Source organism: Bos taurus, chromosome 20 (assembly GCF_002263795.3).
Source record: "Bos taurus isolate L1 Dominette 01449 registration number 42190680 breed Hereford chromosome 20, ARS-UCD2.0, whole genome shotgun sequence".
NCBI classification, from domain to species: Eukaryota; Metazoa; Chordata; class Mammalia; order Artiodactyla; family Bovidae; genus Bos; species Bos taurus.
Genome location: NC_037347.1, coordinates 191,448 through 256,525, shown reverse-complemented (window position 1 = coordinate 256,525; position 65,078 = coordinate 191,448). Strand labels below are relative to the sequence as shown.

Here is a 65,078-nt window from a genome sequence, read left to right as displayed (position 1 = left end):
CTCCAGCTAAAGTCTCACCTCTCTTATCTTTCCAAGTGAGGGCTGAACACTGTTTCCCCACTCCTACTCATTCTTCATACTGTTCATGGGTTCTCATGGCAAGATGGTTAGATAGCATCACTGACTCAGTGGACAAGAATTTGAACAAACTTTGGGAGATAGTGAAGGATGGGGAAGCCTGACATGCTACAGTCCATGGGGTCACTTAGTGGGCATGGCAACCCTCTCCAGTATTTTTGCCTGGAGAACTCCATGGACGGAGGAGCCTGGCGGATGGCAGTCCACGGGGTCACAAAGAGTCAGACGTGATGGAGCGGCTGAGCACAGATACAGTGGGAAGGCAGGGGTTAAAGTGAGAGGAGATGGTAATGGAATCTTGGTAATAAGGGTGAGGTTGAGAAGAAAGACCCTAACTTAGTGACTGGACAATAACAACTCACTCTTCAGCACTAGAATCTGCCTTCTTGCCCTAGGACAGAGCTTACTGTTCTTACTGAGACTTTGTCATTTTTCTTGAATAAATGCTTTTTGGATTCTTGTAAGCCTTTGGTTAACTTCCAGAGTTCTAAAATGTTGATTTTGACTTGTTTTTTTTTGCCAGTGATCTTGTTGCTTACATGGAGGAGTGCATTTTCAGAGGTCTTTATTCTACCATCCTTAATCTAAAACCATCTTCCCCTTGAGCCCCAAACTGCCTTTCCTTGCTTGGTTTCTTATCTCCTTAAATGATACCCAGAGTTTCATAAACCAGAAATCTAGAAATTATCTTTGACTCCCTTCACCCCTCTCCCTACCTCCCTCCCTCCTTGGATCCAACCAAACACCAAATCCCAATCATTCTACTTTCCAAACCTCTCTCAAGCTCATCTCTTTCTTCTCAACCTCACCCTTATTACCAAGGTCCCATTACCATCTCCTCTCACTTTAACCCCTGCCTTCCCACTGTATCTGTGCTCAGCCGCTCCGTCATGTCTGACTCTTTGTGGCCCTGTGGACTGCCATCCACCAGGCCCCTCTGTCCATGGAGTTCTCCAGGCAAAAATACTGGAGAGGGTTGCCATGTCCACTCTATAGCCTCCATTATACTACACACGTATGGGTCATTTAAAAATGCAGAATAGTGAAGGATAAAAGTTTGGACTCAAGTTGACATAGACTCATAGGCCAATTTTACTATTCACTAGCTCTGGGTCTTTGGGCAAATGACTTATGCACTCTGTGACTCAGTTTCCTCACCTGTAAAACTGAAATAACATTGATTCTTAACTCATAGAATATTTAAGAGGATCAAGTAAGAAAATCCTAGTATTTACTACATCGACTGACATCTAGTAAGGACTGAGCATATGATAGTAATGTTATAAGACTAAATTTCCAGCTTTAAATATGACAGTAGCATCTGGCAGGTGTTTACACTTCCATTATCTTCACTTGTCACTCCCTGCATACCCCATTGGAGCCATTAGAAATTTCATTTCCTTGTATATATGAGAACCTAGGATGTCCTTTCTCCGTTCTCAGCTCTGAGCCTTCAGACATGTAGTTCTCTAGGTCTGAAACCTGCTGTTTCTCTAACACAGCAGACATGCCTCTGGCTCAGCACCTTGGCACGGCTATTCCCTCTGCTGGGAGGATCTTTCCCAGATCTTTATGTGGCTCACTCCCTTTCTCCACTCATGTCTCGACCCAAATGTCATGTCCCCATGCAGCCTTCCATGATCGCTGTCTGTAAGCTGGTGCTCCCTTTTTATCCTTTGTAGTCCTATCCTTTCCTAGCATTACCTGATCAATTTCTTTTATTATCTACATGTTTTCTTGGTTAAAATGTAAGCTGTATGTGCTAAGTCGCTTCAGTCATGTCTGACTCTTTGTGATGCTATGGACTGTAGCCTGCCAGGCTCCTCTGTTCATGGGATTCTCCAGGCAAGAATACTGGAGTGGGTTGCTGTTTCCTCCTCCAGGGGCTCTTCTCCACCCAGGGATCAAACTGGTGTCTCTTAAGTCTCCTGCATTGACAAGCAGATTCTTTACCATGAGCACCATCTGGGAAGCCCGTAAGCTCTACAAAGGTAAGACTTGTGTCTTGTTCTTTATTGTATTTCTGACATTTATAAAATCCCTGACTCATGAAAGATACTTAAAATATTTGTGGAATGAATGATTATGTGTGGGATCATGACGAGTTTCCCTGATAAGACTTACTGATGAAGCTATACCAAGATGCAGATAAGAAATAGATAACTAGTTCAGAAACCTGAAATGGCCTCCTAGTATCAGCTGTAGGATCACTGACAGCAAAAGGTTCACTTTAACAGATATATATCATTAAGACAAGAATAAGAGATTCCAGGTGGACATAAGAACAGTGCAATAGAGGCTTTCACTAGTTTTAACAAGTAGATCAAAAGACCGTTCTTGGATTAGTAACTTTCTCTTTGAAAGTTTCTATAATTATGGCATTCCTGGGATTCGTTACATTTGCTGACTTCTGAAATATTACATATGTGTATATCTTGGTCTAGCAGCTTAGCCTCTTCTTTCTAGAGCTCATTCTGCAGTGCATGCTATCAGGCAGCTGTCATGACCTTTCTTATCATGAAGGGAAATCTGAGTTTCATAAGATCTTTGTTTTCTGTAATTCATTCTCCACTTCTTGAATTTTCTGCTTATGAAATCTTACTTACTCTCTAGCTGGTATTTCCGTTCTCTCTCTCTGCCTTTTCTTATTCTTTCCAAAACAACTTCTTTGGAAGAATGCTACCTTTCTGCCCAAGAATATCCAAGTTTTGTGTTCATTTTCCAATAGAGCTTCAGCTTAAATAAGTAAGAGAGATTCATGTTTCAACATTTCTGTTTTCCAGCCCTTGCTGAGCTAGCAACTCAGCATTTAGCTTATATTGGAAATGGCCTTTATCTTTTGTTAACAAAGGTTCATTCTGTGAGCCATCTATCATGTGTTTCTTAACTTCTCAGTCTGGTCACCTGCTGAGTATTTCCGCCACATAAAACCATTACTCAAAATCTGAATTTCATTTTCTTTGTGAGCAAGAGCACTTGCTATGTCTTTTGGCAATTTCTGACAATGTATGATTAGATCACAGAGGTTTTTTCAGTTTTCTGCTTCCAGTTGTAAGTGTCTAAGTCTCTTAAATCCAGTATATTTTTGTTTAACCCTTGGGAATTCAGATTTTATCTCTTTACTAAAATTAACTTCATTATAGGCTCTTTTCAACTCTGAAAGTTTGCAAAATTCTTTGTAAAAACGAGTACTATTTCCACTCAGTTCTTGCAGTCTAATGTCTTATCCTGGTTCTTTACATTCCTGTTCTTGGGGCCTAAAATAACAAGTGAGGTTACCATTGGCATTTGATTTTTTTCTTCGAGTCCTTTGATTGCAGCTCTAAGGTCCTTTCCTCAAAGAGATTCTTATTTGTGTCTTGGGTTCCTCCAAAAAGCTCTTTGTAGCTTTGATGTATTGACATTCTGACAACTCTTTAAGAGTTTCTTTTTTCTCCCAAGAGGCTTTTAACTTTCTGCACAGTGTACTGCCAGTCATTTCATCTTTTTCTATTTGTGGACAGAAGCAATGCACCGCACCCCCCCCCCCCCCCACAGCCCCAGCCCCGGGAAAATTCCAGAGTAATTACTCTCTAGTAAGGCAATTATGCTTATACATTGTCAAGGCACGTATTGAAAAATCAGGCTATAGGGACTGCAGTGGAGGAAGGTGATGAGGCCAAGAAGAGAGAAGGCTGAGGCCAGCAGGTGCCAGAGACAGGAGCTGGGCCCAGAACAGACAGTGGGTCCAGATGAAATGGATTCCTGGCAGAGCAGGTTGAGAAAAAAAGTCCATGAAAAGTTAGAGCTCAAGATTTCCTGGTCCCCCAGGACTTCCTGCTGTACAGCATCTTGCCCTGACACCCAAAGCTTAATTCCAGAATCAGGCAGGGCTGGTCCATCTCCAGATCTTATTCCAGCCCTGCTACAGCCAGACCCTCCCCTCAGCATTACAGGCAGCCCCGTAACACCTGTGTAGGAATTAGAACCAGACACTCCTTCCAGGATGCTGTCCTGCTTCAAGATGATTGTAGTGAAAGTCGCTCAGTTGTATCTGACTCTTTGCAACCCCGTGGTCTATACAGTCCATGGAATTCTCCTGGCCAAAATACTGGAGTGGGTGGCCTTTCCCTTCTCCAGGGGATCTTCCCAACTCAGGGATGGAACCCAGGTCTCCTGAATTGCAGGCAGATTCTTTATCGGCTGAGTCACAAGGGAACCCGAAGATAATAGCAATAAATGCATAAATCCACAATGAGCATGATGTGACTGGTGCCCACCAAAGTCACGCCACCCACGACCTGTATGATCAGACCCAGTGGCCTGTGTCCCCTGCCTCCTGCAGTGGGAAGTCCTTCTCCAGAGCCCCTTTGTGCTTCTAACTCCTTACACTAGAATGTTGCAACACCTAACTCCTTACACTAGGTGTTGCTTTCCTTCTGAGAAAGTCTCCAGTTCTTCATCTGCTGACCCCCTTCCTCCAGCCCCTGCCACTAATACTACTTGAGATAAAAGGTAAATCCCCAAGGTCATGAGTGTCCATAGAAGCCCAAAATATTTAAAGGAGATAGTTAAACTGACATAGGAAATTGAGAAGAATTTGTTTTTGCTCATGAGGAGGAAGTTAAAGCGCTTGAGCTTTATGAGGAACTGAGATTCATGAGGCCTGGGTCCCCATCCCAGGTGCGCATTTTAGCTGAGCCAGGTTATCACTGACATTTAACTCTGGGCTTTTGGGATGTCATTGTAAGATAAGTGAATTGAACTAGATGATCATGAGGGCTGCTTTTACATTTGCCTATCTATAGGTATCCTGTGATCATGGGTTAGTGACCAGAATGAAGTAACAGTTAGAAACTTGGAAAAAGGTTCATTGCTCTTCTGGGATGACATGACTTGAGAGAGATTGCTTCCTTGGGATGAATGAATTTTATCATACTACCAAGAACCAGATAAGGAGCTTAACATGTTGCTGGTTTCACATTAAAGTCAAGCTTTGATGTGAAGTATCCTTACAAGCTGCTTCTGGCTTGTAAGGATACAGATGTTGACTGCAATATGCATGAGCACTGAAGGTCTTAGGACAAGTCCATTTTTCCATTAAGGAAGTTTCCTTCTATTTCGAGTCTGTCATGAATGAGAGTTGACCTTTATCAAATGTGTTTTCTGCATCCACAGAAAGATCATGTGGCTTTCTTCTTAAATCTGTTAATTTCGTGAATTACATTGATAGATCTTCTAATACTTAACCATCCTTGTACTATTTTGGAATCATTCTTTTTAACTACACCATTGGACTGGGTTTGCTTATATTTTATTTAGAATATTTCCATCTATGTTTATGTTTTAAGCACAAAAGAGAAATTTTTAGTCCATTTAACTGGAAATTACAATGGTTATTCCACCTATGTTTATAAGCAAGAGTGATTTTTAAATTTCTCTTTTTGTGCTGACCTTGTCTGGTTTTGGTATCATGACTAAACAAGTCTTATAAAATAATTGTGTAACTTTGTTTCTTTTCTGTTCTCTGAAATGGTTTATATAAGATGAAGATTAACTGTCCTTTGAAGTTTTATTAAACAAACCTCTGAAAATATCAGAGTGAACTCTCACTCGGGCAGGATGATGCCTGGATACCCTGGACAAACTTTCCAGTAAAACAGCTATGCATGCTAGATTAAATTTTTTAAAATTATGTAACTGCATTGCAGAGGTGGCAGAAAAAGAAAAAAAATCAAAAGAGTGAGGAAAACAGGAATTTAGAAAAAGCAAAAAGCCGTATTTTTCCCTCGGGGCATCTCACAAATTTAAATTTCAGTTTTGATACTTGACTGTAATGCAGGAGAACCATCACAGAGTTTAGTAGAAGGCCTCTCTGTAAAGCTGAGCCTGCAAAATGCTAAGTCCTGTGTGTCAGGGTAAAGTAGAAATAAATGCACATCACACAAGTGGCCAGTAAGGAAACTTGCTTATCTTGACCTTGTTTCTGAATGGAGAGAGGGGGAGACGACTTCCCTGAGAATTTAAAACCAGTTTTTATTGGGGCACAACACTGCCTGGAGTGAAGAATATATTTTCTAGTCTTCTTTGCAACATGACATGTATGTTCTGTCCAGTGAAATCTAAGTGGAAGTGATGCATGTGTTTCATTCAGGACTTTTCCATGTTTGCTCATAAATGAGGTTAATTTTTGACGTTCCTTTCTTGGGCCGACCTTGTCTGGTTTGAGAGTTCTCAGAAAGGAAGAAAGGTATTGGAGTAGACAGCTAGCAGTCTCTGCTGCCCTGATACAAGAGGTGATTGAGACATGGGGTGTCACAGAAGCAGAATTTTCACATGAACAGGAAGGATTTTCCTTCTTTAAAGAAGATCCCAGCCCTGGGAGGCTTCCAAGGTGGTGCTAGTGGAAAAGAACCTGCCTGCCAGTGCAGAAGATGTAAGAGATGGGAATTCAATCTTTGGATCAGGAAGATCCCATGGAGGAGGGCATGGCAACCCAGTCCAGTATTCTTGCCTGGAGAATCCCAGGGACAGAGGAATCTAGTGGGCTACAGTCCAGGTGGTCACACAGAGGGTGCCTCACATAACCTGGCATGCCATCACACACCATTGCACACTCTTGCATGTCCTCCCATGCCCTTGCACACTCTCACATGGACTCACATGCTCTTTATGCCCTCACACTTGCTCACCCACTCTTGCACATCCTCGCATGCCCTCACATAGGGTTGCACATCCTCGCACTTCCTTGCACACCCTTGCAAGCCCTCACACGCCCTTGAACGTCCTCACATGCTCTCACACGCCCTCACACACACTTGCACACCCTCACACATCCTCTCACACCCTCAGATGCCCTCAAATGCTCTTGTACTCACATCTGTATCTCGCACAGCCACACACCTTGCATGCACTTGCACATCCTAGCATGTCCTCCCATGACCTAACGTGTCCTCAAATGCCCTCGCACATACCTTCATGCCCTCGTGTCCTCTCACACATTGTTGAACACTCTCACACATCCTCGCACACCCTCACATGCCCTTGCATACCTTTGCACGCACTCCCACACCCTCACACATCTTCATACACCATCAAATGCTTTCACATGCACATGCACACTCTTGCACAACCACACACCTCCTTGCATGCCCTTGCACACACTCGCATGCCTTAACACCTTTCCCCATGCCCTAGCACATCCTCAAACATCCACACACACACCCGCACACCCTCCTGCTCTCTTGCACATTGTCAAATGCTCTTGCACATCCTCACACACCATCCCACAACCTTGCATGCTATTGCATGGCATTGCACACCCTTGCATGTCCTCGTATGCTCTTTCACGTTCTCCCATGCACTCACAAACCCTCGCACACTGTCACACAGCCTTGCAGCCTCTTGCAAGTCCTCGCACGTTCTCACACACTCTCGCAAGCTATCCCACGCCCTTGTCCACTGTCACACGTCCTCACATGCCCTTGCATACTTTTGCACATCCTTGCACATTCTCTTTCATGTACTCGCACACATTTGCACACCCTCGCATGCTCTCAGATGACCTGACTCACCCTCACATGCCCATTTTTGCCCTAGCATGCCCTCGCCCATGCTCATACATCCTTACACGCTCTCACATGTCCTCACATGCTCTCACATGCCTGCACAAACCCTAAAATGCCCTTGTGGGCATTTAATGCACTCACACATTCATGTACATCCTCGCATGCTCTTGCTCATCTTTGCATGCCCTCACACGCCTATGCATGCCCTAGCAGGCAGCCACACGTTCTTGCACATCCTTGCATGCTCTCACATGGCCTTGCATGCACTTGAATGTCCTCGCATGCTCTTGCAAGTCCTGCATGCCACCTCACGCCCTTGTATGGCCTCCCACACCCTCACATGTCCTCATACGCTCTCGCACATCATGGCACGCTCTTGCACGTCCTTGCATGTCCTCACAGATTCTCACATGTCCTCAAGCACTCTCCCATGGCTTTGCATGCACTCACACATTCTTGTACACCCTTGCATGCCACTGCAAGCCCTCACACACTCTTGCACAGCCTCGCACACCCTCATACATCCTCATACTCTCTCGCACATCATGGCATGCTCTTGCATGCCCTCACAGATTCTTGCACGTCCTTGCATGCCCTCGCAGATTCTCGCGCATCCTCACATACCCTCGCACACTCCCCCATGGCCTCACATGCACTCGCACATCCTCATACACCCTCGCATGCCACTGCAAGCCCTTGCACACTCTTGCACAGCCTTGCACTCTCTTGCACACCCTTGCATGTGCTCATCCACTCTTGCACGGCTTGCACATCCTTGCACACACTCGCATGCCCTCTCACACCCTCACATGGCATCACAAATCCTCGCATGTCCTCCTATGCTCTCGCAAGCCCTCACACGCCCTCCAACATTCTCACATGTCCTCACACACCCTTGTTCACCCTCAAATGCTCTTGCATGCACTTGCACACTCTCACACAGCCACAAAAGTACTCCCAAGCCCTCACACGACCACTCATGCCCTCACACACCCTTGCAGGCCCTACCACACTCTCTCCCATGCTCATGTATTCTCGCACATCCTGGCATGCACTCGCATGACCTCAAATGGCCTCGCATGCCTGCGCATGCTCCCACATGCCCTTGCACATCCTCACATGAGCTCTCAAGCCCTCATGAACTCTCACACACTCTCGAATGTTCTCACACACTCTTGCAAGCCCTCACATGCCCTCACACACCCTCGCATGCTCTCATGCATCATCACCGGCAATGCCACGCCTTCACATGCACTTGAACGCCCTAGCACTCCCTCACATGCACTCCCATCCCCTTGCATGTCCTTGCACCCTCTTGCATGCACTTGCATGTCCTCACATGCTCTCATATTCCCACACACACCCTCATACACCCTCACACGAATGTCCTCGTGCACTCTCGCAATTCTTTGCACTACCTCACATGCTCTTGCATGCTCTCACATTCCCTCACACATACTCACATACCATCATGCATGCTGTCGCGTGTCATCCCATAGTCTGCCACGCCCTCACATGCACTTGCACACCCTAGCATGCCCTTGCATGCCCTTGCATCCCCTGCCACCCTCTCACACATGCTCACATGCCCTCATGTGCTCTCACATGGCCTCACACTCCCTCACATATCCTCTCATGCCCTTGCATGCCCTCACACAGCCTCACACACCCACAGATGTCCTCACACATCCTCACAAGCCCTCACATGCTCTTGCCTCTCCATGCATGTCCTTGCACCCTCTCACACATGCTCGCATGCCCTCAGACACTCTCACATGGCCTTGCACTCCCTCGAATGTCCTCATACACTCTGGCAATTCTTTGCATGCCCTCACATGCTCTTGCATACTCTCACATCCCCTTGCACATACTCACATACCACCACACCCACTTGCACTGTCTCACGTGCCCTCACACGCCCTCCCACACTCTCACAGGCCCTCACATGCTCTTGCACGACTTGCACATGCTTGCAGTCCTTGCACACTCTCACATGACCTTGCATGTCCTCACACTCCCTAACACGCCCTAGCCTGCCCTTGCCCGCTCTTGCACATCATCACACAGCTTCGCATGCCCTTGCACATTCTTGCTCAACCTCGCATGTACTCACACACCTTCACATGCCCTCGCATACCCTTACATGGCTTAACATGCCCTCGGAGGCTCTCGCAGTGCCTCACATGCTCTTGTACTCCCTCTATGTTCTTGCATGTCCTTACATGCCCTTGCACATCTTTGCACACTCTTGCACATCCTCGCACATTCTCTCATGCCCTTGCCTGCTTTCACATACCATCACACATCCTCACACACCCTTGCATGCCTTCTCATGCTATTGCATGCCCTCACACATCCTCGCACACGTCCGTGCATGCTCTCACATGCCTTTGCACATGCTCAGACGCCCTCACACACACTCTTATGGCCACCCACGCCCTTCCATGTCCTTGCATGCTCTTGCATGCCCTCACACGCTGTTGCCCAGCCTTGCAACCCTCACACGTCCTTGTATGCTCTCACACGTCCTCACACATCCTCGAATGACCTCACCTGCCCTTGCACACCATCACACACTCTCACACATCCTCGCACACTCTCTCACACTTCACATCCTCATACACTCTCGCACACCTTTGTATACTCTTACACCCCCTTGCATGCCTTCACACACTCTTATACTCCATTGCAAACCCTCACACACTTACACTGCCTTGCCTCGGATGCTCTCAACTCCCTCTACATCCTTGCATGTCCTCACATGCCCTTGCATACCTTGTGCACTATTACATTCCCTCCCACTACCTTGCACACTGTTATACTCCTTGCACACCTTTGCAGTCATACACTTCCTCACCCACCCTTACACTCCCTCACACACTGTCACACTCTTACACTACCTCATACACCCTTGCACACTCTTACACTCCCTGGCATGCCTTCACACACTCTTATACCCCATTGCACACCCTCACACACTTACATTCCGTTGCTCAGCCTTACACTCCTTTCACATCCTCACACATTCTTATACTTTCTCCCATGTTCTTACAATCCCTGAAATGACCACTAGTTCCAGGGTCACTCCCAACCTACCTTGAACCTGGATCTCTTAAACTCCCTGAAACACTGTCTCACACTCTTACATTCCATCTCATACCCTAACACAGTCTTACAGTCCCTCACAACACCCTCACATACTCATACTCCCTTGCACACCCTCGCAGATTCTTAGACTCCTTTACACACTATTACACTCCCTGGCATGCCCTCTCACACTCTTACACTCCCTCACACACCCTCACACACTCTTATACTCCCTTGCAGACTCTTGCACACTCTTACACTCCCTCACATGCTCTTCCATCCCCTCACACACCATCCCACACTCTCACACTCTCTTGCATGCTATGACACTGCCACACACCCTCCTACACTCCTTTGCACGCCACACACTCTTACACTCCATTGCTTATCTCTGCACACTCTTACACTCCCTCACATGCTCTGACATTTCCTTGCACACCCTTGCACACCCTTACACTTCATCGCACACCCTTGCACACTCTTTCACTACCTTGCATGCTGTTACATTCCCTTGTACACCTTCTTACACTCCCTCGCACACCATCATATGCTCTTACACTCCTTGCATGCTCTTACACTTCCTTGCACACACTCACACACTCTTACACTCTCTCACACGCTCCTACACACTTTCCCACAACCTTCAGTTCAGTTCAGTTCAGTCATTCAGTCGTGTCCGACTCTTTGCGACCCCATGAATCTCAGCATGCCAGGCCTCCCTGTCCATCACCAACTCCCGGAGTTCACTCAGACTCACATCCATCGAGTCGGTGATGCCATCCAGCCATCTCGTCCTCTGTCGTCCCCTTCTTCTCCTGACCTCAATCCCTCCCAGCATCAGAGTCTTTTCCAATGAGTCAACTCTTCGCATGAGGTGGCCAAAGTACTGGAGTTTCAGCTTTAGCATCATTCCTTCCAAAGAAATCCCAGGGCTGATCTCCTTTAGAATGGACTAGTTGGATCTCCTGGCATAATGCTCCTCTAAAGAAAATACTTGGGAAAACTAAGCTAAATTACCCATAAGAAGGTAGTAACAATTACAATTTACAAAAGGGCATTTCAATAAAAATTTATGACATATAGAAATATGTGTCCTTAGAAGATACATAAAAGTTTTAAACATTGTATCTTTAAGCTGCAAAGTTGCATGTGGCCTTTGCTGTGTGTGCTTAGTCTCTCAGTCATGTCCAACTCTTTGCAACCCTTTGGACTGTATGTAGCCTGCCAGGCTCCTCTGGATTTTTCAGGCAAGAATACTAGAGTGGGTTGCCATTTTTCTCCTCTAGGAGATCTTCCTGACCTAGGGATGAAACCTGTGTCTCCTGCATTACAGATGGATTCTTTAGCTGCTGAGGCATGAACTACAATTCTTCTATCTGCCAACTGTCTCGATATATTACTCCCTTCAATGGGTATAGTGAATTTCAGTAATAAGAACTCAAATTGTAGTAAATGTATTCAAATTTCTCTTTAGACATCTTACTCTCCCTCTCTTTGAAAGAGGATCATGCTAAATAAGATTGTCAAGGAAGACTCACTCTTAAATAAGGAAAAAAAAAAAAACTTTTCCAGACTAAAATGGGGAATAAGTCACTGCATAATTACCATTCTTATTATATTTTATAATTATATATAACAATTCTATAAATACTACAGATCATCATGCATAAGAATGTTACAACACTTATTATTATATAAAATGTATATTATATATAAATTTGCCTATTTTGACATTATGGTGAGTTTACATCTAGCTATAAGACCCATTCTAAGACGATACCACTCAAATGGGTAAGTCTGCTGAAACCATTTTTCTGTTCGTGTTGGATGGCTTTCTCTTTTTTCGCTAGTGTGAAAAAGGAGTTGAATATTTGACAGGTTGCCTTGACTGTCATAAATTATTGCTTAATTTTTATCCACTAAGCTTAGTGAATCCCATTTAATGATTTTTTTCTAAAAACCTAGTGCATCTTCAACAGTAAAAATAGAAATAATGCAATTAGTAAATATGAAAGTATGAAAAAGTGTTAGTCACTCAGTCATGTCCAACTCTATGACCACAGGGACTGTAGCCCAAGAGGCTCCTCTGTCCATAGAATTCTTCAGGCAGGAGTAATGGAGTGGGTAGACTTCCCTTCTCCAGAGGATCTTCCTGACCCACGGATTGGACCTGGGTCTCCTGCATTGCAGGCAGATTCTTTACTGTCTGAACCACCAGGGAAGCTAAGCAACAACTAACAAATGTATGAAATTCTGAAATAAATATTTTGCTAAAGCAAATAAACAAAAATCAAATAATCACATAAATGATGCTCATCACCATTAGCCATTATGAAATGCAAATTAAAACCAAGATAAGATTATGCTAAACACAATTTATGTTTTTATGTATTTTAATGGATAGAATTAAAATAAAATAAATCACAAAGTAATCACTAAACATTGTTATGTTATATAAATATATAACCATTGAAGAGTGATAGTTTTCCATGCATTGGCATGATTTTCTAAAATGTGTTTTTTTCTAATTTCTTTTAATCTTTATATAGGTGTAAATGTATTCCTGCTTCCTATTAAGTCTAATATTCTCTTCCATTGTATTTTGTGAATGTGTGTGTGTGTGTGTAAGGGGTGATAGAGAAAAATTGTAACATTGTAACCACTGCTGAGAATCCTCACAACTAATCTGAGAACACCCTTTACTGGGAAGTCTATACAGTAACTACTTAGAATTTCAGGTTGTTCCAAGTGAGGGCAGTTAATGATAGAAATAAGGAGTCTTAGCCAGTCACATGGCAGGACAGCTAGAAATATTTCCATCCTCTCTTCCTACTTGGAGTGATCTTGCAACTAAAGTTGAGATTAAGGACTATTCCTGGAAACTCTGCATGCTGTTTCCAGCTTGTACATCAAAAAAGGAATTAGTGATTGATTCCCCTGATCATCAGCTCCCTTTCTGTAGTCTGGGAAGTTAAGAGGCAGACCTGGCTACTCTGTGATTGTGTAGATGAGAGTCATGCTGAAGATGGCATAACTGTCCCCAACATCCCTGGATTTCCTACTTCTGAATTTTTTGCTACTTCAGAAAAATTATCTTCAATTTGAAACATTGTATAATTGCATCCTGTTTAAGAACATCTTTATTTCATATCACAAGTAATATGTAATCATAAACTTCTGATTTTACATTGTGTATATTTCTTAAAGATCACAAAATACCATAAGAGAGGTAGTGAATTTTGAGGAGTGGTATGAGCAGATATGATTTTGGTTGTTGTAATAAAGTCCTTGAGTGGCAGGGAGAATAGTTTAGTTCAATTAGGAGGTAACCTGGGGAAGGAGCTGATCCCAAAGAGTAAATATTTCCTATTTAAAGAACTTTACATTTAAAAACAATAGAACATATATTAGATGCCAATTAACCTCTGTTTTAAATAAATCTGAATTATCTAACTATAAGGGAAAAAACTCTCATTTTCTCTCTGTCTTTTCAGTCTGTCTGTAGAGGTAAGCATTATATTTGATATCAATTTAAACAGGTAAGCATGAACCATTTTTTTTCCAATTGCAAATTGTTTTTATATATATCTGTAGATAATTAGCATCAGAAAGACAACACTTATTTTGGAAAATTTAAGAAAGAAATTGTTGCATGTAATTGTTATTGTTTGACTTCAAACCCTGATTCACACAGCTTTTTACTTTTCTGAGTCTCATCATTATATTATCAAATGAGAAATTACAAAGTATTTTGTAACACAATGGTCCAATATACTAGATTACTGACATCTTCATCATCATCATTATCATCTTAACTGTGAGTATTTATTAATTTATTACTATGTGTTATACCTCTTTCAAACAGTTTGTACGTATTCAAGCTCTTAAAATTTTAATTGTATATTACTAAGGAGTAAGATAAGAGAATGGACTTTATTATAATGAGTTTGCATCCTACTAACACCAAGGGAATCATTTGCTTGTTAAAATTAAGTTCTATGGTAAATGAATCTGAAAGTATTAAAAATATATTGGCATATTTCCTTTTTGTCTTTGGAGAATTCTCCTTAACAGAAAGGTTTCTGTACTGCATTCAATCAATTTTAGATTTTATTTCCTGTCTTCAACTTGATTTTATAAACTTGCTGTCAATAGTAATATATGAATTATGACATACCACCTACACTTAATATCATAACCCCCACAGCAAACGAAATCATTATTTTAGTGGAAATATTTAAAAAATTGAATAATTTGAGTAAAAGACAGTTGCTACATATAGCTAAATTAGCTAATTTTTTCTTTCTTTCTGAATAGTATACTAGAAGGACCCAATAGTTTCTAGAAGTCACAGAAACCAGAACATGTGTGGCATAATTTGAGGGAAATTTTTGGTGAGATAGAGTTCAGAAGTGGGGTCCCTAGTGACTCAGATGGCACAGAGTCTGCCTGCAGTGCAGGAGAGCCGGGTTCGATCCCTGGGTCAGGAAGATCCCTGTGAGTGCAGATGGCAACCCACTCCAGTATTCTTGCCTGGAAAACCCTTGGACAGAGGAGCCTGGCAGGTTACAGTCCATGGGATGGCAAAATACTCAGACACGACTGAACAACTAACACTTAGAGTTTTGGAGATAAGTCCAATTTGATAGAATTTGAAAAATTATAATATTTCTTACTTTGCAAATAATGGCTTTACACTGATAATTCCACTTAACAGTCATAAAATGTGGTTCCATTTGACAAATAAAAATTGAGGCAAAACAAGATTTCACTACAGTCTTGCTATCAAGTTCTGTTGTTCTTTCTTTTTCTGGCAATATTTTATTTCTGTTTGCATTTCAAATGCATTACTCTGCTTGAACAGTAGGAATAATTGAGAGAGGGGAACAATAAGAATTGTGAGAAGACCTTACATAAAGAGCAGATACAATAAAAAGAATAAAGCAGATGACAGTTTCTTAAAGCAATGGTTAGCTCATCAAATGTAGGTGGATGATACAAGCTAGTTGAAACAAAAAGTGCGATTCATTCCACAAGACAATTTTAGCCAGTGTCCCAGTACTAATATCTACATTGAATTAGACAGGTGAATAAAACATGGTTAAAGTGTCAGGATGAGGTAGTAAAAAAATATTCATGGTTGTCTAGACTTATACAGATGAAACCATTTCTTAGTAACATCACCTATCAGCCACTTGTTTCTGATCATTTTTAACCATACAGTTATAGCATTTTTATATTTCTTAAAATAGCATTTTCTTTGGGAGAATTGTATAATAATGAGGCATGGTTCAAATACCTTCAGTTCCTTAGTATGTATATAGTCTGGAATAGTGTAGATGGTAAAAGAAATTTCTACTTTACTTTCCTTTTCTAAGTTACAGTATTCCTCAGGATTCTCAAGTCTTTTGCCTCATGTATCTCTACATTCTTATAGCTGAAACTTGACCACTGTCTTCACTTATTATCCTTTTAGAATATGGATATAGGTGTGTTTCCTTTGCAGGGATTTACTGGCTTTCAAATTAACTAACATATAGTATGCAAGTTACACACAACATACTGAAAATGATGAAGTAATTTGCTACTGTGAAAGAGTGAGTAGAAAGAGTATAATTTCTAACACAGACTCTTGAGAGTCCCTGGGACAGCAAGGATGTCAAACTAGTCAATTCTAGAGGAATTAACTCTGAATATTCATTGGAAGGACTGATGCTGAAGCTGAAGCTCCAATATTTTGGCCATCTGATGCAAAGATACAACTCATTGGAAAAGACCCTGATGCTGGGAAAGATTGAGGGCAAGAGAAGAAGGGGACGACAGAGGATGAGATGGGTGGATGGCATCACTGACTCAATGGATATGAGTTTGAGCAAACTCAGGGAGATAATGAAGGACAGGGAATCCTGGTGTGCTGCAGTTCATGGGTCGCAAAGAGACAGACTTAGCCACTGAATAACAGCAACTCTCCTACATACACACCACTGAAGGCACTTAAACTCTAGCAGGAGAGAGGGGGAGAGAAGGTCTGAATCTGGGGTAGGAAACTTTGCTTACACCTTGAGGACTATTCTAAAAAAATAAGAATCAAATTGATTCATTTTTAATTTATTCAAGCAGTTAATGTATCAAGTTTTATGGAAGAGATATGCTAAGCCTTGTACAAAAAATGTATAGAATATCCAAATAAATTTATAATCTAATTATAGCAATAAGAAAAGTATAACATAAAGATGGGCAATCAGCTCAGTACATTCTCATGTCTGAACTAACAGACACACACATAACAAAAAGAAAGAATGAATGTATTAAATGGTTGGCAGAACAATAGCAATTATAGAGGAAGCGGGTAATTTAGGAAGGTTTCAGAGGTGAGTTGGGCTGATGTCTCTTAAAATAAGTGTGTGAGAGCTGAACATTCTTGTTAGAATTGCTTGCTTGAACAGAAGTGATAGACGAACATGCCTTTTACCTCTAGAGTTCCTGGAAAGGAAGATGAGTTTAGTTCCTTTTCTTCTGACTGAAAAATCTGAATATAAATTATGACTGCTGTTTTTATAGACCCTACATTGAAATGCATCATTTTAAATATTACTACATAATATTTATCATCCCATAATACTTGTTGGTCAACATGTCAGTTTTGTTTTCAGATAAAATGGCCTAAATATGCAAATGTCCAAAGTAAAGAGCAGCAGATAAACTATCACTTTCAAAATTAACTACATGTCAATGTTTGGCAGAAACCAACAAAATTCTGTAAAGCTATTATAATTCAATTTAAAAATAAAGAAATTTAAAAGATTAACTGTAGTTACCCCTAAAAATTTCTTAGATGACTTCAGTTCAGTTCAGTCACTCAGTCATGTCCGACTCTTTGTGACCCCATGAATAGCAGCACGCCAGGCCTCCCTGTCCATCACCAACTCCCCGGGTTCACTCAAACTCATGTCCATCGAGTCAGTGATGCCATCCAGCCATCTCATCCTCTGTTTGTCTCCTTCTTCTCCTGCCCCCAATCCCTCCCAGCATCAGGCTCTTTTCCAATGAGTCAACTCTTTGCATGAGGTGGCCAAAGTATTAGAGTTTCAGCTTTAGCATCAGTCCTTCCAATGAACACCCAGGACTGATCTTCTTTAGGATAGACTGGTTGGATCTCCTTGCAGTCCAAGGGACTCTCAAGAGTATTTTCCAACACCGTAGTTCAAAAGCATCACTTCTTCATTGCTCAGCTTTCTTCACAGTCCAACTCTCACATCCATACATGACCACTGGAAAAACCGTAGCTTTGACTAGATGGACCTTTGTTGGCAAAGTAATATCTCTGTTTTTCAATATGCTATCTAAGTTGGTCATAACTTTCCTTCCAAGGAGTAAGCATCTTTTAATTTCATGGCTGCAATCACCATATGCAGTGATTTTGGAGCCCAAAAAAATTAAGTCTGACACTGTTTCCACTGTTTCCCCATTTATTTCCCATGAAGTGATGGGACCAGATGCCATGGTCTTCGTTTTCTGAATGTTGAGCTTTAAGCCAACTTTTTCACTCTCCTCTTTCACTTTCATCAAGAGGCTTTTTAGTTCCTCTTCACTTTCTGCCATAAGGGTGGTATATCTGAGGTTATTGATATTTCTCCTGGCAATCTTGATTCCACCTTGTGCTTCTTCCAGCCCAGCGTTTCTCATGATGTACTCTGCATATAAGTTAAATAAGCAGGGTGACAATATATAGCCTTGACGTACTCCTTTTCCTATTTGGATCCAGTCTGTTGTTCCGTGTCCAGTTCTAACTGTTGCTTCCTGACCTGCATATAGGTTTCTCAAGAGGCAGGTCAGGTGGTCTGGTATTCCCATCTCTTTCAGATGGCTTACAAATAGTTTAATTGTGCAACCAAATTACTTTCACATTGATAATGATTATAAACAGAACTGAGAGGTGAGGAGCAAAACAGAGCAGCCAGAATAGGGAAATGACTGATAGAACTGAATACAAATTCATATTTTACATTTTTTATTGTTTAATTGAAGACACATATTTACAATATAAACACATGAGCTTTGATATAAAAAATATATGATAACCCATGATAGATAAAAGAGACTGAAGAGATTTATTTTCTTAAAAATATATTTAATATTAATGAAAAATATATTTCATTACACTTCCACAGTCTTATCAGTAATAGGTTTTGTTTTTATAGGGAACTGGGAAAATAAGAGGACATAACATTGTGTTTATACATAAGGAAACAAAAGTCAAAAAGTGAAATAATGGTATTTCTGATTGGATCATTCCCACAGATGAGATATGAAGAGATGGAAGCAGAAGACAACATATCCACAGTGATACAACTTGTTCTCCTGGGGTTTTCTGACCTTCCAAACCTTCAAGGGCTATTATTTGGGGTGTTCTCCATCATTTACATCATTATCTTAACTGGAAATAGTCTCATAATAATACTAACTAGGCTCGACCCAACTCTGTAGAAACCCATGTATTTCTTCTGGGCAAACTTTTCCTCCTTGGAAATCTGTTCCGTGTCTGTCACTCTCCCTAGGATTCTGGTGAACATTTGGACTCAGGGCAGAAGCATTTCTGTGCTGGACTGTGCTGCCCAAATGTGCTGCTTCCTTATCCTCGGAGCCACTGAGTGCTTCCTCCTGGCGGTGATGGCCTATGACCGCTGTGTGGCCATCTGTGGCCCTCTGCACTGTCCCCTGGTCATGACCCCAAAGGTGTGCCTCCAGCTGGCTGTGGGCTCCTGGGTCAGTGGAATCCCAGTGCAGACAGGGCAAACATGCCGGATCTTCTCTCTGCATTTCTGTCATTCGAACGAGATTAACCACTTCTCCTGTGACATTCCCCCATTCTGAAGCTGGCCTGCGGAGACACTTTTGCATGTGCGCTCACAGTCTGTGTAGCAGTTCTGCTGGTTGCTGCAGTGCCTTTTATATTAATACTTGCCTCTTACAGTAAAATTGTCTGCACTATTTTGAGGTTGCCAACAGCCAGAAGAGCCAAAGCCTTCTCCACGTATTCTTCTCACCTGTTGGTTGTGCTTTTATTCTTTGGATCTGCTACCATTACCTACTTAAGGCCCAAATCCAGACATTCTGCAGGAACTGACAGACTCCTCTCGCTGTTCTGTACGGTAGTGACTCCAACGTTCAATCCTATGATAGACAGCCTTCAGAACAAGGGTGTGATTGCAGCATTGAGAAAGTTGTTACTTAAAGTATAGATTGAAGGCAGGAGCAGATGGGATGACAGAAGACGGGATGGTTGGATGGCATCACCATCTCAATGGACATGAGTTTGAGCAGACTCTGGGAGTTGGTGATGGACAGGGAGGCCTGGCTTGCTGCAGTCCATGGGGTCACAAAGAATTGGACTCCACTGTGTGACTGAAAACATAAATATAGTGTGATGAGTATATTTATAAATGTTTTAGCTGTTTGTCACACAGTTATCAGAGAAAGATTTTAAATATCTATATTTTCCCCTTAAAAACTTAACTATTTCTAGCTTATAAGATACTTTTAGATACTTTAAAATAACCCGCAGTTGACTGTGCTTAAATATTTATTGGGCTTCCCTGGTGGCTCAGCTGGTAAAGAATCTGCCTGCAATGCGGGAAACCTGGGTTTGATCTCTGGGTTGGGAAGATCCCCTGGAGGGGAGAATGGCTACCCACTCCAGTATTCTTGCCTGGAGAATCCCCACAGACACAGGTGCCTGGTGGGATAATTAGTCAAATTGTCTTCAATATTTCATACCTAAATAATCCTGTATTGTGAATAACGAACAATGTTCATGACATACTTTATGAAAAAACAGAATTCAAGCTCTTAAGACTTTTGGCTTAAATATACCTTAAAACATGCAAGATTTCTTACCTAAATCACAGCTTCTATTTTTCCACTTCTATTGTTGGCATTTTTTGGTTCAATTGCATGGAAACTGACCAGTAGCAGTTAAGTAATGACTATTTGAAGGAGGAACTGAACAAGTGAATTAACAAATGCATATTACCCTGCCCTTTGTCAGACTCCTGGCAAAGTCTAGAAACTTGAAAGAATCAATAAACACTAGGAGTATGTTTATTTAGCCCACTGTACCCTCATGAGGAATTACTTCAATCATCATAGCAAAAGAAAATCTTTTGTGTACTGAGTACTTTTCCTAACTGCATGTTATAGAAGAATCTCCCTGTTTGTCTCAACACTTTTACTTCATACATATTTCTATATTCTATGTAGAAATTTTGACCCCAAAACAATCTGCTTTGAATTATTTCATCACTGCCTTCCAAACTATCCCAATGCTAATTCATATTTTAAAAATAAAATATATGCATTTTCAATGTAAAGAAAATGTTAGAAGTTCTTTTCAGAATTGCACAAAGTTTCCACAACTGCGTTTACATTAGTGTGCCTTGCCTAATCCTCCATAGTTTTAACCTTCTATAAGTGATGTAATTTTTAAACCTTTGAACTGATATTCACAAGGAAAATGAACATCTGTCAATAGAATCATTAACAGGTATCCTCCCAGTTCCATTCAGATGGCACGGTGGTAAAGAATCCGCCTGCCAATGCAGGAGATGCAAGAGACACTAGTTTGATCCCTGGGTCAGGAAGATCCCCTGGAACAGGAAATGGCAACTCACTCCAGTCTACTTGCCTGTGAAATTCCATGAACAGAGGAGCCTGGTGGGCTACAGTCCAGGCGGTCCCAAAGAGTCAAATATGACCGAGTGACTGAGCATGCGCGCGCGCACACACACACACACACACACACACACACACACACACTCAGCAACTCATTTATTTTTTTTTTAATTTTATTTTAAAACTTTACATAATTGTATTAGTTTCGCCAAATATCAAAATGAATCTGCCACAGGTATACCCGCGTTCCCCATCCTGAACCCTCCTCCCTCCTCCCTCCCCATACCATCCCTCTGGGTCGTCCCAGTGCACTAGCCCCAAGCATCCAGTATCGCACATCGAACCTGGACTGGCAACTCGTTTCTTACATGATATTTTACATGTTTAAATGTCATTCTCCCAAATCTTCCCACCCTCTCCCTCTCCCACAGAGTCCACAAGACTGTTCTATACATCAGTGTCTCTTTTGCTGTCTTGTACACCGTCAGCAACTCATTTAGAGAATACGTCTGCTGGCAGTGCTTTGGACAGTATGCTCTTTTGTTGTTTTAGTTATAATTGTCCACATGTGTTAAGGCAATGTTAGCTCCCGTGGTGAAGCTAGTTATAGTTCATGTCTCAGTCTATTTGCTTCCTTTAATATCTAGGCAGTATGAGGTTTAGTTATTTATGCATTTTATTCATAGTGTCTATATAAGATATAAACATCTGAATGCAGAGTTCCAAAGAAGAGCAAGAAGAGATAAGAAAGCCTTCTTCAGTGATCAATATAAAGAAATAGAGGAAAACAACAGAACGGGAAAGACTAGGGATCTCTTCAAGAAAATTAGAGATACCAAAGGAACATTTCATGCAAAGATAGGCTCGATAAAGGACAGAAATGGTATGGACCTAACAGAAGCAGAAGATATTAAGAAGAGATGGCAAGAATACACAGAAGAACTGTACAAAAAAGATCTTCATGACCCAGATAATTACGATGGTGTGATCACTGACCTAGAGCCAGACATCCTGGAATGTAAAGTCAAGTGGGCCTTAGAAAGCATCACTATGAACAAAGCTAGTGGAGGTGATGGAATTCCAGTTGAGCTATTCCAAATCCTGAAGGATGATGCTGTGAAAGTGCTGCACTCAATATGCCAGCAAATTTGGAAAACTCAGCAGTGGCCACAGGACTGGAAGAGGTCAGTTCTCATTCCAATCCCAAAGAAAGGCAATGCCGAAGAATGCTCAAACTACCGCACAATTGCACTCATCTCACACACTAGTAAAGTAATGTTCAAAATTCTCCAAGCCAGGCTTCAGCAATATGTGAACTGTGAACTTCCTGATGTTCAAGCTGGTTTTAGAAAAGGCAGAGGAACCAGAGATCAAATTGCCAACATCCGCTGGATCATGGAAAAAGCAACAGAGTTCCAGAAAAACATCTATTTCTGCTTTATTGACTATGCCAAAGCCTTTGACTGTGTGGATCACAATAAACTGTGGAAAATTCTGAAAGAGATGGGAATACCAGACCACCTGATCTGTCTCTTGAGAAATTTGTATGCAGGTCAGGAAGCAACAGTTAGAACTGGACATGGAACAACAGACTGGTTCCAAATAGGAAAAGGAGTACGTCAAGGCTGTATATTGTCACCCTGTTTATTTAACTTATATGCATAGTACATCATGAGAAAAGCTGGACTGGAAGAAACACAAGCTGGAATCAAGATTGCTGGGAGAAATATCAATAACCTCAGACATGCAGATGACACCACCCTTATGGCAGAAAGTGAAGAGGAACTCAAAAGCCTCTTGATGAAGGTGAAAGTGGAGAGTGAAAAAGTTGGCTTAAAGCTCAACATTCAGAAAATGAAGATTATAGCATCTGGTCCCATCACTTCATGGGAAATAGATAGGGAAACAGTGGAAACAGTGTCAGACTTTATTTTTGGGGGCTCCAAAATCACTGCATATGGTAACTGAAGCCATGAAATTAAAAGATGCTTACTCCTTGGAAGGAAAGTTATGACCAACCTAGATAGCATATTCAAAAGCAGAGACATTACTTTGCCAACAAAGGTTCATCTAGTCAAGGCTATGGTTTTTCCTGTGATCACGTATGGATGTGAGAGTTGGACTGTGAAGAAGGCTGAGCGCCGAAGAATTGATGCTTTTGAACTGTGGTGTTGGAGAAGACTCTTGAGAGTCCCTTGGACTGCAAGGAGATCCAACCAGTCCATTCTAAAGGAGATCAGCCCTGGGATTTCTTTGGAAGGAATGATGCTAAAGCTGAAACTCCAGTACTTTGGTCACCTCATGCAAAGAATTGACTCATTGGAAAAGACCCTGATGCCTGGAGGGATTGGGGGCAGGAGGAGAAGGGGACGACAGAGGATGAGATGGCTGGATGGCGTCACTGACTAGATGAACATGAGCCTGAGTGAACTCCGGGAGTTGGTGATGGACAGGGAGGCCTGGCGTGCTACGATTCATGGGGTTGCAAAGAGTCAGACACGACTGAGCGACTGATCTGATCTGATATGCATATAGACCTTCTAATTAAATGTTTAGTATGTTTATATACAGTCCGTAATGTAATCTAGAATGAGGACTATAATAGTGATGATAAAGATGATGATAGCAGTTTTGTTTCTGAAATTTAGGAAAGCAGGAATCACAACGTCATGGAAATAGTGCTGTTCCCTAAATTCACCAAATGTCATGTGTAAAGCAAGTGATTCAATTATACATATACATGTACCTTTTCTGTTTCCAACTCTCTCCCCATTTAAATTGTTACATAATATTGAGCAGCACTCACTGTGCAGTAGGTAGGTCTTCATTCAACATCCATTTTAAGTACAGCAGTGTGTTCATCACATTGTTTTTTAATTTCTGCATGTGAATGATATCATGCGCTATTTCTCTATGTCTGACTCACTCAGTAAGACAGTCTCTAAGTCCATCCATGTTGCTGCAAACTACATCACTTCATTCTTTTTAGCAGCTGAATAATATCAGTTTTTAATACTTTTAATGTGTGTGTTATGACTGACATTTTGGGTGTTCCAAGGGACTTGTGCGTTTCTTTTCTGTGCATGCGTTCAACCCAACTTCATCCGATTTCTGAACTTCTGTGGATGTAGATAGCTGTGAATATAGACACAGTTCATAAGCATTTTGCAAGAATTTAATATATCCACAATGTCAATGGGAAGAATAGTAAGAAAGGCCCTGGAATGATCTCTTGATATTTCACAGAAAAGAATTGCATGCTTCTGTAAGTATAACTTTCATAATTATAATATTCCACAGCTAGGAATTTGATGATCTGAAAGCAGTTGTTAGACAAATCCCTTACACTTTAAATAATATTTCATTTTATAATCAATTTTGTTGTTGCATAATTCTGACATGTAAAAGCATTGTTCAACCTGCAGGCCTTGAACTTTTCTTATAACTTGGTTCATGACAAGTATGACCCCTTCATCATTACTTGAAATAGTAGCCCAAAGATAAAAATGATTTCAAGAGACATTGTTAATAATACCTGTATCTGCACTGATCTGTACTTATTTTCAATCTATTTTTGTTTTGAATATTCATAGAGTCCTAATAAACTCCTACATCTAAAATTTTATCATTAAGATAAAGTCAGCAAAATGTTTTTGAAAGGTCTCTAAAGGAGGAGTCAGTTGTCCTAATTGTCTTCACAAATATAAAATGAAGGTGAAAGTTGCTCAGTTGTGTCTGACTCTTTGTGACCCCGTGGACTCTACAGTCCATGGAATTCTCCAGGCCAGAATACCGGAGTGGGTAGCCTTGCCCTTCTCCAGAGGGTCTTCCCAACCCAGGGATCGAACCCAGGTCTCCCTCATTTCAGGGAGATTCTTTACCAGCTGAGTCACAAGGGAAGCCCAAGAATATTGGAGTGGGTAGCCTATCCCTTCTCCCGCGAATCTTCCCAACCCAGGAATCAAATGAGGTCTCCTGCATTGCAGGCAGATTTTTTACCAAATGAGCTCTCAGGGAAGCCCAAATAGAAAATACAAGCTAAAAGGGAAAATATTTGAAAGTCACACATTTCAAATAAGAAATATATAGAAAGATTATGCAAAGAAGTCTCAAAAGCAACAGGAAGAAAAGAAGCAATCTAACATCAACGTACAAGGTTTTTCTTTTTTCCTTCATTGGAGTATCACTGCTATTCAGTACTGTGCTAGTTTCTACGGTATAGTGAAGTGAGTTAGCTATATGTTTGCATACATCCCCTCCCTCCGACTCCTGACATTCCATCATCTAGGTCACCGCAGAGCACTAGGTTGAGCTCCCTGTGCTTTACAGCAGGCTCCCACTAGCTCTCTGGCCATCATCAAAAATCTACAAACAAGAAACGCTAGAGAAGGTATGGAGAAAAGGGAACCCTCTTGCACTGTTGGTGGGAACTTAAATTAATACAGCTACTGTGCAGCCCAGTATGGAGATTCCTTAAGAAACTAAAAAAGTAGAACTGCCATTGACTCAAGAATTCCACTACTGGGCATATACCCTGCTGCTGCTACTGCTGCTGCTGCTAAGTCGCTTCAGTCGTGCCCAACTCAGCGACCCCATGGACTGCAGCCCACCAGGCTCCTCCGTCCATGGGATTTTCCAGGCAAGAGTACTGGAGTGGGTTGCCATTGCCTTCTCCAGGGCATATACCCTGAGAAAACCACAATTTGAAAAGACACATGGACCCCAATGTTCACTGCAGCACTATTTACAACAGCCAGGACATGGAAGTAATCTAAATGTTCACTAAATATAGAAACTCTTCAATAGATACTTTACTAAAGGAGATAAGCAGAAGTCAAATTATCACATAAAAGGTAGTCATTGTCATTAGTCATTATAAAATGCAAATGAAAACAAAAATGAGATTATGCTAAACATGTATTTCAATTGTTAGAGTTAAAACAAATTACAAAATGATATAATTCAAAATTGGTTTGTGTATATATAACTTTTGAATAGCTTTCAATGCAGGGCATCAAATTTCTAAATTATCTCTTTAATCATTAATCTTCATAAGAGTATAAATCTATTCCTACTCCGTATGCTGCTTGCTGCTGCTAAGTTGCTTCAGTAGTGTCCAACTCTGTGCGACCCCATAGATGGCAGCCCACCAGGCTCCCCCATCCCTAGGATTCTCCAGGCAAGCACACTGGAGTGGGTTGCCTTTGCCTTCTCCAATGCATGAAAGTGAAAAGTGAAAGTGAAGTCACTCAGTCATGTCCGACCCTCAGCTACCCCATGGACTGCAGCCTTCCAGGCTCCTCCGACCATGGGATTTTCCAGGAAAGAGTACTGGAGTGGGGTGCCATTGCCTTAGTTAAATCTAATATTCTTCTCCATTGCATTTTGTGAGTTGGTGTCTATGTGTGTTTGTAAGGTGTGCTACAGAAAATACGGTTCTATTACTTTATAATCACTGTACCAAGAGTTGCCACAATTAACTTAAGGGCATGCTTGGCTGGGGAGACAGTACAGTAACTTTCTGGAGCTTTAGTTTGTGACAACTGAGGGCAGTTGATAGAAATGGGAGTCTTGGCTGGACACACAGCAGCACAGCTAGAAATATTCCTGTCCTTTCTTCCAGTTTAGCCTGATATTGTAATTAATGTTGATATGAGGGGTCATGCCTGGAAATTCAGTATTCTGTTTCCAGTTTGTACATCTGAAAAGGAGTGAGTGAGCGTTCCTCTGTATCCCCCTGTAGTCTGGGAGGTGGTGAGGACTATCTGGCTCATGTGGATGTAGAGATGGAAGATCTGTATTGAAGATGACACAGCTGCCCTGACAGTCCAGGATTTCTTACTGCAGAACACTTAATGTCAGAAAAACAAAATTCCCTGTAAGACAGTGTATATTTACATCTTCTTAGACCATCTTTATTTTATAAAAATAATATATCATCTTGAATTTTTGTTTTACAATGCTTATATTTCTTAGTAGTTACAAAAATCAGCAAGAGATATAGAGAATGTAGAGAACACGTGGTGTAGACAGGTTTGGTTTTGCTTGTTGCACCAAATTTCTTGAGTGGCAGGAAGGTTTAGCTCAATTAGAAAGTGACCTGGGGAAGAAGATGATGCCAAGGGTAAGAATAATTCTTATTTAAAGAGCCCTATTTGTTATGAAGATAGAAGATATTTTAGAGGGCAGTTAAGCCTGGTATCAAGTTCTTGGTATCACGAATTACCTAACTGCCAAAACACACACACACACACACACACACAAACCTTTCACAGTTTCTATCAGCTTTTAACTCAATAACTCAATTAATAAAGCTAAGCATCATATTTAACTTCAATCTAAACAGGTGAGCATGCCTCATTTTGGTTCAATGTCGAATTTAGTTTTAAATGTACCCGTTTATATGTAACATCAGGCAAAAAACACTCATTTCAGAAAATTTAGCAAGGAGAATTCTGTTGTTATTGTTGTTTAATTTCAAAACCCTGATTCAGATAGCCTTTTTACTTTTCTGACCCACATCATTATATTATCAAATAAAAAATTACAAAAGTACTTTATAATATAGTCGGCCAGTATACCAAAGTTTACCAACTTCTGCATCACTATCATAATAATTTAAATGCTAACTTTTATTAAGTGATTGCTATGTGTTTGTATGTATTTAAGAAGTTTGCATGTATTAAATCTGGCAATATCTCATTAAAATTAATTGTATATAACTAAGGAATAAGATAGCAAATGCACTTTATTAAAAGGATTTTTCACCCTATTTACATCAAATCCTGTTTGTTAAAAATAACTTTTATGGTAACTGAATCTGACAATACGAAAGAGATTTTGGTATGTTTTCATTTTAATCTTTAGAAGCTTCAAATAAGGAATTCAGTTCCGATGCTTTGTGACCCTATGGACTGCAGCAGACAAGGAATTAGACTTCTGGAGTCACCAATCTTAGACTTCTATTTCCTATCTTCACTTTGATTTTACAAACTTGCTTTCAATAGCAGCATGTACATTTTAAATCCCATGGACGGAAGAGCCTGGTGGGCCACAGTCCATGGGGTCGCTAAGAGTCGGACAAGACTCAGCGGCTTCACTTTCACTTTTCACTTTCATGCATTGGAGAAGGAAATGGCAACCCACTCCAGTGTTCTTGCCTGGAGAATCCCAGGGACGGGGGAGCCTGGTGGGCTGCCATCTATGAGGTGGCACAGAGTCGGACACAACTGAAGCGACTTAGCAGCAGCAGCAGCAATGTACATGCTTATTATCATCCTCACATAGTGGAAAGACTGGAAAAGCAAACATGACTTATTTGGATAAAAACAAAAGTGGCTGCATAACCTGAACAATTCAGTGGCTCTTCTTTCTGAGTGTAGTAGTCGTGCTATCTAAAGATTTCCAGAAGTTGGAAACCAGCAGCAACATTGCAAGATTTGAGAAGAAAAATTTTGATGAGACTGAGTTTATAAAATAAGTGTAACTTGGGTAGGATTTGAATAGCTTTAATATTTCTTACTTTAAATATGATTTTACATTGATAATTCCACTTAAGATTCATAAAATCTTGCTCTATTTGACAAAGAAAAGCAAAGTTAAGAATAAAAAAATATTTCAGTAAATTAAGAACACTGTATTTTTTATTGCAAGTTCTGTATTTTTACTTCTTCTGGCTATTTTTTGAACCTGAGTTTCAGTATGATTTTCAAATGGACTACCCTGTGTGAAAAAATGAAAGTGTTATTAGCTCAAGGATGTCTGACTCTTTGTGACCCCATAGACTGTAACCCACCAGGCTCCTCTGTTCATGGGATTCTCCAGGCAAGAATACTGGAGTGGGTAGCCATTCCCTTCTCCAGGGGATCTTCTTGACCTAGGGATATTCAAATGTACTATCCTACTTGAACAGAAAGGAATAATTTAGACAGAAGTCCAAAAAATGAGAGAAGACCTTATATAAAAAGAAGATACAATAAAAGAAAAAAAAAAAACTGACAGTAGTTTCTGAAGGCAGAGGTTAACTCATCAAATGTAGGGCATGATGCATAATGGACTGAAAAGACTGATGGCTCATTCAACAAGCAATTTTAATCAGTATCCAAGTATTACACTCTAATTTAAATTAAATAGGTGAATAAACATGGATAAAGGTGTCAGGATAAGGTAATAAAAAAATAGGCACTGTTTCATAGTCTTATACACATAAAATCATATCTTAATAATGTCACCTATCAGACCCCTGTTTCTGATCATTTTAAAGACTCAGTCTAAGCATTTTTATATTTCTTAAAATCACGTTTTCATTGGGAAAATTCTATAATAATAAGTTAAGTTTAAATACCTTCTGACCCTTAATATATATTATATGTAAAATATAAATATATATAAGTAGCCTGAAATATTGTAGCTGGTAAAGTAGATTCATGTTCAGCTTTCCTTTTCCTAGGGAAAAGGAATTCCCCAGGGTGCTCAAGTGTTGGATGGACTGTTCCTTCTGCCCCATATGTGTGTCTACACTTCTGTAGCTGAAATGTTGACCCTCGTCCTCACTTAAAACTGTTAGAATATGGATATAGGTGTGTCTCTTCTTTACAATGTCTTCATCTCTGTGAACTTTCAAATTAGTTAGCACATACCATGGAAGTTATGTATGATATACTGAAAACAATGATGTAATTTGTAACTGCTACAAGAGTGGGTGAAAAGAGTATAATTTCTAGACACACACACCCTCTACACTTGAACTGTACTGGTCTAAAAAGACTGATGATTCTTTCAACAAGCAATTTTAATCAGTATCCAAGTACTACAGTCTACACTGAATTAAATAAGTAAATAAAACAGGAGGGTACAGGAGGTTGTTCTGAATTTTGGGTAGAAATCCTTGCTTACATCTTGGGGTCTATTGTAAAGAAACAATCAAGTTGACTCATTTTAATTTATTCAATAAATTAAGAAATTGCTTTTGTGAGAAAACATACTATATACTCCATAGAAAGATGTATAGACTATCACAAGAAGCTTAAAATCTAGCTACAGCAAAGGACAAGTACTTAATAAAGATGGGCAACCTCAGCTCAACATACTCACACTCACATAAACAAACGTACACAAAACAAAAAACCCACAAGAATGAATGGATTAAATGGGGCCAGCAGAACAGCAGAAATTACCAAGGATGTGAGTAATTTAGGAAGATCGCAGAGATGAATTGTGGCTGATGTTTCTTTCATGCAGTAAGTATGTGAGGGGTGAACATTCTAGTTAGAACTCCTAGCTGAAACCTAAGTGCCAGATGTACCTACTTCTTATCTCTTGGGTGTTCCTGGACAGAAAGATCAGCTTAATGATTCTTTTGTCCAAGTTGGAAAATCTGAATAAAAATTATGACTACTGGGACTTCCCTGGTGGTCCAGTGGTTAAGACTCCCTGATTCCACTGCAAGGGTCCAGATTTGATCCCTAGCCTGGGAACTAGGATCCCACATGCCTTGTGGCCAAACTGAAATAAATAAATGAATAAAAACAGAAATTATATATTTAAAAAATGACTGTTGCTTTTATAGACATTGCATTGAAATACACACTTTTAAAAAATAAATAGTATCCCATAATACCCAATGGTCAGCTCACTGATTTGGTTTTATAGTAAAAGGGCTAAATATGCATAACATCAAAGACAAACACGATTTGGAAATAACACTGGAAGATCATCATTTAAAATTAACTATCTTTACCCCCAAAACAATTTTAAGTGGCTTACAAATTTTGAATTGATTATAATGGAAAACAGAATACATAGGTGAAAATAGCCCCCAATCCCTCCCAGCATCAGAGTCTTTTCCAATGAGTCAACTCTTCACATGAGGCGGCCAAAGTAATGGAGCTTCAGCCTCAGCATCAGTCCTTCCAATGAACACCCAGGACTAGTCTCCTTTAGGATGGACTGGTTGGATCTTCTTGCAGTCCAAGGGACTCGCAAGAGTCTTCTTCAACACCACAGTTCAAAAGCATCAATTCTTCGGTGCTCAGCTTTCTTCACAGTCCAACTCTCACATCCATACATGACCACTGGAAAAACCATAGCCTTGACTAGGCAATAGCGATGAAATTACTGACTTCATTCCATTAGCAAGTGTCAAGTCTTCTGCAGCCAGATTTAGCTAATATATTCTGTTCAGTGCCTACTTCAACTGCCTTTCAGAGGAAGTTTGCTTTCACCTCTAAAGGGACACAAGATACTTTACTTGACTACTCATAGGGTAGCTCGGCCATCTCATACAATTTTTTCAAGATATTAACTGCATTCAACTCCTGGAAATATGGATATGACACTGTGTATAAAGGGATTCAGGCTTCCCCAGTGGCTCAGCAGTAAAGAGTCTGCCTGCTGAGCTGCAGGAGATACAGGTTCAGTCCCTGGGCCAGGAAGATCCCCTGGGGGAGAGTATGGCAATCCACTCCCGTGTTCTTTCCTAGAGAGTCCCATAGACAGAGAAGTCTGGTAAGCTGCAGTCCAGAGGGTCACAAAGAGTCAGACATGACTGAAGCAACTTAGGACTCATGCACATAAAGGGACTCATTTGACAGATTCATTTAGGACCATGGGAGGAGGTCATCTGGAGAAGGTGACATCTGGTTGACTGGCACACTGGACCTGCGTGCGCCTCACCCTCTCCCTTGTCTTTAGAATGTGCATTCTGTCCATCATTCCTTCAGTGGGAGATATTTCCAAAGACCACACAAGCAGTCTTGAGAGAGCAACTTGCTGTTGAGACCATCTGGACAGTATATGCTTGAAGCTGGTCAAGACCTCTATATACATATTTGAAATTCTGACTGGTGGGTATTGAGATCTACTTGTCTCACAGCCTCCCATGAAAAGCCCTATATGTGAGACTATAAGAAATAGTTTGATGCTTATTCTAGAACATGAGTTCAACTTTAATTTAATTGTATTTTACTGACCTGCCTTAAAGTTAATTCAACTTATTGGGATATCAAGGCTTCCCCAGTGGTTCAATGATAAAGAATCCACCTACAGTGCAGGAAACCCAGGTTTGATCACTGGGTCAGCAAGATCCCCTGGAGGAGGAAATGGCAACCCACTCGGGTATTCTTGCCTAGAGAATTGCATGGATAGAGGAGCTTGGTGGGTTACAGTCCATGGGGTTGCAAAGAGTCAGACATGACTTAGAGACTAAACAACAACAAGAATATCTGGGTGTTGACACCAAGGATGAGAAGAATCAGGACTTTTTGTTTGATGATGGTTTCCTGGAACCTGAGAGTCACAGTTTCCTGCACAGAGAGGAGTGTTATCAATTTACCAGGGAATGAGAGAATTTCTTAAAAGAAAATTTAAATTTCTGAAAAAAAAAAACCATATATATACAGTGAGAAACAGAGTACTAACATAATTGGAAATCTCAATTACACAAAAATCTTTAAGAACACTGAAAGTTTATTTTTCAGGACTGACTCAGAGGCATAGTGACTAGATTAGATAGTTGTCTCTGGTGCCATCTACTGTCTGAAAGATGTAAGAATTCTAGGATCTACAGTATATGGGAAACACTTTTAAAGTTCATTCCTCTCAAGCAGTGCCAATGTGGAAGAGCATTTGCTAGGAAAGTCTGCTTTCTTAAGGCTGGTTCATGGTGAGCATGTAAGTATTTGAGTGGAAGTAGCATATATTTTCTTGATGACCTCCTTTACCACATTAGTTGCCAAGTTCCAAACCAAAGATCCTTAATACAAACCCTTTTGACCTTGTCATTTTTCATCCAATCCTTTGCTTTTAAAAATTCAATGTATCAATGAATCCATTCAATAAGTTGCTAATTTAGATGTATTTTTCGATTCTATTTTATTTTCTAAGGTTTCCAATCATTTGCGGAATGCCTCCCAACTTTTGTCGTTTTCAATTTTTTTTTTTTTTTTTGACAATTTTCTTTAGGATGTTTTTAGAATCATTTTAAAATTCTTACTTGCCAACTCCAATTTTGGTTCAATGTGTATTTGCTTTTGGCATTTTCCCTCTTGTATGGGCATAAAATCTTTCCTGTTATCATGTTAGTAATTTGTTTATTACTTGCCGTACAGACTACAAAGACGTTCTACAGGATTTCTCAAATCAATGAAGCTTCAGTTACTTTTCTGATGCAATTAAGAGTGATAAGCTCCGTTCAATAGAAAACTGATTCTTTTGGTTTGGGCAACATGCACTGTATCTCCAGTTCACCCCTCTTACTAGGACATAGTGATCTAGGACTTTCACATAAATACTTGAGCTTTCTTAATCTCTTCAGCACGAAAGTAATATAGAATTGTCTATTCTTGTATTTCAGAGGTTTTTGACATATCTTTAACCCCTCACTCCAAGCAACTTAAAATTTGGCAAATACTGTGAAGGGAAAACAGCTCTGTGTGTGTAGCCATGCAAATTTCCCAGTTTGTGTACTCTGCTGCTGCTGCTGCTAATTCACTTCAGTCGTGTCTGACTCTGTGCGACCCCGTAGACAGCAGCCCACCAGGCTCCCCCGTCCCTGGAGTTTTCCAGGCAAGAACACTGGAGTGGGTTGCATTTCCTTCTCCAATGAATGAAAGTGAAAAGTGAAAGTGATGTCGCTCAGTCGTGTCTGACTCTTAGTGACCCCATGGACTTCAGCCTACCAGGCTCCTCTGTCCATGGGATTTTCCAGGCAAGATTTCTGGAGTTGGGTGCCATCACCTTCTCCAAGGGTACTCTAGTACTGTGTAATCACCAAAAGTTCTGAAAGTTTTTCTGAGAGCAGCTGAAACATCATTGTTTTAGTGAAACTGTCATACAAAACGCACATAAGAACAATCAAGTTGATGATGAAAAACTGTATTTAGTAATTGGGATGGTTTTGCCTCCCTTTGGTGCTCTCAGGCATACGACTCTTATTTAAAAGTCCTTCTGGGCTTTCCTGGTGGTCCAGCGGTTAAGAGTTCACCTGCCAGTACAGAGGACATGGGTTCAATCCCTGGTCCAGGAAGATAACCACAAGCCACATTCCATCTAAGCTGTGCACCACAACTGCTGAACCTGTGATATTAGAGCCCATGGTCTAGAGCCTATGGTCTGCAACAGAAAGTAGCCCTACTCTCTGCAACTAGAGAAAGCCCATGCACAGCAAGGAAGATCCTGCACAGCCAAAAATAGATAGATAGGTAGATAGATAATTTTTTAAAAATAAAGTCCTTTCGTCTTCTCAGAAGGCACCTACGATAACAGGTTCTATAGCACCCCCCGTGGGTCTCACCCTTCAGTGCAACAAAAAATATTACATTTCAGTGCTGAGGGCATCAAGTAACATTTTTAGGAACTTCCATGTGGTTTTTGAAATACTTTAAATGAGAGCTACATTTTAAAATATATGAACTATTTAAAAGAACCTCTACAGTATTAGAGTGTAGGACTCTAGTGGGATTTCAAGTGTCAGAAAAAAACAACCACAATATTACTGAGAGTAAAAATTGCCTCTTCAAACTAACACTAACGGAATTGCTATTATAATTATGAAGCTGTTTCAAAATAATAATTCACAATAACCTACTAATTATATCCCTAGGAATCTCTTGGAAATGAACATGTTTGGAATCTTTGGTTATTAGGTCCCTAATGACTTGAGAATGTATATAAAGTCCTTGGTTCTACTGGTGAAATTATTCATCTAGGTAATAGGAAAAGGTCTCCTCCTTTGGTAAGTAGCTTCTGTGTTTACCAGATTGGCTTTATTGATGCAAAAATAGAATTTTATGGATCTGAGACCTCTGACATGTGTCAAAATAGTTATAAAATCATATGTATTAGCATATCACCCATGAATAAATTTACCTGTGTCATTCTTCTATAGCTTCTACAGGGATCCGAGACACTTACCTTGTTTAAATAATTTTTTTTTTGTTAACAGAAATAAACTGAAACATGATTGGCTGTCATGTAGCCAACTGAAACATGATAGTTTCAATTAATTTATTTTCTATTCTAACATTGTTTTGCTATACATTTATGAAAAATTTAGCAAATCACTTCAGTTTGATTGAATCTTTTTGGTTATTCCCATTGAAAGCAAGAATCCAAGATTCACTCTCATCTCTGACTTTTCCCCTCGTGTTTCTCTTCTCACTCACATTTCTCTACATGGATGGTGGTGGTGGTGGTAGAGGTGATTTAGTTACTAAGTCGTGTTCAACTCTTCATGGACTGTGGCCCCGCCCGGCTCCTCTGTCCATTGGATTTCCCAGGTAAGAATACTAGAATGGGTTGCCATTTCTTTCACCAGGGAATCTTCCTGACCAGGGATCAAACCCAGGTCTCCTGCATTGTAGGCAGATTCTTTAAGGGCTGAGCCACCAGGGAAACCCTTCTTAGTCTATTGGAAGGGATGCTCGCTGTGAGTCCCCAAGAGTAATGGACTGTGTTTTCAGGAAATAACTGAGTCATTCTGCGCTGCCTTCAGCAAGTCTGCACCACAGCCTGTCTCACAGAGACTGTTAATTCTCTAACCACCTTCATGGTTGTCCTCGTGAACTTTGACTTCACACATATCTGAATTTGAATTATACCTGTGAACTACTTACGGAGTGACTCGGAACATTAAGCTTCAATGTCCCCATGCAACAAAGAGAATCAATAATGAGAATCTAGCTTACACAGCCAATCTGTCTTAAAGTTTTGGAGGCAGGAGCCTGGGCTCCAATCCTATTTTCATCACGTCTTAGCTCTCCAGCTCTCGGTGCTTTAGCTTCCTCAACTGTAAGAGAAAGACGACAGTGACAGCAACTGCATGAAACTTTGTGAGTGTACTTTTGTGTGACAAGTAAATAAACTATATGTAGTGTTTAGAATATTGCATTTCACATCACAATCATTATATAAATGATAACTATTATTTAAAAAATCTGGTGACATAGTTCTAATTATTAGCTAGGGATAAGCGAGAGCAGTGGGGTCGTTTCTGTTGTTGTTTAGTCGTTAAGCCGTGTCCGACTCTTTGTGACCCCACGGACTGTAGCCCATCAGGCCTCTCTGTCCATGAGATTCTCCAGGCAAGGATACTGGAGTGGGTTCCCATTTCCTTCTCTAGAAGGTCTTCCCAGATCAGGGATTGAATCCACATCTCCTGCTTTGGCAAATGGATTCTTTACTGCTGAGTAGAGAGCAGTGAAGTAATCTTCACTCTTTACCTATTATGTGCCAGTCTATCTAAAGTGAGACAGCGAAAAAGTATAGATAGATAGTTTTCCTAATTTCACCTGGCAGAGAAACTATGTGAAAACTGTTGTCATTATTATAGTAAAATTTTAAATATACATGTAATGTTATATGTAATAATATACATATAGTATATGTATTAAGTATAGCAGATTCTCTCTCTCTATATATATATATTACACACACACACACATAATTGTGCAAGGTCATACAGTCCAGGTGGCTAATATGAGATTCTAACCAAATGCTTATTAACTCTAAATTTAGGTCTTATCATTTCTGAACACTCTGATTACCTTGAAAACAGGCAAAATAAGAATAAATTAACTACTATTTTAACAAGGTACTGCATCTCATTCACACTCTTTGAGGTAATAACATAAGACAGCATCCTAACCCTTCTAATTCGCTTAGACTTTTCTGTGCCTATGGTATAGCATACTTTTAGTGATTACATGATATTACAACAATGAAGTTCTTAGCCCTGTAGCTGTCTCAATACTTTTATATAAGTGAGAGGATGACCCCAACCATTTGTTCTAGCCAACTGTGGCTCTAGTAACAAAGCTCATTGGAGGTTTCACTTGCTTGTTTTATAGATTTCCAAGTCATCTTTCAAGGGTACAATAAAAAAGTCTTATATTTCAAAGTCATGTTCAAATTCTCCTTGCTTCCAGAAAATCTCTGAGATTACAGAAATAGAAATTGACAAAATTCTTAGACTCAATTATCCTGAATTATATTAGGATAAAAATTAAACACAGCTATTTTTGTTTGCTCACATATATAATTAGTGAGGAGGCTATATAGAGTGATTTTTAAAGATGAGAAGTTAACTTAATACTAATTTTTTGCCCACTTTACTCAGTCATCTAATATTTATGCTGTGCTTACTAGAAGCCAAGAATGATAAAGAATGCCAAAGAGAAAAGCAGTTAATCACTTTAATCTCCTTGACTTAGTATCTTGACAGGATTTAAGGAATTGCCTTAAACTCATCCCTGACTAAAACATGCTCTCAGCTGATGTTTACTGACATTTGCTTTCATTTCACTAATATCATTTTTGCTTTTATTATTTTTTTAATAGCTGAAGTATATCTCATTGCATCACTCTAATTACAGTCAAGAGTGCAACACACTACTATCTATTAAATACTGGACAGAAAGAGTACATTGTTCTAGAATTATCATTACAAGACGTACTCAAGTTAGCATACTTTTAATAACAGATATATTTTTCCTCTTATCATCATTTCATTTATTACTTCATTATTCATTTAATCCTCTGTACTAGCTATAGGTCTATACTTGATAATTAAAAAAAGTAAGAAATATGAGATGTTATCTGCATATGTCTGTCCAGTGGAAGAACTAGCTTATAATCAAACAAATAAAATAAAACTATCAACCATGAGATAAAGCTACTAAATTCTGAAATATGTTTCTCAGAATTTATATTTGGAAGGAGATTTGGTCTGGGACTCTTGACTTGATTGCTTGTTTTTTTTCTTGAAACAATAAAATAACCTTATAATTATATCTATTCTCTTTCTCTTTCTATCAACATAGCATCTTAGGATGTTAGAATTCGCATAAGAAGAAAATAGCACAGAATATGGTCTTTTTAGATGGAACCTATACCTTGGTGACTGAGTTTATTCTGTTAGGGTTTCCAACTCATCCTGAACTGCAGATTGTCCTGTTTATCCTGTTTCTGACTCTGTACTCTATGATTTTAATGGGGAACACTGGCTTGATGATGTTAATCAGGGTTGATCCGCACCTTCAAACCCCCATGTATTTTTTCCTTAGTAACCTATCCTTTGTAGACCTTTGCTATTCTTCAGTCATTGTTACCAAAATGCTTGTCAACTTCCTCTCTCAGAACAAGTCAATTTCCTATCACAGCTGTGCCCTGCAGTTCTATTTCTTCTGTACTTTTGCAGATACTGAATCCTTTATCTTGGCTGCCATGGCGTATGACCGCTATGTCGCCATCTGTAACCCTTTACTGTACACGGCTGTGATGTCTTGGGGCATCTGCATATCGTCTTATCATACTTTGGAGGTAATATGAGTTCCCTGGTGCACACATCCTTTGCATTTATTCTGAAATACCGTGATAGAAATGTCATTAGTCATTTTTTCTGTGGTCTCCTTCCCTTGCTTAAGTTATCGTGCACAGACACGTCACTTAATGAGTGGCTTCTCTCCACATATGGCAGCTCAGTGGAAATTATCTGCTTCATCATCATCATCATCTCCTACTTTTACATTCTCCTCTCAGTCTTAAAGATCCGTTCTTCCAGCGGGAGGAAGAAGACTTTCTCTACCTGTGCTTCTCACCTGACATCCGTGGCCATCTACCAGGGAACTCTGCTCTTCATTTACTCACGACCCAGCTACCTGTATTCTCCCAACACTAGAGAAATCATCTCAGTGTTCTACACCATCATCATCCCAGTGCTGAATTCCTTGATTTATAGTTTGAGAAACAAAGACGTAAAAGACGCTGCTTAAAGAGTCTTAAAACCAAAGCTAAATCCCTCCTGAGATATAAGGTTCCAGGATTCATCTAAATCGCTGATTACAAACTCCAGCTGTGTGTATGCTCAGTTGTGTCCAGCTCTTTGCGACCCCACCAGGTGCTTTTGTCCTTGGAATTATCCAGACAAGAATACTGGAGTTGGTTGCCATTTCCTCCTCCAGGGACTCTTCCTCACCCAGGGATGGAACCTGTATCTCTTGCTTATCCTGCATTGACAGGCGGATTCTTTACCCCTGCAATGCCTGGGACAAACTGTAGCTAAGAACCTTCAATAACCTTGCCAGCACATACCCAATTTCTCACACAAGCATTTTATCAAACACTTGTTTTCACAGAGCCAAACACATTTAACAGCCCCCAGATAAAAGAAACATTTAAAAGTTTCAAAATTGCTACAAACTAATAGTTGGATAACTTTCCAACTATTCAGTTCAGTCACTCAGTGATGTCTGACTCTTTGCAACCCCAGGGACTGCAGCACGCCAGGCTTCCCTATCCATCACCAACTCCCGGAGCTTGTTCAGACTCATGTCCATCGAGTTGATGATGCCATCCAACCATCTCATCCTCTGTCATCTCCTTCTCCTCCTGCCTTCAGTCCTTCCAGCTATGGGGTCTTTTCCAATGAGTCAGTTCTTCATATCAGGTGACCAAAGTATTGGAGCTTCAGCTTCGGCATCAGTCCTTCCAATGAATATTCCTTTGTTATTGACTGGTTTGATCTTCTTACAGGCCAAGGGATTCTCAAGAGTCTTCTCCAACATGACGGTTCAAAAGCATCAATTCTTTGGTGCTCAGCTTTCTTTATGGTCCATCTTTCACATCCATACATGACTACTGGAAAAACTATAGCTTTGACTCGACAGACCTTTGTTGCTAAAGTAATGTCTCTGCTTTTTAATATGCTGTCTAGGTTTGTCATATTTGTTCTCCCATGGAGCAAGCATCTTTTAATTTCATGGCTGCAGTTATCATCTGCAGTGATTTTGGAGCCCAAGAAAATAAAGTCTGTCAATTCCAACCATTAGGAGCTGGGAGTTAATGCTAGAACAGATTGTAATAGGTTTTCTTAAAAGATATAGTGAGAACCTCAGAGATTGTGTCTGTGTGTGTTTTCATGTGTAGAATATCTCATTAACAAGATTGCATTTACAAAATTACTGGATTAGGGAGGAAGCCATATTCCTTTGGTTTCTGTGCTATCTCTTGTACCCAACTAGTCAATTGCACTTTGATCAAGTTACTTATTTTTTCTGTCTCAATTGTCTGACCTATAAAATGAGGAGAGTATAGTACCTACATCAGTTACTGTTGCATGTTTGACTAAATGCTGACAATCATGCCTGAATCATTTTAAACACTTGATAGATCTTAAATACATATATTTCTTTAATCAATTAAAATACATAAAGTGCAACAAGATGGTGTGAGGCAGGGGTGCTAGGAAAGCAATCAAAACAATATCAAATACCTTTTCTTAAACGCTGTCCAATAACAAGTCAAGAACCTTCTATACCCAATCTAATCCAAATTAATTTGAAAACTTTTTCTAAGTGGCATCTTGTAGACTAAAGGTTAATTGCAAGCAGAGTATTTGTTTTCCTCCCTATCTTTTATTTTTATGTGTGAAAGTATTACTGAAAGTATGGAACATCCTTCTCTGGTATCTCAGAAACACAATGAACTACTGAGCATATAACCTGTGTCTTCAATGGCCGGTCAACTGACATGACATTCAGAAGCACCACAGAGAACAGTCACTTGAAGCCTGGACATAAAAGGACATGTATGATTTCAAAATACATTTCTATAACTTATATTTTTGCTGTTTGTTATTATTTTCATCATTATTATTTATTATATCATTATTTAATTGCCATTTATGTATCTGTTGGTGAGGTATCTGTTCAAATCATGTCCCTATTTTTAATTGGGTTGTGTTTTTATTATTTATAAACATTTTTGTAAGTCTAGCTACAAATTCTTTGTTGCAAAAATGTTTTACAAATATTTTCTTCCTTTCATCTATAAATCTAGCATCTATCTATATTACATAATAATACATAGCATTACATAATAATGCAAAACATTAAAAATGATTTCATAAAATTATGTAACAGGAATAATTAATAATCAACAAAACATTTTTTTCCCCTCTGCTTATATTCTGTTCATACTGCTTCAGTTTTTGCTTGCTATATAAACACTATCTCAAAATGGCACAGGTTAAATAACTGGGCTGAATTGTGTTATTCTTCATGTTGACCATGGTCAGATTGTATCGACCCATACAGGATCCCACGGACAGAGGAGCCTGGTGGGCTACAGTCCAGGGGGTCTCAAAACAACAACCACTAAGTATAAATATTAGTTTGAAGGTTCTTGCTGTTTTATTTCAAAAGTACCTTACAAATAACAACCTGTGAAAAACTGAACTTCATGTGAACAATATATCATATTCTTTAGGTCTAAAAAATATGCACGTCACTCATATTCCAATCTTCACATATTATGCAAGACACACAAATGTGCAAACATGTGACACACATATAAATGCAAGGAAACACAATGGAGATAAGCCTATATATTTCAGAAACAATTGAAAGTGAAAGTCTCCTAATGAGGTGGATGAAACTGGAGCCTATTATACAGAGTGAAGTAAGCCAGAAGGAAAAACATAAATACAGTATACTAACGCATATATATGGAATTTAGAAAGATGGTAACAATAACCCGGTGTACGAGACAGCAAAAGAGACACTGATGTATAGAATAGTCTTATGGACTCTGTGGGAGAGGGAGAGGGTGGGAAGATTTGGGAGAATGACATTGAAACATGTAAAATATCATGTAAGAAACGAGTTGCCAGTCCAGGTTCGATACACGATACTGGATGCTTGGGGCTAGTGCACTGGGACGACCCAGAGGGATGGTATGGGGAGGGAGGAAGGAGGAGGGTTCAGGATGGGGAACACATGTATACCTGTGGCGGATTCATTTTGATATTTGGCAAAACTAATACAATTATGTAAAGTTTAAAAATAAAATAAAATTAAAGACAGAAAAAAAAAAAAAAGAAAGTGAAAATCTCTCAGCCGTGTCTGACTCTTTGTGACCCCATGGACTATATAGTCCATGGAATTCTCCAGGCTAGAATACTGGAGTGGGTAGCTATTTCCTTCTCCAAGAGCTCATTCCCAACCCAAGGATCAAACCCAGGCCTCCCTCATTGCAGGCAGATTCTTTACCAGCTGAGCTACGAGGGAAGCCCACAGCATTTACTATCACTCATCTCATTCCCATTTTATAAAGAAAAAGTCTTTTTTATATTTCACTGGAGTGGGTAGCTGTTCTTTTCTCCAGGGGATCTTCCCAACCCGGGGATTGAACCCAGGTCTCCCACATTGCAGGTAGATTCTCTACCATCTGAGCCACCAGGGAAGTGCAAGAATATTGGAGTGGGTAGGCTACCCATTCTCCAGGGATCTTCCTGGCACAGGAATCAAACCAGGGTCTCCTGTATTGCAGGCTGATTCCTTACCATCTGAGCTACAGGGTAGCTCAAGAGATAAAAATATATGTGTTAAATAAGTTTGTAGAAATGTTTCCCTTCAATGAGTAAAGAGACTCTTTGGCACCAGACAATTCCCACAAAAAGGTAATTAATATTATGACAAAACAAAAATACACATCTAGAGAACTGCTCATTAATACTTGCTTAATGTCTCACTAAGTACTGAACATAACATAAACCAAAACCAGAAACATAATTATTTCATTATGATCAATCCATGATATGCTCATTATTTCTGGAACTGATACAGATACTCTTAAAACAATCATGATTTTGAGAAATATTAAAATTGTTATCTTGGTTTGTATCCACAAGAATATTCACAGAAAATGCTTAGTCCTGAAGCTTACAGCCAGGTATCTCTAACACTAGAGTCTCAACCACATTATTTTGAAGAGGAGAAGACAGGTAAATTCATCAAATGTATTCTCTGAAGTAAAGAAAGGAAGGCTCAGAGACAAGCTTGTAGAAAGTAACATGCCTCACAAATTACATTTAGATTTGGTTCAGTTTCCCAACGTTCTATACCAGGTATATGTTTTTATTGAATAATAACAGTTATGCCTTTTTAAAGAGTACGTGCATGAATGTATAATTTTCTGACTATAAAGACAATTGCAGATAGAATTGTGTTCTATCTTATGATATACTGCAGATGTTCAGAAGTGTTACACATCCATGTGTCCTTTTCTTGATCATTTTCTGAAAGCTTAGACAAGAACAAAGAAAAATTGATGGAGGGAATTGCTCCTCCATGACTGGATTCATTTTCTTGGGAATTACTGATAACACTGAGGACAAAGCAACCATACTTACCATGGTTCTAATTGTTTATCTCATTGGCCACTTGGCAAATCTTGGGATGATATTCCTGATTAAGATGGATCCCCAGCTGCACACATCCGTGTACTTTTCCCCTGGTCACCTCTCCTCTGTGTCCTCTGCTGTTCCACTGCAATTCACCCTGAGATGCTCTTGGACCTATTTGCCAAGAACAAATCAATCCCCTTCTATGGCTGTGCTCTGCAATTCTTGGTCTTCTGTATCTTTGCTGACTCTGAGTGTCTCCTGCTGGCAGTCATGGCCTACGACCAGTACAAGGCCGTCAGCAGCCCCTTGCTCTATGTGGTCAGCATGTCCGGCGGGTGTGCTCCCTGCTCTTGGCTGGGGTTTACCCGGTGGGAATGGCAGATGCTCTGATACACACGGCATTATCATTTCGCTTATGTTTCTGTGGGTCAAATGAGATTAACCATTTCTTCTGTGATTTACTTCCACTTTTCCTCCTCTCCCGCTCTGATATACAGGTAAATGAATTGGTGTTATTCACTATTTTTGGTTTTATTGAACAGAGTACCATTTCAGGAGTCCTCTTCTCTTATTATATCATCCTATCAATCTTGAAGATCCACTGTTCTGAGGGGAAGTTCAAAGCTTTCTCCACCCGCACCTCTCATTTAAATGTGTAACAATTTTCTAGGGAACTGTACTTTTCTTGTATTTCAGGCCAAATACTTCCTACTCTCCACATCAAGACAAAATGACCTAATTGTTCTACACCCTTGTGATTCCCATGTTAAATCCTCTGTTATATAGCCTACAGGACAAAGATGTGAAACAGGCCCTGAAAAACTGGGAAATGAAAGGTGGTTTTAAAGGGTGTACTATAAACATAGAGACACACATACATATGTCTGTTGTTTTTGTAAAATGATATTCATGATCCAAGGGAAATGAAATTGTTTCAAATACTTTAAAGGAATGAATAACTATTTTTAATACAGTATAATCTTTAAAAATACTACCGTTCCAAAACACAGCTTTCATTGTGTATAACAACTAATATATAGCACTTCCTTTTTGCCAAATACTTCCAGAATTTTTCAATTTTGTCAAATATTATGATTAATTCTTTCATTCAAATATTATTTCAATTACACTAAGATTTATTGTATATTTACTGAGAGAACTTTGAGCATTTAGGTCCTTTATATTCTATGATACATACTGCATTTTCTATATTAATAACTATAAGCTAGAGCTAATAGCAAGCATGAATTAACTACACAGTCAGGTAATTCCTAAGAAGCCTCAAAATCACTCTGAAATAAAAATTGAGGACTATAAATCCAGCAGAGGCAAGACTATCAAAAGAGAAAAGGCAGTCTCTTCAATAAGTGGTGCTGGGAAAATTGTACAGCCAGAGTAAATGAATGAAATTGGAATATTCTCTAACACTGTACACAAAAATAAGTGCAAAATGGATTAAAGACATAAATATAAGATGAGGTATTACAAAACTCTTAGAGGAAAACATAGGCATAACAGTCTTTGACATTCATCGCAGCAATATATTTTTTTGTATCCACTTCCTAAGGCAACAGAAATAAAAACAAAAATAAACAAATGGACCTATTTAAACTAAAACAACAACAAAAACTTCTGCACAGCAAAGGATACCATAAACACAGTGAAAGGACAAGCCATAGAATGGGAGACAATATTTGTAAACCATGTGAGCAACTAGGGATTAATTTCAAAATTTACAAACAGCTAATGCAGCTCAGTATACAAAAAAAAAAAAAAAAAAATCCAAACAAAAACATGCACAGAAGATCTGAATAGACATTTCTCCAAACAAAACATACAGGTGGTCAAGAGGCACATGAAAAGATTATCAACACGTGAATCATTAAAGAAACACAAATTAAAACCACAAAGAGATATTATCTCACACTGGTTAAAATGGCCGTAATCAAAAAGCCTACAAACAATAAATGCTGGAGAGGGTGTCACTTCATTTCAGTTCACTCAGTCGTGTCCAACTCTTTGTGACCCCATGGACTGCAGCACACCCGACCTCCCTGTCCATCACCAACTCCCAGAGCTTACTCAAACTCATGTCCATTGAGTCACTGATGCCATCCAACCATCTCATCCTCTGTCATCTCCTTCTTCTCCTGCTGTCAATCTTTCCCAGGCATGAGGGTCTTTTCAAATGAGTCAGCTCTTCACATCAGGTGGCCAAAGTGTTGGAGTTTCAGCTTCAGCATCAGTCCTTCCAATGAATATTCAGGACTGATCTCATTTAGGATGGACTGGTTGGATCTCCTTGCAGTCCAAGGGACTCTCAAGAGTCTTCTCCAACACCACAGTTCAAAAGCATCAATTCTTCGGTGCCCAGCTTTCTTTCTAGTCCAAATCTCACATCCATACATGACTACTGGAAATAGCCTTGACTAGATGGACCTTTGTCGGCAAAGTAATGTCTCTGCTTTTTAATATGTTGTCTAGGTTGGTCATAAGTTTTCTTCCAAGGAGTAAGCGTCTTTTAATTTCATGGCTGTAGTCACCATCTGCAGTGATTTTGAAGCCTAAAAAAATAAAGTCAGCCACTGTTTCCACTGTTTTTCCATCTATTTGCCATGAAGTGATGGGATCGGATGCCATGATCTTTGTTTCCTGAATGTTGATCTTTAAGCCAACTTTTTCACTCTCCTCTTTCACTTTCACCAAAGGCTTTTTAGCTCTTCTTCACTTTCTGCCATAAGGTTATATTATTTTTCCTGGCAATCTTGATTCCAGCCTGTGCTTCATCCATCCCAGCATTTCGCATGATGTACTCCGCATATACGTTAAATAAGCAGGGTGACAATAAACAGCCTTGACGTACTCCTTTTATTTGTAAATAGACTCCTTCCTATTTGGAACCAGTCTGTTGTTCCATGTCCAGTTGCTTCCTGACCTGCATACAAATTTGTCAAGAGGCAGGTCAGGAGAGGGTGTGGAGAATAGAAAAACCTCCTACACTATTGTGGGAATGTAAATTGGTACAACCACTATGGAGAACAGTATGAAGGTCTCTTAAAAACTTAAAAATGGAGCTAGCACATGACCCAACCATCCCAATCCAGGGCATATATTCAGAGAAAGCTGTAGTTTGAAAGGATATGTGTACCCCAGTGTTCACTGCAGTGCCCACGAGAGAGGGTGTGCATCTATCTCAGAAGAATTTATTGTCTCTTGTCTCATTTCCATTTTATAATATTAGAGCCCATTTAAAATCCAAACAGATGCAAATGTGTTCTATTCTTTTCAATTCCTTTTAGATCTTTTCTTTCACTCATCAAGTGACTTGATTTTTGACAACTATCTCTGCAAAGGGGTAATGAGTATTGTGACAGATCAATAATAAATTACTAGGAATAAAGGTTGAAAATACTTAGATGTCTCACTAACTATTAAACACAACATAAAACCAGTAACAAAATAGTGATCATTATTATTAGTCAGTGACAGGGTCATTATTTCAGGAATTAATACAAATATTCTTAAGCCAATCATGTAGTGAGAAACATTAAAGCTGTAATCCCATTTTGTTTCCATGTAAATACTTTCAAGTGGAGAGAATCCTTAGCCCTGTCTACAGCTCAGCATCTCTAATACATTAGAGTCTTGTTCATATTATTTTGAAGAGGAAAAGAGAGGTCAGTTCAGTTCAGTTTCAGTCGCTCAGTCATGTCCGACTCTGCGATCCCATGAATCGCAGCACACCAAGCTTCCCTGTCCATCACCAACTCCCAGAGTTCACTCAGACTCATGTCCATCGAGTCGGTGATGCCATCCAGCCATGTCATCCTCTGTAGTCCCCTTCTCCTCTTGCCCTCAATCCCTCCCAGCATCAGAGTCTTTTCCAATGAGTTAGCTCTTCGAATGAGGTGGCCAAAGTACTGGAGTTTCGGCTTCAGCATCATTCCCTCCAAAGAAATTGCAGGGCTGATCTCCTTCAGAATGGACTGGTTGGATCTCCTTGCAGTCCAAGGGACTCTCAAGAGTCTTCTCCAACACCACTCCAACAACAGTTCAAAAGCATCAATTCTTCGGTGCTCAGCTTTCTTCAGAGTCCAACTCTCACATCCATACATGACCACTGGAAAAACCATAGCCTTGACTAGATGGACCTTTGTTGGCAAAGTAATGTCTCTGCTTTTGAATATGCTATCTAGGTTGGTCATAACTTTCCTTCCAAGGAGTAAGCATCTTTTAATTTCATGGCTGCAGTCACCATCTGCAGTGATTTTGGAGCCCCAGAAAATAAAGTCTGACACTGTTTCCACTGTTTCCCCATCTATTTCCCATGAAGTGATGGGACCAGATGCCATGCTCTTCATTTTCTGAATGTTGAGCTTTAAGCCAACTTTTTCACTCTCCACTTTCACTTTCATCAAGAGGCTTTTGAGTTCCTCTTCACTTTCTGCCATAAGGGTGGTGTCATCTGCATATCTGCTGCCAAGTCGCTTCAGTCGTGTCTGACTCTGTGCGACCCCATGGACTGCAGCCTACCAGGCTTCTCCATCCATGGGATTCTCCAGGCAACTGCATATCTGAGGTTATTGATATTTCTCCCAGCAATTTTGATTCTAGCTTGTGCTTCTTCCAGCCCAGCGTTTCTCATGATGTACTCTGCATATAAGTTAAATAAGCAGGGTGACAATATACAGCCTTGACGTACTCCTTTTCCTATTTGGAACCAGTCTAAATTAATTCAAATATATCCATTGAGATAAAAAAAAGTCAGACTCCAACATGACCTTGTAGGAAGTAACATAAATGACATAATAGATTTGGTTCAGTTTCTCAGCAGTCTATTTTAGGCGATTTTTGTTATAGCTGAAGAAGTGTTAGTCACTCAGTCATGTTGGACTCTCTGTGGCCCCCAAGAACTGTAGCCCACCATCGTCCTCTGTCCATGGAATTCTTCAGGCAAAAATACTGGAGTGAGTAGCCATTCCCTTCTCCAAGGGATCTTCCTGACTTTGGGATCAAACCTGGGTCTCCCATGTTGCAGGCAGATTCTTTATTGTCTGAACCAACAGAGAAGCCCCAATAGATAGCTTTGCCTCTTTAAAGAGTGGGCACATGACTGGATGCTTTTCTGAATACAAAAACACAATTATGGAAAGAAATGTGTTCTGTCCTATGATATTTTGCAGATGTGCAGAAGTGTTACCTACCCATGTATCTTTGTTATTTATTTTTTTAAAATATTTTTCTAAGAGTATAGACAAGAACAAAGAAGATTGGACAGAGACAATTGTTCCTCTGTGAATGAATTCATTTTCTTGGGAATTACTGAGAACACTGAGAACAAAGTGACCCTATTTACCGTGTTTCTCCTTGTTTATCCCATCAGTCTTCTGGAAAATCTTGGAATAATAACCCTGACTAGGATGGACCCCCAGCTGCACACACCCATGTACTTTTTCCTCAGCCACCTCTCCTTCTGTGACCTCTGCTATTCCACAGCCACTGGCCCCAAGATGCTGGTGGACCTATTTGCCAAGAACAAGTCAATCTCTTTCTGTGGCTGTGCTCTGCAATTCTTGGTCTTCTGTATCTTGGCAGACTCTGAGTGTCTCCTGCTGGCAGTGATGGCCTATGACCGGTACAAGGCCGTGAGCAGCCCCTTGCTCTATGCGGTCAGCATGTTCAGCGGGGCGTGTTCCCTGCTCGTGGCTGGGGTTTACCTGGTGGGAAATGGCACCATTTGGCAGATGCTCTGATACACACGACATTAGCATTCCACTTATGCTTTTGTGGGTCAAGTGAGATTAACCACTTCTTCTGTGACTTAACTCCACTCTACCTTCTTTCCTGCTCTGATACACAGGTCAATGGATTGACAGGATTTATTGTTTTTGGAGTTATTGAATTGGAGGAGTTTTTCAGGAGTTCTTGTCTCTTATTGTTATATCATCCTTGCAGTCTCAAAGATCCATTTTGCTGAGGGGAGGTTCAAAGCTTTCTCCACCTGCACCTCCCACCTAACTGCTGTGGCAATTTTCCAGGGAGCTATGCTTTTTATGTACTTTAGGCCAAGTTCACTCTACCCTTTAGATCAAGACAAAATGACCTCATTGTTTTACACCCTTACGATTCCCATGTCAAATCCTCTGATTTATAGCCTATGGAACAAGGATGTGAAAAATGCCCTAGGAAAACTAAAAATAAAAGGTGGCTTCAAAGATTTATATCACACGTATGCACACACATATAATAATTACTTTCGCAAAATTATATGACACATGAGAAATATAATTTTATCAAGTTATTTAATAAATGAGTAGCTATACTAAAGTTCAGCCATAGGGAATTGTTGCAGTTTTCAAAACTTGTCATGCTTCATTATATGTCTTGACCTTATCTATGAAATTTTCTCTGTGCAAAACTTCCTGGCTCTTCGAATTCTATCATATTTTTTGTGTGTATCCATTCATTCAAATATTATTATTTCAAGTATATTAATATTTATCAAATATTTAATTATTCTTTGTCTGCCTCTAAGTGTTTTACATTTCTTGAAAAACCCATTAGTTTGTATAAAAATGTACCTTATAATCTAGATGAATAAAGAAACATTTATTAACTAACCACACATACAATTCATAATAAAGTTTAAGACTTTCATTAATTAAAAAAACAGGGTTAAAAATCTAGGAACAAATGTCAAAACATAGTGTGCAAAAGAAAGGTTTTCTTGAATGGAGATATTAACTGTCAGATCCAAAAATAAATTTGGGAAGGAAATGATTCTAGGAAGATAATTTGACACTTACAGAGGTCTTGAGTTGAGCAGCTGTATACCTTTCCAGGGGATTCCCAGTGGCTCAGTGGTAAACAATCTGCCTGCCAATGCAAGAGATGCAGGATCTCGGATTCAATCCTTGGGGCAGGTAGAGCCCCTGGAGTAGGAAATGGCAACTTGCTCCAATATTCTTGCTTGGAAAGTTCCATGTACAGAGGAGCCTAGCAGGCTGTGGTCCCTGGGGTCACAAAGAGTTGGATATGACTGAACACACAGACGCACATATACACACAGCTTTTTAGAATTAAGAAATCCAAAACTGAAAGCAATTTAAAGTGCCTTGGTAAATTGCTTAGTTTTCTTTAATAATTAGCTATCAACTCCTCCTCTTCTTAGCTCTGATTAAATGTTCCTTTTTATAGTTCACAGAGAACCATTTCCTTTAATCGTTCTATTTGATATTGTCCTGTTTGTGAAATCATGGCCTACAGTATGAGATTGTGAACAGCCTTTGCTCAAGGATTCTGCATTCTGTCTGTATTATCCAAAGCACTTACCTAATGTTTGGGACACAAATGGAGAAAGAGAGAGAGAGAATGAAGCAAAGAAAGAGGAAGGAATAAAAACAGTAGATAACATTTTTGAGTGTTTCTTAGACATCAATAATTAACAAAATAAAATTTAACTGAAGATATGGTATGTGCCTTAAATACATATATGTAGTAAATTTTAAGAAAGAATATAAAATGGCTGTGAATACTAGGGTGTTTATCTATAAAGAAGATACACATCACACTAGAAGTAAAGAGCATTCATCTGTATACATTCTTAATATGTATCTATTTTGTGGGTCTGCTCTAGAATCTGATGCTAAAGCACTGAATCAGCATGTCTAAACTACAGATATATTTGAAGAAGCATGTAAAATTCATGTACTTATTTATTACAGTTGCAAAAGTTAGAAAACCACTATTAGATTTTCTAGCTATCATTGTAGAGTGTCTATGTGCAAAAACATTTCACAATGAAAGTAAAGCCCAAGAAGATTCTCTGGCTCCCACAGGGGGGATTTGTGAGAAACTGACCTCTTACACAGAATCATACTGGGAAGAATTTATGAAGATTTTTTTTTTTTAAATAAAAGACTTCAGGGGTTTTCACCTCTGGTATGTTTTCTCAATTTACACACAATATTTTAGAAGTGTTATTTATGAGTAGAAACATGGTAGAAATCATTTTTTGAGATATATTGTCCAAGAAAAATGGAGTGTTGGTGGATTGTTGCTAATTTAGAGAATATAAATGTGTAATCTGGTTAAGTAATCTCTCTCTTTTTGACTGCCCTGTATCAGAGCATCTAAAGAGTCATTTGATCTACATACTGGCTGTTATTATGAAATCTAGTGGATGTGAACTAAAGGCAAGAATATTTTAAGTCCTATAAATGGAATTATAAAATTAAAAATTGACTTATTCTATTGTCTGAGGGTCTCCCACCTCAATTTACCAATATCTCCCTGGAAGGAACTTGTACACAAAGATACACCTCAGCTTTTGTGACTATCCTAAGGATATGGTAAAGAATCTGCCTGGAATATGGGAGACCTGGGTTTGATCTCTGGGTCAGAAAGATCCCTTGGAGAAGGGAATGGCTACCCACTTCAGTATTCTTGCCTGGAGAATTCCATGGACATAGGTTCCTGGTGGGTTATAGTCCATGAGGTCACAAAGAGTCTGACATGACTGAGTGACTAATACTTTAAGGGTCGACATGTCTCCAGATCATCGGACTCTGACAGACACTAAGACCTTCATTCAAGAATGTCACAGAAAATTTAAACCATATCAAACACTTTCCCAACCATGACAGTATAAAACTGGAAATCAGTTAAAGAAATAAGTTTTAAAATTTGCAAATGTATGGAGATTAAACATATCCCTGAACAACCAGTAGTTCAGAGAAGAAATCAAAAAAGAATTAAAAAATATCCTGAGACAAATGGAAATAGAAAAATATCATGCCCAAAATTAGAGGACAATAACAAATTACAACAAACACAGCTTGAAGAGAAAAGTTTGTAGTGAAAAAATGCTTACATTAAAAAAAAAAAGGCTAGACCTTTTATACCCCAAGGAACTAAAAAAGGAGAACTTTGAGCTTTAAGCCAACTTTTTCACTCTCCTCTTTCACTTTCATCAAGAGGCTCTTTAGTTCCTCTTCACTTTCTGCCATAAGGGTGGTGTCATCTGCATATCTGAGGTTATTGATATTTCTCCCGGCAATCTTGATTCCAGCTTGTGCTTCTTCCAGCCCAGCGTTTCTCATGATGTACCCTGCATATAAGTTAAATAAGCAGGGTGACAATATACAACATTGACGTACTCCCTTTCCTATTTGGAACCAGTCTGTTTTTCCATGTCCAGTTCTAACTGTTGCTTCCTGACCTGCATACAGATTTCTCAAGAAGCAGGTCAGCTGGTCTGGTATTCCCATCTCCTTCAGACTTTTCCACAGTTTATTGTGACCCACACAGTCAAAGGCTTTGGCATAGTCAATAAAGCAGAAATAGATGTTTTTCTGAAACTCTCTTGCTTTTTCGATGATCCAGCGGATGTTGGCAATTTGACCTCTGGTTCATGTGCCTTTTCTAAAACCAGTTTGAATGTCTGGGATTTCACAGTTCACGTATTTTGAAGCCTGGCTTGGAGAATTTTGAATAAACTCTTCAGATTTTCTGAAACCTGTATTAGCTTAGAAAGGGCAAGATCTCTAAATTGAATATGACCCAGTGTTAATAAACTATATTCAAGGACTATTTGTGAGAGACCCTTTTGTTAATGGAAGTGTCATTTCTGTGGTTCTGAAAACTGCAAAAGAGTCAAATGTTTATAGAATATATAGCTACAGCTAAAGACTTAAAATTAGGCAAAGAAATATATTCCAAGATACAGTACTTGGCAATAGAAGCACTCATATGTCTTTGAGTGTATTATTTATGGTATTTTAGCTTTTTATTTTTTTTATTTTTTATTTTTTTGAAATTCAAAATAAAACCTTTAATGATATAGGAGGGGCAGCAATTGTCCTTCCCACAGCACAAGGCCTACAATACAAGTTTAGAGAATGATAGAATTAGAAAATTTCCAGTGCACAAACACAAATATAATAATTGACACATATCAGGGATGGTAAAATTTTCAGAGAAAGAGCATCATACAATATGAAGTTCATACACTCTCAAATTACCACTAATCAAATTATTGATTTTTTTAATGTGATCTTCGAATTTTATTGGTTTTAATTAATTTATAAATGCTTATTTTTGAAATATCTTTTGAGTATATTTAGAACTACCTCATCTTTTTTTTTTTGGCTGCTCTGTTTGTCTTGTGGGATCTTAGCTTTTTAAATCTCATGTGACAACTATATTCATTAAGGAGACATCATCTAAAGTCTTACCCAGGTGAAGAGTTAGTCACCTAGTCATGTCCATCTCTTTGTGACCCCATAGACTGTAGCCCAGCTGCTCTGTCCATGGGATTCTCCAGAGAAAAATACTGGAGGGGATTGCCATTCCTTCTCCAGGGCATCTTCCTGACCTAGGGATTGAACCTGGGTCTCCTGCATTGCAGGGGGATTCTTTACCATCTGAGCCACCAGGGAAGCTCCCTAGGTGAGCGCAGTACTAAATATTATGAATTTAGTCAGAAATTTTCATTTCTTTTCATCTTTTATTCATCCAGCAAGTATTCATTGAAGACCAAATGTGTTTTCTAGGTAATTTTCTAGGCATTAGAGATATAAGATACAATAATAATACCAGAAATTTCTACTCCCTTGGAGTGTATAGAGACAGAAGGAAATGAGACAAATAAATTATTGCATGTAGTTAATGTATCATCTGTTTCTAAGCAAAAAAATATATTGTTAACGGGATAAAGAGTGATTGTCTCATTATATTAGATTTTCAGAAAAGAATTTTCTTGGAAGGTGGTATTTGAATAGGCACATACATGATTTAATAGGGGCCTCTCCGGTAGCTCCTACGGTAAAGTGTCTGCCCTCAATGTGGAAGATCTGGGTTCGATCCCTGGGTCAGTATGTATACTGTATGTCACTGAGTTCAGTGTGAGGATTGGCATGGTTTAAAACAGACTCTACTTGAACAATCACTTATGAGCATTTGGAACTGAGCATACTATAGAGGACGTCCCTGGTGGCTGAGATGGTAAAGCGTCCGCCTACAATGTGGGAGACCTGGGTTCGATCCTTGGGTCGGGAAGATCCCCTGGAGAAGGAAATGGCAACCCACTCCAGTATTCTTGTCTGGAAAATCCCATGGACGGAGAGGCCTGGTTGGCTACTGTCCATGGGGTCGCAAAGAGCCAGACATGACTGAGCGACTTCACTATCTATCCATCTATCTATACTACAGAGGGCTTCCTAGGTGGCACTAGTGAAAAGGTACCTGCAGGAGACATAAGCAATTCTGGCTCAGTCCCAGCGTCTGGAAGATCCTCTGGAGGAAGGCATGGCAACCAACTCCAGTATTCTTGTCTGGAGAATCCCATGGGCTGAGGAGCCTGGTGGGCTACAGTCCAGGGTCCAAAGAGTCAACAGAGTGAAGTGACTTAGCACACAGCACGCATGTGCTATAGAGAGAAAGGATGATGATGTGTGGAAGGGATAGGTAGACAGGACTCTGTGATGCCCACAGGTAGAAACTATTTTTGAAATAGTGACAGAAGGGAAAGCTAGGAAATGATGACTATGAACTTTCTTAGTTCATTGAATTGGCTAAAGTAAAACAAGATCCAAAAGGGTAGCAGTAGGCAATACAACTGAAAGGATGAGTGTAAGAAACAGTCTGTGCTCAGCTGTAGCACCAGCCAGAAAGATGGAACACAGCTTCTGGGGCACAACAGCTGTGTAAAGCACAGGTTTACAAACAGCCAGGAAGCAGTGATGTACCAACAATACTAATAATTAGTTGTTTTTTTTTTTTAAAGAATTGTGTGTGGTTTAGGAGGAAAGAGAGAGAAGCGGAAGTCACATACCCTCCTTCCTTGTGTGTCTCTGTGTATCTTTTTCTGTCTCTTATAAGGACACTCTCATTGGATTTTGGGTTCACTTTATGCTCATCTTGACTCTTACCTTAATTATATCTGCAAAGATCTTATTTCCAAATAAGGTGACATTCTGAGTTCTGGGCGACATGGATATTTGGGAGACACTATTCATCCACAGCTCTTCCATGTTGGATCAGAAGTTGAAGAATTTCCTTGAAATGCAGGAAACCCAGCTTCAAACCCTGGGTCAGGAAGATCCCCTGGAGAAGGCAATGGCTACCCACTCCATCATTCTTTCCTTGAGACTTCCACGGACAGAAGAACCTGGCAGGCTACAGTCCGTGGGGTGGCAAAGAGTCAGACATGACTGAACAACTCACAGTTTTACTTTTCATACACCCACAACACACATCATTTTACACATGATATACAGCTATTTTATTTGACACTGAACTGAACAAAAACCAAGAAATCAAATAGCCAATTCATGGCTCTAAATTTATGATCTAGTGAGTTGACTACATAATTTGAGTCTTCATCTCTACAAGAAGATTTAATCAACACTATGTAATGATCAAATTTCTTTTGGACATACAGATCTTCAACCAAATTGTATTCAGTGATTCATTAATTTCCTGACACCCTCTTTCACATCTTTGTTCCTGAGGCTATAGATCAGAGGGTTCAGCATGGGACTCACCACTGTATAAAATACAGAACCTACTTTGACTTTGAGCCATGAGTTTTTGGAGCTGGGTACACAATAAAGGAACAGGACAGTCCCATGGAACGTGGCGATGGTGGTCAGATAGGAGGCACAAGTAGAGAAGGCTATTTGGCGCCCCCAGCAGAGGGCTTTTTTATGATAGTGACAAGAATGGACATATAAGTAGTGAGGACAATTGCCAGGCTGCTCACCGCATTGAATACGGCAATGGCAAAACAGAGCATTGGCTGATGAAGGGGTCAGAGCAGGAGATGGAGACAGTGACAGAGTGCTCACAGAGGGAATTATTTATGATGTTAGACCCACAGAAGGATAATGCCAGGAGGAAACAGGTGAGTGTCAGGGAGGAGACTACATCCCACGTGCAGGGACTGGCCACTAACGATGCACAGAGCTTTGGGGACATGACCACTGTGTAGAGTAGAGGCTTACAAACGGCCACAAATCGGTCATAGGCCATCACTGCCAGCACGAATGCCTCTGCCACTGCAAACACAAGCTGAGAAGAATTGTGTGATGCATCCCGTGAACGAGATGGTTCTGTCTTCAACACCAAATTCTGCAAGAGTTTGGGTGTAACTGTGGTGGAATAGCAGAAATCAACAAAGGACAAGTGACTGAGAAGAAAGTACACGGGGGTGTGGAGTTTGGCACCGATCCTGATGATGGTGATCATGCCCAGGTTCCCCACCATGGTGACTGCATAAACAGTGAGGAAAGCCAGGAACAAGGGAACCTGGAGGTCGGGATATTCTGAGAAGCCCAAGAGGGTGAACGTGGCTCCGGCACTCCGATTTCCTTCAGCAAACCACAAAATTGTTGTTGGAGAAAATCTGAGACAGTGATAATAAAATGATAACAATGATAATGATGACACTGCATGGATATCACATTTATCGTGCAGCAGACATTGTATTAAAATATTGGTACATTAGTTTTGACCACTAAATAAGACTTATGAATTTCAAAACAACTAGTCTCATATTTTACAAAAGGAAATGGTAGCATATATGAGTTAAGACACTTGTTTGAATTAACACAGCCTGCTGGTGATGACTTAGGTTTGAAGTTGATCATGAGTGACAGAAATTGAATTTCGTGTAGAGTTAGAAATGTTTTCTATAGTGTTGCAGAAAAACATGTTTTTCATAGTTCCACCATTCTGAAGGTCTGTGCTGTATAGTGGGAGTAACATAACAATAAATGAAAACATAGCACTCAAATTTATTTTAAAAAGCAGGAGGAGTAATATTTTTAGAGGTTGTAGTACTTCTATCATTATATTCAAACTGAAGATCATCAAAAAGGCAGAGGTCATGAGTTACCACAAGAATTTTCACATTTTAGAAAACATAAATGAACATTGAAGGAATTAAAGCTCTATCTTCAAGTTTTCCAATGCTTCCAGTTTGATGCTAAAATTATTGGCTTTGTGTTCAGTGCAGCGACCTGGTAAAGCAATGAAGTTGTATTACAATTTGCAGTACCCTCACTTGTTTTCTTTCCTATTTGACTATCATTTGTCTCACACACTACCACTGATGCTCTCAATATAGTCTTTTAAATTCTTTGATCAATATCTCTTAACTTGCTATCAATATTTTTAATCTAATACATTTATTAGGAATATTATACATTTAAATGGTTATAGAATATCTGAATTACAGAGTAACTTAAAATATATTTTGCTCAACTCTTTCACATTCTACACTGTTTCTCAAGAAAATCAGAGAATACGGTAATAAACACAAGTGATTACATTATCACCCTCAAAACTTCTGGTGACAGGAATATTGAGTTTGATTAAAACTACAGGTGATAATCTTGCTTTGAGTCATACAATCATTATTTGTGCACATTATTTTGAGAAAGCAAAAGCATCTTGTACTGGTAAGCAGTTTATAACAACAGAAGTATACTTATTTGGCAAAGATTTTTAAATAAGTTAACCAATAACAAGCACACATCTGAAATATTCATTAATAAAGGGACTATTTGTTTGAACCTCACAAACACAGATGCAATTTTAGTTTTGTCTGACCATGTGAAGGGAGAAAAAATTCATTATTTCTTGAATAGCTTTATGGTACTTTTGACACTCAAACAATGTATTTCCTATATGCAGAAAAGGGAACGGGTGGGAAGTGGAAAAGAGTTAGTGACAGACAGACTGGCACAATGAAAGAAGCAAGGAGTTGGAAACATAAATTTAACTTCAGTTCCAAGCTTTGGCATTTACTGTATGATCTTTGGTGAATCACTCAGATTTTATGAGCCTCAACTTCTTTATCAGTAATAATGACATGATATTTTATAGGTATATAAGTATTAAGTTAGGAAATGGCATTAATATAATTTGCACAGTCTTACAGTTATGCAGTTCACAATATATAGGTTTTCCCACCCTCATCCATTTTAATTCTTAATACTCTGAATAATTGGTATTATTTTTAAACGTATTATTTTAAACAATCTAAGAAACAGATCAAGGTTCAAAGTTGGCAGCAGCAAAACTGCAGGAACAATTTGTGATGTCAAAGAGTAGCTCAACTCTTTTTCTGAATTTCCTCTTGTCCCTGTTCATGTTAACTCATCAATCACTATCCTTCAGTAAATTGTCTCTGTTTCCCCTGTGTTTTCTCATTATTATCTGACTCTTATTAATCATCCCTTTTTAATCTCACGGTCACCTAGGCTCAGCCAACTTCCCTGTGATGCTACTAACCTGCACTGTGAGAAAATAAATTTCTTCTCTTCTTGATTACTGTGGTTGTTATGACATTTTATGACTCTTAAAAACTTTAATTTCTCCCTACTAACTAATTTATCGAATCTAAATTTCTCTGCTCAGCTTTACCTAAACCCTTATCCTAACTATATTCTCCAGTTTTCAACCTTCTCTGCTCATGTCAGTATTCTCAGAATATAATGCCTATAATTTCCTCTTTTTCTTACATACTGATGCAGCACTTGAACAAGACATAAAACATTTCATGAAAATTACTATCATGAGGACACTTTTCCTTTTCACTTCAGCCATATTTTCCACACCCTTGACATACCTGAAGACATTACTGTCAGAAAAATGGAATTGTATATTATGGTATTTATTATTATTTTATGCATATTATTCTTATCTTCTTTTTACTCAATTTTGAGGTGTTGAGGAATTACCAGGCATTATAATATTCTTTTTAAAAATTTCATTGTGACTACTCTGCTAAGCACAGTGTGGATATCAGAGCAAAAATGAGGATGATACCCCAGTGAAGGGGGAGGATATCAAAGCTCAGCCCTCAGGAAAAAGGACTCAGGAGACATTATCACACAAAGACTGACAAAGAGGGTCCACTGCTTTAGAGGTTTCAGGATCTCAGAGTTCCCCAAAGGAGAGAAAAGAGACAAGATAGATCATCCTGCCTGAAACCAACTCACCCCAAGATCCCATTTCTACTATTAATTGTCTCCAGGGCAGTTCCCACTCAGAATTCAAACATCATGTAAAACATTAAGGAGTTAATCAATATAGCAGGAGCCCACAAAAATTCAATGTGACTGGAATATACTTCTTTCTTAATATCCAGAAAAACTCAGAGAAAGGAAGAAACAGAGAGAGAGAGAGAGATTTGGAAGCTGAATCTGATTCCTATGAACAAAATGTAGGGCTTCTGTATGCTCCCATAACCTCAGGGATTTAGACCCCAGAGAATATTTCTTGAGCTATTTATTTTTGTATCACATATCAAGAAATTAGCTTGAATGCTTTTTTTATGTGGCAACTTGCAAGAAGGTATTTTTTTTTTCTGAATCACTGGAAATGGCACCTCAAATAGTCTATTTCATGAATTTCTTTTAAAAATAATTATAAAAAAATACATGAACTGAATAAGAAAACTTGGTGACTACAGTAAAACCCAAAATGAATGATAAATAAGCTAAAATGCAACTGTTCAGAGATATTAACTGCTATTATATATATTTACTGTGTGATTTTTCTTTCCCATTTTGTGTATGAAGTGCATGTGTTTTGAGATGTATAGCAATATAACTTGGTCTCTGGTTTTGTTGCTTAACCTAAATAAATATTATTGTCTTCAGAAACAGTGATGTTCTTTACTGAAACTAAATTGTGCTTTCTTCTAAATATAAGCAATCCACACTTCCTAGCTTATACAATTAAATAATACAGTCTCTTAAAAATGGCAAATGCATTTTGGAAACTTAAGTCTCTAAAACCTCTGACTGTCAATCTACTGGTTCTACTACAGTGAAATATCATACAGTTAGACCACTGGCTTGCCTGATGGCTTGGTGGTAAAAAAAAAAAAAAAAAAAATCAGCTGCAGTGCAGGAGACGTAGGTTCTATCCCTGCCTGGAGTCGGGAATAGCACTTGGTGAAGGAAATGGCCACCCACCCCAGTATTCTTGCCTGGGAAATCTGTTGGACAGAGGAGCCTGGTGGGCCGCAGTCCATGGATATGCAAAAGATTTGGACACAATTTAGCGACTAAACAGCAGGAACAAATACTTTCCCTAGGCTCCTGACAACCTGACTAACACTTGCCAGACTCTACCAGGAAGGCATAACACCAGAGGCTGTTTCCCACTAGGCACAGAATTATTGTACATAGTATGGTCTTGATCCAAAATCCCACAAGTCTGCATGGATATTCTCTCACTGAGATAGGCTTGAGTTCCACAGTGCATCTTCCCCCCACTGCTGACACCTCTGTACCCTGGACCAGCTTTGGAGCCAGTATCTACACCCTGGTCACCCAGAGCTAGCAACCTTGTTGGATATTAGTTCTCCAGGCTGCACAACAAATTGCCACCAACTTCGAGGCTTAAACTGCTATCACAGTTTCTGTAGCATAATAGTCTGGGAAGTGCTTGTCTAACTTCATAAGATACTGCTAAACTATTTTCAAAGTTATTTAACCCTGTACTCTTATTTGAAGTGCATAAGCATTTAACTTGCTCCACATTTTCACCAGTATTTGAAACTCTTATTCATTTTAGCTATTCTAAAGGGAGTACAGTAGTTTCTCCTTGTGGTTTAAGTTTTAATTTTAATAAGAATGTCATTGATGACTCGCTATACTTAGTATTTTTTCATGTGTTTATTTGTGTGTTCTGTTTTGTCAAATGTGTGCTCAGAAAGTTCATCAAAACTTTAAGTAGGCTTTTTTCTCGTATTGAGTATAAAGATTTCCTCTGTATGTTTTACACTGAAATCATTTATCAAATATAAGTTTTGCAAATACTTACTCACAATCTATGGCTTGTATTTTCACCTTATTAATGGTGTCCTTTATGCTTAAGAAACTTTTACCAAACATTTTTAATGGCAATGAAGCTCCTTTTATTGTTTTTTAAAGATCCATCCTTTTTATGTTCATTCAAAGAATTATCATCCTAACTTTTGAAAGATTTTTTCTGTTTTATGCTAAATATTTTTCAGTTTTCATTTTTATGTTTATATCTATGATTCATTCATCTATGATTCCTTGGAAAGAAAGCTATGACAATCCTAGACAGTGTATTCAGAGAAGACAATGGCAACCCATTCCAGTACTCTTGCCTGGAAATCCCATGGATAGAGGAGCCTGGTAGGCTACAGTCCATGGGGTCACTAGGAGTTGGACACGACTGAGAGACTTCATCTTCACTTTTCACTTTCATGCATTGGAGAAGGAAATAGCAACCCACTCCAGTGTTCTTGCCTGGAGAATCCCAGGGACAGGGGAGCCCAGTGGGCTGCCGCCTATGAGGTCACGCAGAGTCAGATATGACTGAAGTGACTTAGCAGCAGACAGTGTATTAAAAAGCAGAGGCGTCACTTTGTTGACAAAGGTCCATATAGTCTAAGTTATGGTTTTTCCAATAATCATATATAGATGTGAGTGTTGGACCATAAAAAAGGCTGAGTGCTGAATTGTTGCTTTCAGATTGTGGTGCTGGAGAAAACTCTTGAGAGTCTGTTGAACAGCAAGGAGATCAAACCAGGTCAATCCTACAGGAGATCAGCCCTGAATTCTCATTGGAAGGACTGAGGCTGAAGCTGAAGCTCCAACATTTTGGCCACCAGTTGAGAAGAGTTGACTCACTGGAAAAGACCCTGATGCTGGGAAGGGTTGAGAGCAGGCAGAGAAGTGGGCAAGAGAGGATGAGATAGTCAGATAGCTTCACTGACTTGATGGACATGAGTATGAGCAAACTGTGATATAGTGAAGGGCAGATTGCTGTCATGCGTGCCTAAACACTTTAGTCTAAGACAATACTTGGTCATTGTATGACTGGAGTAATTGTGTTGTTGATTGGTCACTCATATTTTATTGTTACTGTGTGTTTGATTGATTACTTCTTGGAGTCCGTGTTGCCCTCCTGTCTTTAATTTTCCCAGACTTGTGTTTTGAAGAGGACATCATAAACAGTTTATGCCTTCTTTGTAGGAAGCTTGAACTTTCTCCTTAATCATTTTTCTTATGAGGTACATGCCAACTGTCCAAAGCAGAAAAAAATAGCTTATTTCATCATATATCCAAAAACTTTTAATACAATTGAATTCACTCAAAAATAATTTATAAATACTACAAAAAGCAGTCATTAAAAAAAATTTTGGTTTACATATGGTTTACAGCTGTTTTACTAAACACTGATGTATGCAAAAATCAATAATCATCAATGAAATGCTATCCTGCCATAGATATATTAACTTAAAGCTTTATATTTATCAAAAGATTTGAATCATCACTTACACCACAAGAACTGAACAATCTGTAGCATAGGACATCACTTTTTTTTTTCAGAAATAAAATAATGAAATTAAAAATATTATGTGGAGTGACAAAGCGGTTTTGTGAAAACTAATCTTGTAAATGTATTTTTTACTTCTTTGTTCCTCAAGCTGTAGATCAAGGGGTTCAGCATAGGAATCACTACTGTGTAAAACACAGAAGTCACTTTGACTGTGAGCCAAGAAGTTTTGGGGTTAGGAATGCAGTAAAGGAGAAGGATGGTTCCATGGAAGATGCTGATGGCTGTCAGGTGGGAAGCACAGGTGGAGAAGGTTTTCCAGTGCCCACTTGCAGAAGGCATCCCCATAACAGTGATAAAAATCAATATATAGGACATCAGAATAATCACCAGGCTGCTCGCCTCATTGAACATGATGAAAACAGAACATAACATCTGACTGATATAGGGATCTGAGCAGGAGACAGAAACAATTACAGAGTGGTCACAGATAAAATTATTTATGGTGCTAGACTTGCAATAGGGTAATGCAAGAAGAAAATATGTGTGTCGTGGAGCACACTACACCCCAGAAGTAAGAGCCAGCCATCAAGAGAGCACAGCGCTTCGGAGACATCGCAGTGGTAGATAGAGCAAGGGGTTACAGACTGCCACAACGCGGTCATAGGCCATTGCTGCTAACATGAAAGTTTCCACTACATCAATAGGCAAGCGAAACAAAATTGTGCAATGCAATCAGAGAAAGAGATGGTTCTGTCCTCTACAATCAAATTCTCCAACAGCTTGGGTGTGATCCAACCAGTCCATTCTGAAGGAGATCAGCCCTGGGATTTCTTTGGAAGGAATGATGCTAAAGCTGAAACTCCAATACTTTGGCCACCTCATGCGAAGAGTTGACTCGTTGGAAAAGACTCTGATGCTGGGAGGGATTGGGGGCAGGAGGAGAAGGGGACGACAGAGGATGAGATGGCTGGATGGCATCACTGACTCGACGGATGTGAGTCTGGGTGAACTCCGGGAGTTGGTGATGCACAGGGAGGCCTGGTGTGCTGCGATTCATGGGGTCACAAAGAGTCGGACACGACTGAGCAACTGAACTGACTGACTGACTGACAGTAGAAAAACAGAAATCGACAAAGGACAAGTGACTAAGGAAAAAGTACATGATCGTGTGGAGTTTTGAATTGACCTTGATGATTATGATCATGCCTAAATTCCCCACCACTGGAGAAGGCAATGGCACCCCACTCCAGTACTCCTGCCTGGAAAATCCCATGGACGGAGGAGCCTGGTAGGCTGCAGTCCATGGGGTTGCTAAGAGTGGGACATGACTGAGCGACTTCACTTTCCCTTTTCACTTTCATGCACTAGAGAAGGAAATGGCAACCCACTCCAGTGTTCTTGCCTGGAGAATCCCAGGGATGGGGGAGCCTGGTGGGCTGCCGTCTACGGGGTTGCACAGAGTCAGACACGACTGAAGTGACTTAGCAAATTCCCCACCACAATGGCTGTGTAGATACACAAGAAAACAAGGAAAAGTGGGACCCGGAGTTCTGGATATTAATGTGGGTATGACACTGTGATTTCCTTCTGATAGCAGGATGATTCCTGTTGAACAAAGGACCAAACATTTTTCCTGAAAAATAGAAATGAATACAAAAGAGAAACAGAGAAGGCAGAAGCTTCATATGTCTCTGGGGAGCTGGTATATATTCTCCAGATATGGTCCTCAAACCAGCAGCAGCAGGGACGCCTAAGAATATGTTTGGGATGCAAATTCTCAAGCCCTGTCTCAAACTTCCTGAATCAAAAACTCTGGAAAGTAGCCCACAATTTGTGATCTATCCAGGCCTCCAGGTGATTTCTGATGCATGATAAATTATGAGAACCATTAAAATACAGACTATTCATGCTATCGTTTAAAATTTAGCCCTTAGTATTTTCAATATACAACTAAAATATAAATTTGGAACACACAAAAAAGTGTAAATCTCAAAATTTTGAGATGCCAAAAAGAAGCAGAGTACTTTGTTATGGTTCTAACAGTTACACTAAGAATCAAGGAGATCACATGGTGTGTAAAAGGTGCCATATAAATCTCAGTATAATTTTTTTATATTCTAGGCATATGAAAGAATTCAGTTCAGTTCAGTTCAGTCGCTCAGTCATGTCCAACTCTTTGCGAC

At 39.6% G+C, this 65,078-nt stretch overlaps 6 pseudogenes; 4 read left to right on the top strand and 2 right to left on the bottom strand.

Annotated features, from left to right (window-relative positions):
* OR10AG91P (olfactory receptor family 10 subfamily AG member 91, pseudogene) lies at positions 19,014 to 19,954 on the top strand (annotated as a pseudogene).
* Positions 38,247 to 39,184, top strand: OR5I1FP (olfactory receptor family 5 subfamily I member 1F, pseudogene; annotated as a pseudogene).
* Positions 43,508 to 44,383, top strand: OR5W53P (olfactory receptor family 5 subfamily W member 53, pseudogene; annotated as a pseudogene).
* On the top strand, positions 48,834 to 49,757 carry OR5W52P (olfactory receptor family 5 subfamily W member 52, pseudogene; annotated as a pseudogene).
* Positions 56,025 to 56,949, bottom strand: OR5D60P (olfactory receptor family 5 subfamily D member 60, pseudogene; annotated as a pseudogene).
* On the bottom strand, positions 62,974 to 63,698 carry OR5D61P (olfactory receptor family 5 subfamily D member 61, pseudogene; annotated as a pseudogene).